This window comes from Chionomys nivalis, chromosome X, assembly GCF_950005125.1.
Source record: "Chionomys nivalis chromosome X, mChiNiv1.1, whole genome shotgun sequence".
In the NCBI taxonomy this organism is placed as follows: domain Eukaryota; kingdom Metazoa; phylum Chordata; class Mammalia; order Rodentia; family Cricetidae; genus Chionomys; species Chionomys nivalis.
In genome coordinates, this window is record NC_080112.1 from 18,280,691 (window position 1) to 18,352,583 (window position 71,893).

At 43.4% G+C, this 71,893-nt stretch overlaps 2 protein-coding genes across 4 annotated transcripts; both read right to left on the reverse strand.

The window, feature by feature from the left end:
- Window positions 1-12,328: 12,328 nt before the first annotated feature.
- LOC130867726 (small integral membrane protein 10-like protein 2A) lies at window positions 12,329-15,366 on the reverse strand. Of its 3 annotated transcripts, XM_057759866.1 has the most exons (4): window positions 14,683-15,366; window positions 13,872-13,922; window positions 12,716-13,708; window positions 12,329-12,548 (listed from the first exon to the last, which is right to left on the reverse strand). In XM_057759866.1, the coding sequence occupies exon 1, from the start codon at window positions 15,261-15,263 to the stop codon at window positions 15,027-15,029; it is 237 nt and encodes a 78-aa protein (XP_057615849.1). In that variant the 5' UTR covers window positions 15,264-15,366; the 3' UTR covers window positions 12,329-12,548; window positions 12,716-13,708; window positions 13,872-13,922; window positions 14,683-15,026. The 3 variants fall into 3 exon arrangements, with proteins under 3 accessions (XP_057615849.1, XP_057615848.1, XP_057615850.1); XM_057759865.1 differs by having other exon boundaries at window positions 12,329-13,708; XM_057759867.1 differs by lacking the exon at window positions 13,872-13,922 and having other exon boundaries at window positions 12,329-13,708.
- Window positions 15,367-26,820: 11,454 nt separating this feature from the next.
- On the reverse strand, window positions 26,821-50,659 carry Znf449 (zinc finger protein 449). The gene is made up of 5 exons (XM_057758951.1): window positions 50,623-50,659; window positions 46,985-47,430; window positions 45,094-45,298; window positions 30,307-30,420; window positions 26,821-30,140 (listed from the first exon to the last, which is right to left on the reverse strand). Exons 2-5 carry the CDS (start codon window positions 47,336-47,338, stop codon window positions 29,257-29,259), a joined length of 1,557 nt encoding a protein of 518 aa, XP_057614934.1. The 5' UTR covers window positions 47,339-47,430; window positions 50,623-50,659; the 3' UTR covers window positions 26,821-29,256.
- Between the last annotated feature and the right edge of the window lie 21,234 nt (window positions 50,660-71,893).

A 71,893-nucleotide genomic window follows, 5' to 3' on the forward strand; every position in this document is an offset into this window, starting at 1 on the left:
GATGTTATGAACGTGACCATAGTGGAACGCGTTTAGGTTTTCTCTGTTTGGAGAGCAATTTCTATGACCCCAGTGGAAAGATCATGAGAAAACATTTCTAGGGGGCTAGGAAGATGGCTCAGAGGTTAAGAGCACCGGTTGCTCTTCCAGAGGTCCTGAGTTCAATTCCCAGCACCGACATGGTGGCTCACAGATGTCTATAATGAGATCTGGTACCCTCTTCTCACATGCCAGCATACAAGCAGGCAGAGCACTGCATGCATAATAAATACATCTTTTTTTAAGAGAAAATTTCTATTCTTTGTTCCATGTTTCTCCCTTGGCTTTCTCTTTTGTTCTTTTGTTTCACATTTTATTTATTTATTTATTTATTTATTTATTTATTTATTTATTTATTTTATTTTGAGACAGCATCTCATTGAGTCAAGGCTAGCCTCAAGCTCCCCTGTGTGGCCAAGGGTGCCTTTCCTCCTCTGGTCCCTCTTTCCTTCACCTGTCCAGTGCTGAGATTATGAACACGTGCCACCTTGCCAAGTTTATGAAGTGATGGAGAGAGAACCCAGAGCTTCACATATGTTATGCAAATGCTATACCAGTGGACTCTGTCCCCAGCTCACATCTTCTTTGTATGTGCAGGCAAATGTTTGAATGGAAAAGTTTAAACACTGTTTTGAAATTATGCCTCAGGTAAATTCTACTGAGATACTGTCAAAGGACAGGAATGGTAGCACACATATATTATTCCAAAACTTGTAAAACAATAGTCTTGAGAATTTGAGACTAGCATGGACAATATAGTCTTTGTTCCTCCAAATTTTTTTAAAAATTATATTAGGCCATTCTTTTTTTCTTTTCTTTTCTTTTTGGTTGTTTGTTTTTTATTGTAAAAGACAGGCTTTCTCTGTGTAGCCCTGGCTGTCCTGGAGCTTGCTCTGTAGACCTGACTAGCCTCCAACTCGCAGAGATCCTCCTGCCTCTGCTTCCCGAGTGCTGGGATTAATACTGCCCGGCTCTAGGCTATTCTTTTTGGACCATGAACCAACTTTTTTGAACACAGGGTCATATGTATACTAGACAAACACGCCATCATTGAACTAAATCTTAGCCTTTTTTCTTTGCTTTTCCTTTTGAAAACAGTCTGTTTCCCTGAGTGACTTTGATACAAGCCTACATCTCCATGCCGAGCTATGAGCCCACCTTAGGAAGGTGCCTTAAACGTGCTCTTGATTGTAGCAAAGAAGCAACATTGCCAGTTGGTTAAGTTCCTTATTTTTCATGGTCACCAGTGGGTTCTGTCATGGCAGCAACACTCAGAGCAATCTGTGTCAATACTAGATCTACATTACATATTATTAAAATAAATTAAACCATCAAGCAAAGATAATTTTTTGAGACAGTTTCTCTGTGTGGCCCTGGTTGTCTTGGAACTTGCTCTGTAGATGAGGTTGGCCTTAGAGATCTGCTTGCTTCTGCCTTCCAAGTAGTGGGATTAAAGCCGTGTGGCAATAATCCTGACCTGAATTTAATTTATTTATTGTCACTAAAATAAAATTGTTAGGCATCCCAATAAGAATTCTCAGTTGCTTTAGTAAACAAATGTGCCTTGGGTGGTGTTCATCAACCTATATGAACCGTTCTGAAAGGAAACGTGGCCCCTTTGCAAATATGAATCCCCAGGCAACCCTGGAGTTCTGTGCCACAAGGGGCCAGTGTTTATACTTGGGGAAGGCTCACTCATGCTGGGATTCTAGGTCTTCAGACTCTCTGCTCCCTTTCCAGAGCCTGACACCAGGTGACTGCCTTGGGGGAAGTATCATTCAAAGTGCTTCCTTCAGGGAGTGCTGCTGTGCTCCGTCCCAGTCCTGGGGTTTTCAATTACACCGCAAGCCCCTCTCCAAGTCCACAGAATTTTCATCTTCCTTGCTCTACAGGTTTTGAGGACCCTTCCCACAATACGATGGACCCTGATCCACAGTGCCGCGAAGGAAAGTACTAGAAGTGACTACCTTGCTAACCTTCAGCTTTTGCTTATTGGCGATTTCACAAAATTCCACGGGGTACCTCCATGTTGTATGCCAGAGACTTCTTCTGGGCAGTAATGGAACCAGGCTTCTTACTGCTTTCTTGGGCTAGCATACTGGCCTAGGAAGCAGAAGATCCAGGAAGAGGAAGGGAAAGGGAGAGCGCTGGCAGTTCCAGGTACCTGTGAAACCATCATTCGTTAGTCAGTCTACACCAGTGACAATCACAGACAAGGCTACTCAGAGTGCAGCGTGAACCATAGACTACTGACCGCAACTCCCCAGCTTGCCTGATAGGAAAGAGTATTGTCAGGAAGCCATTTGGATGTGGTCAGTCCAGACATTCAGACGGGATCCAGTCACCTCCATTGTTTGCTATAGAAGGTTCTCCTGCCCCTGACAGCATGGGCATGGGGGTGTTGGCTCTGCCCCCTCGCCTGAGGCAGGTGGCCCAATGGCCTGGACTGACCAGCTCAGCTATCACCCAGGCCCACAGCCAGGTTTTGGGTTGGTCCACTTGGCATCACCCTATCTGGGACCTGCTGGAGCTCGTGAAGGGTCTGGTCCTGTGGAACAATATCCGAAGGATCTTCATGGCTTGGGGTGGCCACAAGATATCCTGGAGGAGTTTCAGCGAGGACCCAGTGATGATGGTGTACCAGAGACCAGAGGCCTTGAACCAGGCCAGTGACTCATGGCAATGAACATCTGCTAGTAGAGCTGATTGGACAAAAGGATACACTATGTGACACCCTGCTCCTAGTGCCACCGGCATGAATGAAGAGGTGTCGGAGAGGCGAGAAATGAGAAGCAAAGAGGGTTTTTGTTTCTTGTTCTTTGGATTATTTTGTTTGCTTATTTTGTTCTTGTTTGTTATTTGTTTACTAGCTTTGTCTTGTTTTGATCTTTTAAATTTTTCTTTGGGGGGCGCTGCAGGGGTGAGGGGAGGATATGGGGGAACTAGGAGGTGAGTAGAATTGGGGTGCATGATGTGAAATTCCCAAAAAATCAATAAAGAAGTTAAATCTACAAAAAAAGAAAAAAAGAAAGAAACTGTGGCCTGTTTTCCCTTCCAAGATCTCTTGAATGGAATTATTTTACATGCTTTATACATGCTCCTAACATGTAATGTATATCCATTTTGGGTCTTCAGTAGCATCTACTGCTGGCATCAAGCTCTTTTTTTGCATGTATGTATTTATTCACACACATACACATATGTAACAATAATAAAAGAAAGAGGGGTCATGCATTTGAGAGGGAGTTGGGAGGAGGCACGGGATGGGTTAGATGAAGGAGTCGGGGAGAAATGATGTAATTATCTTTTAAATAAATTTTCAAAAGGAAGTAAAAGTTGGGGGAAATCCAGGAGCGGACAGACACGAAGTGCTAAGAGATTTGAATGTGAACCTCCCGAGATGACTGAAAGCAAGCAGCTGGGCATCCTCTTATCAGCTTAAGACAAAACAAGAACAAATGCTGAACTGGAATCACAGTGTTTGCCTATCTGTCAGCGCTTCCTGGGCAGCTCCTACTAGCCTTCAACTTATTATCTCAGCGCTTCCTGACTGCCAAGGTCTTGGCTTTTGAGAGACTCAAGTTTTGGAAACATCTCCCAAACAATCTTCCAAGTCACGATTTCACCACGCTTCTAACAAGCGTGATTAGCGAAACCTCAGCCCTAAGCCTAAGGTCCCTTCTTCTGCTTTCGAACGGTTTACCACGCTCACAGGACAGGTGCTTTCTTGGACAGGCTTTCCTATGTTTTGAGGATTTGATTCCAGAGGGTTGCAGGTCTATTGGGTAAGACAGCAGGAAAGCAACCACCCCCACTGAGGGGACCCTGCAGATGCCTAGGTAGGGAAGCAAGCTCAAAGAGATGAAAACTCATTTAGGCAGTTGATTCTCAACAAATTTAAACACAGTGCAATTTCGGAAAAAGTTTTCTGGTGTAATGCAATCTCTGGTGCACAAAGAACCGTAATTACATTGAAAACACAACTCCAGGTAATGTCGTTTCTGCCAAGAAGATGGGTTCTAGAGATAGGCTGCCCATACTAGCTTAAGGGCCTAGGCAAGGTTCTGGCCTGGCCTTGGTCATAGAGATAGCTTAGAGGTCATTTGGGTTATTAGTCACCTCTGGTTCTGGTTGTGGGGGCTTGTGGGAGCTTCTGGCTCTATGGATGATCTCAAGAGGCATTAAGACCATTTGGCATCTCTTTTTGTTTGTGAGCACACAGATAACAGGTCACTAAACTATTAATTACTTTCAGTTCCAAGCTTTCTGGATAAAAGAACTTTTTTTTGTTGTTTGTTTTTTGTTTTTTTTTTTTGTTGTTGTTTTTTAAAACATCTTTTCCATTGGAAAGACAATCCTGCAGGTTTAACATTCCTAATTTCCCTGGAGATCTGTGGGGACAAGGACATTCCTGTTATGCTCCTATACCCCACCAAAAAAAAAAAAAAATAGTCTGCTACTCCTCAATTTAACCTCAGATAAATTATTTTTCTTCTTCCTTCCTTCCTTCCTTCCTTCCTTCCTTCCTTCCTTCCTTCCTTCCTTCCTTCCTTCCTTCCTTCCTTCCTTCCTTCTTTCTCTTCCTTCCTTCCTTCCTTCCTTCCTTCCTTCCTTCCTTCCTTCCTTCCTTCCTTCCTTCCTTCCTTCCTTCCTTCCTTTCTTTCTTTCTTTCTTTCTTTCTTTCTTTCTTTCTTTCTTTCATTTTTTGGCACGAGGCTTTTGGACCTCCAAAGCATGAGTCAAACTATCTGGCTCACAAAGTCACTCTGCCGCATGTCTGGCCGTCAGCAAGTTGCTTTACTTCTCTGAGCCTCGATTAATTTTTCTTCATAGAGGGATTCTGTACGTTCTTTTCTGGAGCCCTCCTGACTAACGTACTGTCTAGTCTATGTGTTTAGAGCAGTACCTGACACAAAATAAGTTCCAAACATCCTTTATTCACTGTCAAACATCCTTATTCTCCTTCTTCGTGTAGTGATAACCCTTTTAAAAACTTGGTACCAGTATATTTTAATTGTACAGATAAATTGTGATGTTTTCCTGCGTACATAGAAGACACTTGCCCATATTCGCTTTCTCAAATCCCCCCTTATCTGCCTCTCCACGCTTATCTGAACTTCTTTCTTTCGTCTCTGTAAGACACATCATTCCACTTTTGTGACTTTTCCCCTAGATTCCACATACGTGAGAGAAAACACATGAACCTGTTCTCTCTGAGCCTGCTTTATTTCATTTTGCTTGTAGCCTTGAACTCTGAATCCTCCTACCTCTAACCCCAGAGTGTTGGGACTAGCAGTGTGTGCCACTATGTCGATCTGACTTATTTCATTTAACATGGTCAGCCGGGCGGTGGTGGCGCACGCCTTTAATCCCAGCACTTGGGAGGCAGAGGCAGGCGGATCTCTGTGAGTTCTAGACCAGCCTGGTCTACAAGAGCTAGTTCCAGGACAGGCTCCAAAACCACAGAGAAACCTTGTCTCGAAAAACCAAAAAAACAAAAACAAAAAAACAAACAAACAAACAAAAAAAAACAACAAAAAAAACCTCATTTAACATGGTCTCCAGTTTTACCTGTTTTCCTGAAAATGACACAATTTTATTCTTTACGACTAACACTTTGGTTGTTTGTGTCCTATACATTTTCTTCATTCATTCATTTATTCATTCATTCATGGCTTCCCAGGCCGATTCCACAGCTTGGCTGTTGTGAATAGCAGTGTGATGGGCAGGGGCAGGGGTGTTGAGGTATCTGTTGTATGCTGTCCTTAATTGGGGAATATACTCCGGAATAATGTAAGACAGTTCTACGTTCAGTCTTTGCAGGAAAGTCCATGTTGGTTTCCATAGTTCCTATTCTAATTTATATTTCCAGCAGCAGCGCATAAGGCTTCTTCCTCCCGCATTCTCACCAGAATTTTCTCCCGTCTCATTTTCTTGATAATAGCCATTCTACTTCAGTAGGAATGGAACCTCATTATAGTCTGGACTGGCATTTCCCTAATGGCTAAAGACATACGGGGTTTTGTTGTTGTTTTTCTCCATGTTTTGACTCTATATGACTTCCTACCCACATGTGTTTGTGGAAGGAGCAAACAACTAAATATCATTTTCAATCTAGTCAGTCTTTGCTTTTTAATTGGAGAATTTGCTTTCAGAGGTATTGTATTCCTAATGACCTTCTTTCCTAGTTCTCCTTAGCTGACCTACTCCTGCCAGCAAGTTCACTACCCTCTCCCACTTGTCTTATCTCCTACTTCCTGTGTACAGGGTGCCTTCAAGTGTCTCCTGCAGTGATGATTTAGCAGTCATGATTTCTTTAAATTGAAGTTTATCTTGGAAAATCCTAACTTTTCTTGATTGTGAATGCTAACTTTGCTGGCTATAGTAAAAAGGATTAGCAGTTATTTTATGTGAGAGCTTGAACTATATTACACATGCCCCCGTGGCCTTTGGGGCTTCTACTGAGACATAGGTGGTTGTTTTGTTTTGCTTTGTTCTGTTTTTCTGAGACAGGGTTTCTCTGTGTAACAGCCCTGGCTGTCCTGGAACTCACTCTGTAGATCAGGCTGGCCTTGAACTCACAGAGATCTGCCTGCCTCTGTCTCCCAAGTACTGGGATTAAAGGTGTGTGCCACCACTGCCCAGCATCCTATATGGATATTTTAATGGATTGTCTTTTCTTAGTAATTTGGTACTTCCATTTCTGAGTTTCTAGTATTCTCTTTACTTTATTCTTAGCATTTGAACTGTAAACGTGGATATCATTTCACGCTTGTAACCCTTGCTCTTGGGAGGCTGAGGCAGGACCAGCCTTGGCTATGGAGCGGGATCTTGTTTCAAAAGCACACAAAGATAAACTATAGAATATCACAGGGAAACTATTTTTCATCTTGTTTGTTGAATTTTAAAAGCATCTTGTATTCAGAAATCTGTGTCATGAATTTCCCAACAGAAGTTCTCTTATTTAACCATAGAGATTTTCTGTGACTTACATCCATACCCCAGGACCTTCTATACCTGAACACTTAATTTTGATCTTTTTTCTAAGAATAACAATTAATGTTTATTGAACATTTAATATCGAACAACATTATTACAAGCACCTTTCCATATTTTAATATTTTAAATATAGTATATTTCTTAATTTTTTGAGAATTTCATGTAATGTATGCTAGTCACATTTATCTTTCACTCCTCCTCCTAATGCCTCTCAGGTCCATGCCCACTTCCTTGCCCACTCTCAACTTTGTGTCTTTAAAAAAAAGAAAGAAGGAAGGAACGAAAAAACAACCCTGTCTGATGTGTGCTTAATAGATAGGCCCAGGTTTGGGAACCATCCACTGAAACATTGGTTACCCACCAGGGGTTGCACTCTTAAATTAGTTCCTTTCCCCCTCCAAGAAGCCATCAATTGTCAATAGCTCCTCAGTTATGTGTGGGAGATCATGAGCCACTCCCCTTCCAAGGTTTGGTCTTATGATTATTTTATTTTTAATTATGGGAAGACGGGTAAAGGGTAATATACCCATGAGTGAAGATGCTCACGGAAGTCAAAAGAGGACCTTGGATTCTGCAGATCTAGAATTACAAGCAGTTGTGAGAAGCTCAACGTGAGTGCTGGAAACAAAACTTGGGTCCTCTGCAGGGGCAGTCTGCACTCTTAACTACTGAGCCATCTCTCCAGCTCCTTAAGTTTGATCTTTTTAGTCATGGCTCTGAATGCTTCATCAGTGAGAAAGAAAGAAAATCTTTGTATGTGTATGTGGGTTTTTAGAGACAGGGTTTCTTTGTGTAACAGCCATGTCTGTCCTGGAACTCACTCTGTAGACCAGGCTGGCTTCAAACTCACACAGATCCACCAGCTTCTGCCTCCTGAGTGCTGGGACTAAAGGCGTGCATCACCATGCTCGACCTGAGAAAGAAGATCTTAGTGAGAAAATACTGTCTCCATTGTAGTGTTTGTGTAACAGTGGGTATTACTCTGGCCGGGCATGGTGACGCTCTTCATTTCTGTCGGAGTCTCCTTGTGCTGTGTGCCCCTTGGTGAGAGCAACTGGCAGGAAGTGTGTTTGGGCATGAAAGCACATTCAAATGGGCTCAGTGTTCCTGCTTGCTGGTAGAAGGCAGCATGGGATCAAAGTGCCCCCAACTGCAGTTCACTCCAACGAGAATAGCTCCCTGATGCCACAGCGTTTGTCTGACAGCCTTGCACACATCCAGATCTCAGGCATCACCACCCAAGCCCACATTGTTCTAGGTATAGGCCCAGCAGGTGCTGCACTTCCACCATCTGCCACTAGGGACTTCTAAACCTGGGCAAGGACGCAGGATTGCACAAATTTATTCAATTTCCTGCTAGCACAGTTAGTACTCAAGAGACGTGAGTTCCATGTCTATGTTTCTTTTCTTTCTTTCTTTTTGGTTTTTCGAGACAGGGTTTCTCTGTAGCTTTGGAGCCTGTCCTAGAACTAGCTCTTGTATACCAGGCTGACCTCGAACTCATAGAGATCCGCCTGCCTCTGCTCCTGAGTGCTGAGATTAAAGGCATGTGCCACCACCGCCCAGCCTATGTCTGTGTTTCTGACCCAAATCCCACAATGTATAATTTTCAGTGAACTTGCTTCAGTGGATACCATTCAGTACATGCGGAGCTGCAGCAATATGCATTTGAGTACAGTCTGGCAAAGATTGCTGGGAGTCCCATGGACAAGAAAAATGCAAGGAATTCATGTTTCCCAAAGTAGAGTTTGAGTGGAACCTTTTCAGAAAGGCTCTGCTCATGGCATCACAGTTCTGTGCTGAGAAATTCCTAAGCCCTTAGATTAGTTGGTCAGGTGTTCATCCCAAAGCCATGTATGAAGCCTCTGTTAACAGAAAGGTTCTCGTGGGGACTGAGTCTTGATGATGAGCCTCTTTCAAGCCACGGCTTGGACACGAGAATTAACTTTCTTGAGTCACAAGCAAGCAAGTCAAGATGTCCTGGCTCCTGTTCGTGGCAGACAGTACACTGGTGTTGCAGAGGCACGCATAAATCACACAGTTCCAGCCCCACCCCCACCCTGCCCTCACCCTGCACGGGGTGCCTGTTTGTTGCTGGCTGACTTTCTTGGCCCCCCAGACCCGCTTTCGGTTCCACTCATCGTTCCGGCCGCCTGCTGTTTCTGTGTGCTTCACTTTGGAGAGCAGCTAGTGTTCCTAAATGATGCTGTGTCATGTGTTAGTAGAGAGGGTGAAGGATGGAACGAGCGCCACTTGTCTACCGCGCATATTCAAGCTGACAGCCTGTCCCGAAATCATTTCCCATTAATCAATGATGGAAAAGAACACCCCATTTCCTCTTTTTAAAAACGCCCTGCTTCTGTTTGAAAAGACAAATACAAGTGGCCAATAGACATATGACCACATACTGTCCTAATGTGTATTGAAAGCAATCTAAAATGGATTCTTATAAAAAGCCATTTTAATGTATCAAACTGAAATAGTTATAAGCCTAATGGATGTCTGACAGACAATGGGGTCAAGTTCTCTGTCCACAAAGACTAGGAGACAAGATTTAATTTGGGTCATGAATGGTGAAGAGAGAAAAGTTTTAGGAAAGTAATGGGCTCAACTGAATATATTGGTATTGGAGAGAGAGAATTGTACCCAGCTTGAGGCAATGGAAGACTGTAGCACTTTTTTTTGTTTTTGTTTTTTGAGACAGGGTTTCTCTATAACTTTGGAGCCTGTCCTGGAACTCACTCTGTAGACCAGGCTGGCCTTGAACTCACAGAGATCTGTCTGCCTCTGCCTCCCGAGTGCTGGGATTAAAGTTGTGTGCCACCACCACCTAGCAGACTGTAGCATTCTTAAATGCTGTTGTGACCCAGAATGTGACCCTTTCCTCAAAAAAGTATCTCACCCCTGGCTGAGTTGAAGAAAGTAACTTGGTACCACAATGCTGGAGCTAAACAAAAGCCCCACCCATGTCTACTTACATCTAAAAGCATGTATTTAGAAACCGATCACGAGTATGCCAGGCATTTATCCTCCATGACAGTGGTCATTTCATCGCCTATAAAACTGCATAACAACAAACAAAAAAATGATACTCCCCCCCAAAAAAAACTTCTAGAAAACAGAAAAACCGTGAACAGAAACAAAGGGCATGAGAAAACACGGAGAAATGCAAAATACCTTCCTACAAGGGGCTAAGGCAGCTTTGAATATAGAAAAAAAATCAACTATATGGAATGATAAGCGAGAAGTGGGAGGAACGAAGAACGGATTTGCCACAGCTCAGTTTCACATTCTACTCCCCCGCGCCCCCACATTCACCCAAGACTCCGCAGCCTTTGTGGGGAGGTTCAGCAGGGGATCAGGGACAGGAGCGTTTGTTTGCTCTTCGCTCTTCTCACTTTCTTCATACATTTTGCTCTGTTTATCCCAGAACTGCCTGATTACTGCCAACTTGCTCTGTCCTGACTCAGTCACTAAGATTAGAACTTTCCAGAGGTGGTACAGAGAGAAGATGGCCCATCTCTGCATGGCCCTAGCTGCTCCACATAGGGAGCTCGGTTTGGAGCAGGCCAGCTCCCCAAAGCCCAAGCTTTCTTATCCGAGTCCACGCAGAATGGACCTTTTTACCTTTGCCCTTCCATCATTTTCCAGTCTGCCTTTCTCTTCCTACCCAGGAACAGGGATGCAGAAAATGGGCTTCTCCTTCCTGATCTATTTTAGACCCCATCTCTTTTTTTGGACAGAGGATAAGGGTGTGGGATTATGCTGAGATTCAGAATGCAAAGCACAGTGCAATCACTGGGCAAGATCTCCTTGGAGGTCAGTTCTCATCACCCGGCTCCTTTTCTTCCTAGTAACTAGGCCGCTCCATGACCTGTTGACAAATGTCACACAGCTTTTCCACCACTGAATGCCCACAAGCACGAGAAGGTCACTGAACAAACCAGTGCACGCTGTGTGGTGCGCTGTGCTGTACCTCTGTACCAGGCATCTGGCAGAACTAAGGCGGAGAGCCTGGTTCGGCGTTTGCTGGGCACCACCTATCACCATTACAGGCCAAGTCTGCCTTCCTCCTCTGGTTTCCTGGACCAAGAGATCCGAGAGTGCATGCTAATGAGGCAGGCAGGATGGAGAGGGTAGGCTCAGTGGCTCGGATCTGTGCTTGGACTGGCAGATGCCACACGAACTCACTTCCACCACTGCTAGGAGTGCTGTCCTTATTCCGGTTCCCTGACCCCTGGGGAGCGCTTGGAGGCTCATAATGAGTATAACCTGAGCCCCTGAACTCTGGCTGTACTCCTCTGCTGAAGCATGCTTCTTTAGTGTACGGTGGATGCTCCTCCCGCACTCTCCAGGTTCTTCCTTCCCAGGCTTCTGGCCTCTTCTGGAGGGATCCAGCCTTGAGCTCACCATCCACTTTCCTAGATTCCTCCTTTCCCGCCCTCCCCTTGAGCCTCACTCCCTCTTTCTATCTTCTTCAACTTCTTTTGGAGGCAGGGGCATGTTTCAAGACAGAGTTTTCCTGTGTAGCCCTGGAACTCACTCTGTAGCTCATGCTGGCCACAAACTCAGAGATCCCCTTGCCTCTGCCTCCCAAGTGTGCCATCACCACCCATCTTCCCCAATTTCTTAATGTCATCTGTAGATTTTTGTTTTCTTTTTCTGAGCCTTGGCTGTCCCGGAACTCCCTCTGTAAACAAGGCTGGCCTCAAACTCAGTCTCCCAAGTGCTGGGATTGAAGGCGCGCACCACCACTGGGCGGCTTGTCTGTTAACCACCTTCTCACCTCAATCCTATCAGTTCCTGGTTTCTTTGGAGGAGCCCAGGGGAGTGTTACTCTGAGAGAATAGACTTTGACTCCTAAGGCCACGAGAAAGCAGGCATTCAGCACCATTCCCTTATGGGTCATTTATCTTCTCAGAAATTCTGACCTGCACCAAGTGACCTCCAAGATCACAGCTACACTTCCCTTTACCCTTGAAGTTCAACTTCAGTTAAACATTTCTGACATCAGTCTCTAGAAGCAAAGAAAAGACCTATGCTTCTTGACCAACTGGAACATTCTGGGCCTGGCTCTATTGTTGCCCACTTGGTGTGGGGGGAGTGGAGGGTGCTGGTTCTGTCAAGGGTGGTCTAGGAGGAGGCTCTGAAGCTGCAGTTTCCCTGCTCAGCTCTCTGGATGCCCCCTGCTGGGCTTGGAGCATGCTGTCCTGTACCCCACCCACTTCCCCACACTAGGTATGGTATGGCACCCTAGAAAAGCAGGAGGCATCCAGGCAGTATTTGGTGTACTGAACTAGAGGATTTTCTTTTAACTTTGAGAGACAACAACATGTGGCAACATCAGAAAAGGCAACTCTGACCAGACAGTGCTGGCAGCGCAGAGTTCATCACACATGGAAATGTACGGCCATCCGGGTCCAGTCTCTGAGCTGATTGAAGCTCCACTGCTTGCAATACAGACAGCAAGGAGATAAAGTGCATCACGACCCCATCACACAGCCAGGGCACTGTGGAGGAAGAAAAGCAGCCAAGAGGTGGGGAAAACAGAGGCTCACAGACTACTCAGGGCCAGAATGGGACACAAACACAAAGCAGAGTCCTAGCTCTACCCCCATCTCCTGGTCCAGAGTCCAGTCCATTGCCAGTGCCTCTGACCTCACACCACAGCCCATACCTGGACATGAGCAGGGAGGGGCTTCCTGGAGCAGGAGGTCTAAGAAGGCAGGGCCTCTGTCTCCACACTCATTTCTCCCAGTAGGTCAAGGCTGACCAGCATGCTGAAGGTTTCCATATCAGGAATGGAATGCATGGCCTTCAGACACCAGTGACGGAGAAGCTTGGAGGAGTGTAGGTAAGTAGTAAAAGTATCCCTTGGGCCATCCTTGGGCATTTGGAGAGTCTAACCTAAGAAGGGCCTCCTGGACAGACTGTGCTCAGTATATCTGGAGGAGAATTTTTTTCCCATGTGATGCCTGGGATTGGGCTACAAGCCTGGGAACATAGAAAGAGGGCCATACCATGGGTCTCAGCCTGTAGCTCCTCGACTTCCCATGAACCACAATGCCATCATTGTAGTCCACTACCACACACCTGCTTAGGGGCCCCTGATGGAGAGGACTACTTTCAGGAAGTTCTTGAACCTTCCTCTCTCTTCATGAACTCAACATCTGCCTGTCTTCTAGTCTACTCCAAGGAAAGGCAGGTGCCCAGCTACCCTAACCCACAGCCTCTCTTTCTCCCTAGGTCCCTGGCAGCTCTCTACTCCCTCCCCACCCTGGCGTCCTTCTAGGTCATGAAGAAGACTGCAGAAGGGGTGGGGGAATGCAGGTCCAGGGCAGGCTGAGTTCCCCCTTTTTCTGTGTGTAACAAGGGCAAACCCAGCCCGGCACTTGAGCCCCATTGTGTTCATGAGATGAGGGAATATGTCTCCCTCACAGTGTTGCTAGGAGATAACCCGAGGTACACTGGCATCTTTTCTATGGTGGGGCCAGAAGGCCTGAGCAACCCCACCACTCTCTAGGCCTCTACCAGAAAGGCCCTTCCTCTTCTAGGCAGGTTCTTCACTCAGCTGCTCCCCGGGCTGCTCAGGAACAGAGGCAGGCATCTCTACATAGGGATCCATCTTGAAATGATCAGAGAAGGGAGCCATCACCCAGAAGACCAAGGCCTGAAAAAAAAGAAGACTTCAGAGTTGGCCTCCTGTGCACTCTGCTTCTCCACCCTATCCCGGCAGCAGCTGCTTGCTGCTGGAATCCTTCCCACTTCCCCAGATCCTGTGGCACACGGCTGCCAGGCTGCTCATGGCTGGAAGATGGGCTTCTGGGTCTCACCAGTGTCGTCGCAGGTGCTGCTGGGCAGACAGGGAGGATGGGAGAAGCAGGCTGTGGGGGAAAGAGACGATTGTAACCAGTATTTCCTGTTCTTTCCTGTCTTCAAATGCAGAGAACCTCAGGAATGCCCCAGACTGGGTTAGGGGAGCAAGAGGGAGAGCAGGAGGAGCAGGCAGAGGACAGTCCCCTGCCCCATCCCCAAGAGTGCAGGAGGCAGTCTGGAGAAGGGCTGCACAGAGCTGCAGAGACTAACCTTGGGCCTGCATGCAAAGAAGGGGACAGACCTGAGGTTTGGTTCAGAAAAGAACTGTCCATTTTATCTGACCACCTGACATAGGGAGACCGATGGGCAAATATTTACTCTTCTAGCACCTTCCTGGGGGCTCACTGGCCTATTCAGGGTTCAGGTTACATCTCAGATTGCTTCTACAAAAAAGGGACTTGAAGCCAGGGTGGTGGTGGTCCATGTCTTCAATCCCAGCACTCAGGATGCAGAGGCAGGTGAATCTCTGTGAGTTCGAGGCCAGCCTGGTCTACAAGAGCTAGTTCCAGGACAGCCAGAAATGTTAGACAGAGAAACCCTGTCTCGAAAACAAACAAACAAAAAAGGGACTTGAGGCTTGGAGGTGGGTGAGAGGGGCTCTCTGTCTCCCAATACCCTATCATGGAACCACCACCAGGGACACGGGAGAGCCTTGCCTACCTTTTTAGTTTCCAAGCTTGGCTACGCAGCAGGTGTGCCATGGCGTATTCCCTATTTCCACAAACGAGTTATACCCACCAGCCCCCATTCCAACCTGTCCGCGCCTACCTTCCTGCACAGGGCCTGGTAAATCCTGCGGTAGCACCCCCTCTTTCGGGTTCTCCCTCTTTCTGGCCAATCGGAGGCAACAGGTTTGCCAGACTCTGATAATTCTCTGGATGCCGCGGAAAATGACTAGGCTGCGAAGGGTTTTTGCAGTATGGGATGCAGTACTGTGGCCCTCCTCGGAGGCCTAAAATGGAGGGGCCCAGGCAGTCCCGCCTGCGCCCCGCGCCGCCGTTTCTGGGCCCTGAGCGGCCCCACGGTCCTTCATGCGGCCGCCCGGCGGGGATGGCGGGGTGGCGTGGGTGGCGCTCTCCACCCGGGGGGCCGCCGTTGTGGCCGGCGATGGCTCACTCGATCCGCACCTGCAGGCGGACGTTGAGCATCACCGAGGCCACCATATAGAAGTAGGGGAAGTTCACGCGCAGCCGCCAGGCCAAGTCGAAGAAGGTGAGCAGCGTGCGCGTGAGCCCCTTGCAGAAGGCGCTGTAGGAGCCGCGCGTCGCCGCCCAACGCGACAATCGCATTGCCAGGCCGGATAGGGCTGCAGCCGCAGCTGCAGCCGACAGGGCCGTCGACACCGCCATCGGCCTGGCTCACCAGCTCACCCGCTGCAGAGCCAGCTCAGTGCGCGACGCGGCGCTGCACCGCGACAAGCCGCCCAACGCTGTCTGCAGCCCCGCCCTCGGGCTCCGGGTCCTTGCTGCCTCCAGTGCTCCACCCACCACCCCGCAGCCTCAGTGGCTCTCCGCCTCCTTGCGAGACCTGCGGCTGCTCAGCTCCGCCCCCTCGCCGCAGGCTCTGGGCAGAAATCCTTCCCCTAGTTCAGCAGGTATCTTTGTCTCATCCTGAGTACTGCTGCTACAGAATGGCCGCAGAAGTCGGGCCGGGCTTGCTTGGCCTTACTGCCTCAGTCCCACAGATGGGAACCCTCTCTCCACGAAGTCTCATACCAAACAAGTGCCTGTCCCACCTGTTCAGCTTGTTATTCCTAGAGTGCACAAATACTGAACGGCGTGAATGGTGCGCTGCTAGGACTAGCTCTAGGGAAATACTCTAGAATGGAGGGGCTTAAGGACTAGCTAGCTCTCGTGGACCACTTTTGCTAATTCTATAGGAAAGCATATCCAGTAGTTCTCTCCTATGCACGCTAACACCCCTCTTCCACCGCCTCCTTGGGAACCAGGTACAAGGACTCATTGCACCTTTCATTATTTGCATAATGCCCTTAACTGCCCCACGTAGTGTCATCAGATCAATCGTGCATGCATTTTGTTCCATTTCTGTTGTGTTTGCCGGCTGCGTTTTCATGTTAACACCTAATCTTTAGATCAGCAGGTTAAACCAAATCCAACCCAAAGCCAGATTGTCTCTGGCGATGCGGGCAGCATTCAGTCACCTATGCAAGGCTGAGAGGAAAACAGCCAAGATTCCGCATTGTAGAGCGTTCCTCCGTTATTGTGTTCAGTGGGTTAGGTGCCCGAAGGGCATTTTTGTCTTAGGATATTTTCCCCTTAAAATTGATTTATCCAGATAAAACTTCAGAATAAATCAAAGATCATCTGTATTTATTAATAGGGAGTAGAGTGATCCTTCCAAATTCGATTTTTATTTGACAGCACATCTTTAGTTATTCTAGGGGCTGTGCATAACCACATAATTTTAGAAGTAAATAGTGAGTACAAAAGGCATTGATTGAAATTGTATTAAATAGACCAGTTTTGGGGAGAACTGACACCATTTTTATGTAAATTGTTTCATGTTAAGAACAGAGTCTGTCTTTGTTCATCAAGATGTTTTTATTTCTTTTATTGAAATTTGTATGGTTTGGCATTGAGATCCTTTTTACATTTGTTATAGCTACTCGAAAATACTCATTTTCTTTGAAAGCACTATAAATGATTTTGGACTTTTAATCTCAGTTTCCATATGCCTGTTCATTATTAGTATATAGAAATGTATCTTTGTATGTATATGTGTCTGCATGCATTCCTGTGTGGATTCACATGTATGCGTAGGTGTGCATGCATTCCTGTGTGGATTCACATGTAGGCGTAGGTGCGCATGCATTCCTGTGTGGATTCACATGTATGCGTAGGTGCGCATGCATCCCTGTGTGGATTCACATGTATGCGTAGGTGCGCATGCATCCCTGTGTGGATTCACATGTATGCGTAGGTGCGCATGCATCCCTGTGTGGATTCACATGTATGTGTAGGTGTGCATGCATCCCTGTGTGGATTCACATGTATGTGTAGGTGTGCATGCATCCCTGTGTGGATTCACATGTATGTGTAGGTGTGCATGCATCCCTGTGTGGATTCACATGTATGCGTAGGTGTGCATGCATTCCTGTGTGGATTCACATGTATGTGTAGGTGTGCATGCATCCCTGTGTGGATTCACATGTATGTGTAGGTGTGCATGCATCCCTGTGTGGATTCACATGTATGTGTAGGTGTGCATGCATTCCTGTGTGGATTCACATGTATGTGTAGGTGTGCATGCATCCCTGTGTGGATTCACATGTATGTGTAGATGTGCATGCATCCCTGTGTGTGGAGGCGAGAAGACAACGCATGGAGCCTATTTACTTCAGTTGTTGGACCGTCTCTTCATGGCTAAGAGCCCTTCCAGTAGACCAGAGGGTCAGCAAGCTCCAGGGATCTGCCTGTCACTGCCTTCCCAAGATCTGGGCTTTTAAACTTGTGTCACTGCCAGGTATGACCGCACAAGTCTTTGATCCTAAGCAGCAGAGGCAGGCAGACCTTTGAAAGTTTGAGGCCAGCCTGGTCTACATAACAAGTCCCAGGCCAGTCAGGCCTACATGGTGAGGCTGTGGACTAAAAAGCCCAACAAACAAACCAAAAAGCCATCTCTGCCCCCTGTGCCTCCATGCCTGGCTTGGGGAGGGAGTGAATGTGGCTTGTCTCTTAAAGAGACAGAACACATCATTACACCCTAATGGCCGTGTGTGGGCAAATGCGTTTTCTAAATCACTGATTTTGAGTATCTTTAGAAACTAAGATTACAACGCTGGGTGTGGTGGCACACACCTTTAACCCCCTTACTGGAAGGCAGAAGCAGGCAGATCTCTGTGAGTTCAAGGCCAGTCTGGTGTACAAAGAGCTAGTTCCAGGACAGCCAGGGCTGTTACACAGAGAAACCCTGTCTCAAAAGATGAAAAAAAATACTATTTTAAACTTTCATATACCTAACTTTTTGATTCAGTCTCAATTTGTAGCCATACTTGCCTGGAACTCACTATGTAACCTAGGCTGGTCTTACTTTTGTGTTATTATTTTAATTGTATTTATAATGAACAAATGCCAAACACATTAAAAATGTGTGTATGTACATGCATGCTAACAGGGACATACACCTGCATGTGTGTGTGTGTCTGTGTCTGTGTGTGTGTGCGCGTGCTCGCATAGCTGCATATGTTTGTCCGTGCAGAAGCAAGAAGTTGTCTATCTATCTCAGCACTAGAATCACTTATGGGTGTTTGCTAGGTACAGCTGGCGTGTTACACAGTCTTGGGATCTTAACTCTGGCAGGTGGATGGATCTCTGTGAGTTCAAGGTGTGGTGGCACATACCTTTAATCCCAACCCTTGGGAGGCAGAGGCAGGTGGATCTCTGTGAGCTCAAGGTGTGGTAGAACACATCTTTAATCCCAACAGGTGGAGGCAGAGAGGCGGGTGGATCTCTGTGAGTTCAAGGACAATCTGTTCTACAGAGTGAGTGCCAGGACAGCCAGATACACAGAGAAACCTGGTCTCAAAAAAACAAAAATTAAAAAGAAAAAGAAAAAAATAGAGTTTAAATTAAAGCCAAGTAAAGATGGAAAATACAGAGTCTGGATGCTATATGTTATTGTGTTACGGCTGCTAAACAACATTTGATTATAGATGTTGCTGAATTAATCCAACCTATTTATTTTGAAAATGCCTTGACTTTAAAATATAAGTCAAAATATATATGTTATTTTGGAGAAGAGGCTTTGCTTTTATTTATACAGGAAATGGGAGGCTCTGGATTCATTCTGGGTTAAGAAAAATCAAGTTGGATCAAGGAAGACCTCCTGAGAAATCCAGATGGCCCAGATGTCTGAGTTCTACATCTAGAACAGATTCAAAACTGCTGACTGAGATGATCAAGCCTCACAGGATACTCAAGTCAGGACTTGATCATAATTCTAAATGTTCTTTAGGTCCCCATAAGATTATCAGTGCCACCAGTCAGCAGGAAGTAGAAAAACTATGCCCACATTCCCAAAAAATGGACTATGGATATTTTTCTTTGTTTAGAGTGTTGGATACATGTTGTTATGGACAATGGTCAGGAAGAAAGCTAAACAAGGGAGATTAGATTCAGAATTCTTGTTTTGAAAAAAAGTGTGTGTGTGGGGGAATGCTGTAGGACAATGGTCTTGTACTTTGTAAAGATTTGTCACTTATATTTTAATAAAATGCTGATTGGCCAGTAGCCAGGCAGGAAGTATAGGCAGGGTGACGAGAACAGGAGAATTCTGGGAAGAGGAAAGACTGAGTCTGCAGTTATCACACAGAGACAGAGGAAGCAAGATGAGAATGCCTCACTGCTGAAAGGTACCAAGCTGCATGGCAAACACAGACAAAAATATAAGTTATAAAAATTATAAGAAAATCTTGAGCCACTAGGCCAACCAGTTTATAATTAATGTAGACCTCTGAGTGTTTCTTTGGTACTGAATGACTGTAGGACCAGGTGGGACAGAAAATCTCGATCAACAAACTCCATTTTTAATTACTGATGTCTTCATGATTGTACACCAAGTGCTCTTAACTGCTAAGCAAGCTCTCCAGTCCCTAGCGAAATAATTCTTTCAAGGAGTGTTTGCATATAAACTACAACTTACCCTCAATTGTTTTCAATCATTACAGCCCCAGATTCCTCAGTCTACAACATTATACTGGGATATTGGTGCCTAGGCATGAAAATACAAAACACCAGAAGAATACATGAATTTGTATCATGGTTATAGATATAAAAAAACTTCAAACAAGCCATAATTTTTAGAGGAGGTAAGTAGAAAAAGTAGGCATGGTAGTGCACGCTTACTATCCTGGAACTTGGAGGGCTGAGGCAGGATGAAGCCCAGCATGACCTACACAGTGAGTTCAAGTCTAGCCTGAAGCATATAATAAGAACTTGCCTAAATATCTGAGGTTTAGATTGATAATAAGGATAGTTATTACATTTTTCAAGGCTAGTTTCTTTTGGCCAATAGAAATTAAGTCTTGGGATATGGTGTTAGTTAACTGAAATATAAATGTTTTAGGTATATTGCTCTTCCTCCTAGATTGGCACCTTTATTATAAAACTTCCTTCCTAACCCTATAGCTTTTTATGGGTGACTGCAAAGTTTGGTCTAATATAACCCTCCTTATAAATGGGGTCTTCCAGGGAGCCTCTGAACAGATCAGATAATAATTATCTGAGGGACTTAAACTTCCTCCTCCATTTGACAGTTCTGGTGACAGCCAGGCTAATGTTTGCACTTTCATGTGGGCTTAGAATTAGAAGGACAACAAGCATAACTGCCACAAATACTACCTGTTTTCTCAAATTCTTCCTTTCATTTCCTGACAAACATAAGCATTTGAGTTATTTTTATGACCCTAAAATGCTGATTCATATGATTTGCCAGTAGTTTTACTGATATTTTGGAGGTGAGAATTATTTGTGGCTTTTCCTCTGCCATTTTTAGCTTGTCAGGCTTTGATGAAAGAATGGACAGTTAAAATAATACTGTAGCAATTTTAGACATCAATCTCTCCTGGACTCACTGTCCTTGTTGCTTAATTGTTTCTTGAGTTAAGTGGCTAAACTATTTTATCAATGTTGTTTCCCCTGTAACATGGAGAATTTTGACCAGCAAGGAGAAATACTTTATAAAATGTTACAACAAGTTAGTAATTATATATATAATTTAGAAATTATATATATATTATATATAATATGATACTGAAAAGTAACAGTATACAGACCAAAAAGATATACACACACATATATATCCACATTTATGTAAATGATGTGCATGTTCTTCTGTATGTTGTGAATATATTTTATTATCATTGGTTAATAAAGAAGCTGATTTGGCCAATAGCCAGGCAGAATAGAGCCAGGCAGGAAATCCAATCAATGTTAAAGGGAAAAAGAAGGAGGAGTTTGGGAGACACCAGTAGCAGTTGGAAAAACAAGATGTGAGGTAATAAACCAAGAGCCCCGTGGTAAAATACAGACTATTAGAAATGGGTTAATTTAAGTTTTAAGAACTAGTTAATAATAAGCTTGAGGTATATATATATATATATATGCATGCTTGTGACAACAATGAAAAAAGAGTCCATGAATTTGAAAGAGAGAAAGGAGGCGTTAAGTGGGGAGGAAAGGCAAGGAAGAAATTTAATTATATTATCTCAAAAATAGAAGAAAAACTAAAAAAATAAAACATATACTGTTCCTGACATTAATATAACAATTTCAGCTTTCTTTGGGGTACTGTTTTGCACATTTTAATGTAATTTATTATTTTATTTTTGAATTGCATATGATAATTATGTATTTAAGGGATATACATGATAGTTCAGTCTTTTCCCACACTTTTTAAAGTTAGTTTTTTAAGAATTTCATAGTGATTATGTACTTATGTCCATTCCTTTTTCTCCCACAATTTCCTCTCAAGTTCATGATCTCTTCTGCAATTAATATTGTTATGTGTGTGTATTTAAAATGTATTGTTTTCCACACTGTAGTGATATTTCATTTGTATTTTAATAAATAAAGTTTGCCTGAAGATCAGAAGGCAAAACAGCTACACTGGTCAGCCATACAAACCAGGCAGTGGCTGCACACACCTTTAATCCCAGCACTAGAGAGGAATATAAGGTGGGATGACTCAGCGGTTGTCTGTTCTTCAGAGAATGAAAGTTCTAATTCCCAGCACCCACATCCCACAACCCTCTGTAATTCAGTCCTAAGGGATCTGATGCTTTTTTATGGCCTCTGTGGGCACTGCACACATGTGGTGTACAGACATATATGTAGGCAAAACACCTATGCACATTATGTGCATAGGTGTTTTGCCTGCATGAGAGTGTTGGGTCCCCTGGAATTGGAGTTGCAGACAGCTGTGAGCTGCAATATGGGTACTGGGAATTGAACTGGGGTCCTTAGGACGAACGGTCAGTGTTCGCTGAGCCATCTCTCCAGCCCTACATATAACATTCTTAAGAAAGAAAAATCCAGTCAGCCAGTGTTTATGTTTTTATTGACAATTTAGCTCATTCAAATTTAATACAACTAGGGTGTGGGAAAAGGCTCAGTGGTTAGCTCTTAAAGAGGACCCAGGTTTGAGTTCTAGTATCCACAGGGTGACTCACAAGTGATCTGGCGCCCTCTTCTGGCCTCCTGGGGCAACAGGCATGCACGTGGTACTGGGACAAAACAGTCATTTACCTAAAATAAAATCAATTGAAGTTAATGTGATTACCAATAAGATAGAATGTACAGTTGGGTAGTGGTGGTGGCGCACGCCTTTAATCCAAGCACTTGGGAGGCAGAGGCAGGCGGATCTCTGTGAGTTCGAGGCCAGCCTGGCCTACAAGAGCTAGTTCCAGGACAGGCTCCAAAGCTACAGAGAAACCCTGTCTCGAAACAAACAAAAGATAGGATGTATAGGGTCCATTTTGATATTTTATGTATTTTATGTCTTCTGTGTCTTATATCCTCAATACTTTATTGTCTTTTATTTATTTTAATATCTATATCTTCCTACTCCCCTTTATAAAATGATTTATTTATTTATTTATTATGTATACAGTGTTCTGCCTGCATATCATAAAAGGGCACCAGATCCCATTACAGATGACTGTGAGCCACCATGTGGTTGCTGGGAATTGAACTCAGGACCTCTGGAAATCTCTTAAGCTCTGAGCCATCTCTCCAGCCCCCTGCCTTTTATTTTAAACAGGTGCTTTCCTGGCACACGGTTTCACTTTATTTTGTGTGTATGTGTTTATGTCTGTGCATGTACATACGGAGACTACAGAACAAATTTGAATGTCATCCCTCAGGTGATATCCATTTTATTTATTTACGTGTGTGTGCATGTGCGTGTGTGTGTTGTATGCATGTGTATATGGGTGAGTGTGTTTGCCTGTATATGTGTATGTAGAGACCACAGATTGACATGGAATATCTTCTTCTATTGCTTTACTTCTAATTATTTTAGAAAAGGTCTCACACTAAACCTAGAGCTCGGAGTTTCTTGGCTGGATCGGCTATGAGCTAAGCGCCCTTCCAGGATCCATTTGTCTCCAGCCATCGCCGCCCTACCCATCAGTTCCTGGGTTACACATTTGCCAGCACATCCAGCTTTTCACATGAGTGCTGGGGATCTGAACTCGTGTCTTCGTGCTTGTATCCGCTCAGCCACCTCCTCAGCCCACACTTTGCTTTTGAAACTGGGTCACTCACTTGTAGAAGCTCACTGAAGAGGTTAGGCTGGCTTACCAGTGAGCCTCAGAGATTATCCTGTCTTTGCCTTTCCAGTGCTGATATCACTGGCATGTATGCATCTGAGTCAGGCTTTTTACAACGGGTTCTAGGGATTCAGTTTATTGTCTCATGCCTGTGCCGCAAACACTCTACTAAATGAATTATCTTCCTGGTAATGTGGTATTATCTTTTGTTTTTTAATTATTTTTTAGATAGAGTCTCACTATGAAGTTATGAAGTGCACACACACACCTACCTACTGAGTCCAGTTTTTGTTTTTTAATTTTTAGATAGAGTCTCACTATGAAGTGCACACACACACCTACTATTGAGTCCATTTAGTGTTGCTTGCATGCACATGTGTCTACAATTGAGCACTTAGGGACTGATCACCTATAAGAGAGCTCGTCCCTGGAGAAACCATTTCTCTCCGCAGCCACTGATCGCCTGCAGCTCTTCATCTAGGGGTGAGACCTCTGAAATTCTGGCCGTCCATGTTGGCATGTCAACTGGTGTTGCCATTATGCAGGTCTTTGTCTAGGCAACCATACTGTTGAGATTCCATGTTGGCTCTGCTTCCCTGTTCTGTCTGGAAGATGCTAGCAGCAGCTGCCCTGGTACTCTCTGGCTCTTAAAAATCTTTCCACCCCCTCTTCGGAGATGTTCCCTGAGTCTTAGGCTTAGCCGTTGCCTTGGAGATGTACTAACCAGGCTTGGGCTCCCCACGATTGTCATTTATTCTTTTTTTTTTTTTTTTTTTTTTTTTTTTTTTTTGGTTTTTCGAGACAGGGTTTCTCTGTGGTTTTGGAGCCTGTCCTGGAACTAGCTCTTGTAGACCAGGCTGGTCTCGAACTCACAGAGATCCGCCTGCCTCTGCCTCCCAAGTGCTTGGATTAAAGGCGTGCGCCACCACCGCCCGGCTGTCATTTATTCTTTATATTTTCACCAGATGTAGGGTTTGTTTTTGTTTTGTTTTTATAAAAAAAACCATAGTTTTAGGCCAGTTTCTCAGTGTGTACCCTGGTGATTACAATTGATATCTTAAAACAAATTAGTTTAATGTATATCCTAGCTTCAAGCGTATACTAAAATTTGCATTACTTTATATCCCCCCCAAGAGCCTATGTGTGTCCTCTTCATAACGGTGATCTTAAAATAGTAACATTTGTAACTTGGGATCCAAGAGTGTTTAGAGGAAAAGTGGGGAAAACTAACGTCTTTCATGGTCTCATCTCCGAACACAGCGTCACATCAGCAACATTCTTTTTGTAGCAATCTCAAAGGTGCCCAAATTCAAAGGCAAGGGCCATAAACTGTGCGTGTTGATGGAAACCCAGCTAAGAGTTTGCAGAAAGGCTTGCTAACTGTCACAGCAGGTTAAGAAATCAAGTGTTGGTGCCTTTGCCAAGGTCATTTGTTTGGTGAACACAGAACCTCTCAGTACTAATGGCACTATTTCTTTGTTTGAAAAGTGAAGGAACTGGGATAGGAAGTACAGACGTCCCTTTCTTGTCCCCTGGTGCACACATAGGCATGCGATGTGTGTGTGTGTGTGTGTGTATAGCACCATGTAAATAGCATCTTAAGATGAGAGACTCCAACTTTGCCAGGATGAGCTGCCTCTGAAGACAGTATCCTTTCACTCCCAGTTAAGACGGGGGACTTGGTTTCTTCTACTTCCACACAGGGAGGGAATCTTATGGGGAAATACATAGCTAAAGAAATATATAGAGTGTATTTTCTTTTCTTTCTTTCTTTATGGTTTTTCAAGACAGAATTTCTCTGTGTAGTCCTGGTTGTCCTGGAACTCATCTGTAGACCAGGCAGGCCTCAAACTCAACAAAGGTCCTCAAACTCAACCTGTCTCTGCCTCCTTAGTGCTGGGATTAAAGGCGTGTGCCACCACCACCCAGCAGAATGTATTTTAAAAATAAGGGAAAATAGCTTTCTCCAAGGGCCAACAGGTAGGTTTTGATTATAAAAAAGACCTTCAAATTTTGAGGCAATCTCCAGTAATTCATAATTCATGCATTAGGGCACAGAGAAGTGCATATGGCTCAGGACTGAGTAGCTGCTTCTCTTCCCAAGGTTCGGCCCCCAGCACCCATACAGAAGTTCACAACTGCCTGTAACACCACTTCCAGGAGATCCAATGCCCTCTCCTGACATCTATGATTTCATGCACAAACATGGTATACATATACGCTTACACACACACATAAAATAAATATCCTTTGAAAGAAATGTATTAAATACAAATTTTTAAAATATAAAAATAGCAATATTTTAATGTCTTAATATAGTTAGGAAATGTGAATTTAGTTTTGTCTAGACCTTTGAGAAGGCCTGCCTAACAGTGTAAGCTGGAAAAGGCTTGATAAGAGGCAACCTATAGCGCTGAGCAGAGAAAGGCATCTGGTCCCTTACGGAAACTAGGTGGATAAGTGCCTAGTGGGGGACTGAGAAAACAGGTTCCCGAGCTGAGAGATTGAATTCTCTCCCATGGCATTACACATGTGATACAGATGACTACAGAAACAGCGGCAGGCCCGGGCAAAGGGGCGTTGGTTTTTGTTTGTATCTTTGTTTTTTTTTTTGTTGTTTTTTTTTTTTTAAGCATATTTAGGCCAGGCCAGGAGGCAAGCACTGACAGAGGGTAAAGGGTTGCAACTTGTGCAGTTTCTGGAAGAGCCCAACCCTGATTTCCAGCAAACGCTAAGGAAGGCGGCAGTGTGTAGTGCTTCTCTTGCGCTACCTTGTGGTGACCAGAGGGAACTGTTTCCCTATTTGTAGTCCTTGGGTGAACAAACTGGCAAGCAAGGAAAGAAGCCCTGCTGCTTAGGAGGCTAGGGCTGTGGAAAACCGTTAAGGGACTCCTGCGCGTTCTGGCTGCTCTCAGGAGAGGCAAGGAGGGGATCTTGGGGGTGAATCTTCTGAGCCTGCTTGGAGAGGCCATACTACTCCTACTTGGTTTGATCTTGGCTTACTCAGACTGTTACCCACATTGTAACATGATTTTACAGGACATTACAAAAGTTCCCCTAACCAAGGATAGGTGGTGTGCAGGGAGACAGAATTGGGAGCAACCCACTTTCTATGCTCCTCTTCCTTCACAAGAACGATGAGGAAGATACTAAAGCAGTGGAGAGGCCAGGACTCTAAATACTGTGTTCACAAATGAAACTTTATCTTCTATAGTTTTTCGGATGCTTAACAAATTTTATAAATACAAGTCTTTTAAAAATGAGGTTTAAAAGCAGCAATGAAATGAAACCATTTTTTTTTCAACTGCAAAAAAAGCAAAACCAAAAATGAACATGAAAATAGCAACACTTGGGCTAAAAGGGGGGAATTATAATGAAAACTATAACTTTATAGTCAAGAAAAACTACGTGTAAAAATTATACAATGTGACCAAAGCCATACTTAAGAGAAAATCCAGAATCTCAAATGTTTTTATTATTACATTAGAAAGAAATAAAGTACAATATGTTTGATTTTACTAATGCTAATACTGTGTAGGGCCTGAACAAAATATATTTCATTTAGTCTTCATAGGACTTATCAGGTGAGTCCTGTTTATGATAGGAGGTAGGTCCTGTATATGTATAGGCACACGCATGCAATGTACCAACAGTGCAACCTGTTTCCAAGAACTACTTCACATGCTTCTTGATTTTATGCCACAAATGTTTATTAATGGTTATTATTCTACACAGGGCACAGTAAGTAACAAAAATTCCACAATGTTTTCTACCCTGTCTAAATCTACTCACAATATAGACAAAGGAGGGATACAGTTTATAGTGCGATTGCCACTGGTCCGGCTGGCTAACCACAGCACTAGGGTTGCAGTCAGAAAAGCGAGTCCAACTTGGGATGGGCACAGAGAAGTCTATTGGGGTGCTTGTTGCCCCCGCTTAGGGAAGTAGCTCTAAATTGTTCAAATGATTATTTAATTCAAGAGAATCAAAAAGAGCATACACATTTCCACTTTATTAAAATAGTGTATAAATACAGAGCGGTTGGGCACATCCATTCTAAGGCACTGTTCTGGTTTAAATGCAATTCCACAAGAGAGAAAGAGAAGCCACTACATTCTGTATTTTTTAATCTCTACATTCAGACTCCTCCTATGTTCCTTGGGTCTAATTTTAATCCCAGAATTATTAGCAGCATCATACAGGGACCTGGATGCCAAGAATTAAAGACACATCCTGGCTCTGGCACTTTATATGATTTGGCACTTAATTATAAGCTCTCTTGTATTTTCTCCATTTGTTTCCCAACTCTTGTTTAACTAGAGATATTATAAAGTTTTATGAGCCTTACACATGAATTATGTTTTGTTACTAGCTTCAATTAAGACTAGAACAGGACAAGTTAGGCACATAATACATACCCGCCAAATACTTACATATCACTTCAAAGAACTTGAATGCAATGAAGAGATACATTTTCCTTAGTTCTACTTTAAAGATGACTGTGCATCTTCATAAAGGGAATATACTTGAATGTCCCATTTCATGTATCTAATAACAAGGACTAAGCTCAACGAGTATTTTTCACATATCAACAGCTTCAATTGATAATGATTTTCTCCCTTACTATGAGACTTGAGTTGTTACTATGATTACATTTAGAACACTTATATAAGTAGCAACTCTGTATGTGTATGTATGTGTTTGTGTGTGTGATTATGAGTAAAATTCAAAAAGATCAAGAATCACTAGGTAATTCATAACTTATGTGACGTAGTGACTGCCATCTCTGAAAATGATGTGTAAGTATAATTAAAATTCAGAGGCTGCAAATCACTAAGTAACCCACAAATTATGTCACTTAGTGATCTTCATGTCCTTGAAATGATGTGTGTATAATACAAAAGATGTATATTTTCAAATGATTTTTCATAAAATCCTTGAAATTGGAAACAACTAGGCTTAGAGCTACAGGACTACACTGATAGCTACAGACATACTGGTTTAAGGCAGTGTGTCCCAAGGGTACCTGCAGAATCGTCCTGCAAGCTATTACTACGAGTACATGACAAAGGTTCAGGGGTCAAATAAGTTTGGAAAGCATTGAGCTACAAGAGGTGCCTCAGCCTCCTTTACTAAACTACGCCCTTTCCAAGAGTCTCATATGCTGATGAGCATCATGAATTTAGGAAGGACAAAAGCTAGAAGCAGTTTCCACAAAGATTTGCAGAACACTTGCAGAACGAAGTTTTCTATGACACATACTTAGGGAGACACTGAATAGAGAATGAACACGGTTTCAAAAGCACTGAAATAAACGTGAGAGAATAGCAAAGCAGAACGAAAAGCCACGATACTTCTTCTTCAGTCCATCCAGATAAAGTGAGATTCTACTTGTACAACTTCAACTGCGAGTTACTTCTGCTAGACCTAGCAGTCCGAATCTTAGAACTCCACTGGAGTCCCCATCACCCCAGATGGCCAGCTAAGCAGAGCAGAGAACCCCGCAAAAGTCTGAGCTCAAAGTCACAGCCCTAAGCATAAGACTGGAAAGGGAAACAAGCCTGCTCCTTCGGCCAACGGCATTCTCTCCCTAATCCTCCTGAAACGTTTGTATTGTTAGACAAAATTCACTGCCTCATTTCTTGTCACATGAGGCATGTCTATCTGAGTGACTGCTGTCACACAGTCGCCTTCAGCAACTCTGGAGGGGACAGGTGTGGCAGTGGTACGGCAGGCGCTGTGCTTCCATTACGCTGGTCCTATCTATAAACGACTGCCACCATGCCTATGCTTTGTGCTTATCATACGGTTAAATGCCTTGGAATCAAAACTTTCCATTGCAATTAAACAACAGAAAAAAGACAGAATGTATGAAATTCAGAAAAACTGCAAGGATAGGTAGTCACTCTAGAACTCCTACACCTTGAAAGATGGGCTTTAAAAACAGCACCATCAAACCTGTACTTCTAAGTTCAGACAAAAGGCTTCTAAGACAAACAGCTCCTATAGGCTCCAATGGTAACTGTCATAGGACCTGCTTCCCTTAAGAGTTCTTAAAGAAGTCCTCTGAAGTGTGTGACCTGGTGCATGATAAGGCCTGCTCGCTGTCTGAAGCTTTTAGAACAGTGAGTGCACTTGTATGGCTTCTCCCCTGTATGGATTCTCAAATGAATTACAAGGCTCGGTCTCTGTCTAAAGCTTTTCCCACAATAACTACATTTAAAGGGCCTCTCTTCCGTGTGTGTTCTCTGGTGCAAAGTGAGCGCCGTCAGGCGACTAAAACTCTTTCCACAATTATGGCATCTATGGGGCTTTTCACCTGTATGAGTTTTCAGGTGTCTTTTAAGACTCGATCCATGACAAAAGCTTTTCCCACACTCAAGACATTTATATGTTTCTTCTTCAGAATGGGTTCTCTGGTGCCCAATAAGGTGAGAGCGCCGAGTGAACCGCTTTTTACATACAGTACATTCGTAGGGTCTCTCTCCGGTGTGAAGTCGCTGATGTCTATATAGGTCTGAGCTCCGCAGGAACCTTTTTCCACATTCAGGGCATTTATGAGGCTCCTCCCCTGAATGAATTCTCTGGTGCCCAGTAAGCTGGGACTTCCGAGCGAAGCATTTTCCACACTGAGGACATCGGTGAGGTTTCTCTCCAGGACTCTTTTTCTTTGGAGGCTTCGGGTTGAGAGGTTCTTCCAAATTGGAGGTCTCAGGTGTCTCTCCTAGAGTGGGGTTCTGAGGGTCTCCAAGTGTGGTTAAGTCTGTCTGTAAATCCTCTGGGGGTGGATCCCACTGATTTTCTAACTGCACATAGTCTTTCTGCAGGATGGGACCATGGAGAGCATTCCCTTCTAAAGTTACAACAAAAGGGTACATATCTTCCAGTTTTTTCTCTTTTGAAGGATCTTCTTCATTTTCTAGCCCCATCTCAAAACCTGAGAAGAAATAGAAACTGAAGATGTCACTGTGTTCGGAAAAGAGAACCAGTGGAGGAAAGTAAATAGTGAATGTAGAAATGCCTAGACACACTTCCACTCTCCTCACCCCCATTACTGCGCTTTCTTCCCCCCTTCCCAGGACCAGAAAGGAACCATTACTTACCAATCTTGGGATCAAGCAATTGTTTCATATCTTTGGGATCCTGTAATTCTTTTACCCATGACTCTTCTCTATGATCCAACGGGAAGTTCATGTCAAGCTTTGGTAACTGATAACCTGGTCATAGAAGCAAAAGGGAGAAGCATGACAGTGTGGTTCATCAAGGTTTTTTCTAGCATATAGGCTGACTACATGGATATATAGCCTCTAAATACTCATATCCTCCCCAAATTGTTCCTTCATCTGGAGTCACTTAGAAGAGTCTTTTGAAAACATAAGAACAAAACAACAGTTGAGAAGTCCATCTTTTTGTGATTTCAGGTGAATGAATCATGTGCTAAAAGCAATGTATTTAGCTCTGTATCTATTTTGATAATACATTTATTTATGCTAGAGCTAAACTATGGAGTAAATCTTCATAGAATGTTGGTATACTAAAAACCTGGAATTACTGCTATTGAGTGCTTAAAGAAGAGCAGTCTAAACATACGTGTCAAAGAAGAGTTCTGTAAACATGTGTCAAAGAAGAGGAGTGTAAACATACACGTGAAAGAAGAGTGGTCTAAACATACATGTCAGAGAAAATTAGTATCAACATACATGTCAGAGAAGAGTAATATAACATATGTGCCCAGAAGAGCGGTGTAAACACAGGTGTCAGAGAAGAGCACTGTGAACACAGGTGTTGGAGAAGAGCGGTGTGAACACAGGTGTTAGGAAATTGCTTACTGGAATAAGCTCACTTGATCCCTTCACAGAAACATTTCCATTGTATTGTACTCAACTGGCAGCAGCAAAATGTAGTCTTTATATGTCAGCAGAAGTCTAGAAAGGGCACTTCAAAATAAATAACCCAAATGAACTGCGAGGTAGTGTTTCTTCCCAACATCTTTTTAAATTCATTATATCTGTGTTTATTATTACTCTTAAATTTAGCAATTACAAGATAGATGTGTTTCTGAGGATCAAACCCCAAAGTACCTTTGGCAGAGGTAGTTCTGTCTGCCCAACATGTTAAGTACTACTTGGTTTCCTACCATTTCAGCCTTCATTGGCACCCTATTTTTCCTGTTTCTTTTTCTCCATCCTCATTGCTGGCCACGTATACTGCTCTACAGGAACATTTGGTATGGAAATGAGCTAACAAGCAGGCTGATGGTTAAATGTTAGAATTATTAAAATGGCACATGCAGGCAAATACTAATTTGTATTTTAGATTAAGGCATGAGAAATGGACAGAAGTTCCTTGTTTGTTTTATCAAGAAGAAACCATGTTTCAATTTTAAGACTAACAGGGGGCTGGAGAGATGGCTAGCATTGCCTGGTCTTCCAAAGGTCCTGAGTTCAATTCCCAGCAACCACATGGTGGCTCACAACCATCTGTAATGAGGTCTGGTGCCCTCTTCTGGCCTGCAGGAATACACACTGACAGAATATTGTATACATAATAAATGAATATTTAAAAAAAATTTAAGACCAACAAATGAAAGATAGGGAGCTCAAATGGATTCCTGCGCTGGGCGTGACGGTGCATGCTATAATTCCGGGCTCAGCTAGAAGGATTTCAAGTTCCATGACAACCTTGGCTACAGAGTGAGACCTGCCTCAAAAAGAAGATATATACTTCAAAATTCACTATTTTATTTTTGTTTGGATTTCAAAGTTAAGATAAGATGAAGGGATAATATGGGATAGACAAAAAAGCTGAGGGTCACACCCCGAAGGAAAGCTGCTGCGAGGAAACAGAGGGCACACACTAAAACTGGGAAGAGACTAACAAGCTAATATGTAAAATACTGATTCAGGTAACAGTCCAAGATGGCAGATTATACCCACCCAACCACTGCCAAGTTCTCCTGGGAATAGGGCTGAAACAGAGAGGCACTAACTACCCTCGAGGTAGCTGGTGTTAGTTGTTGGTGGAAAGGCAGAGATATGAGAAAATGCAAATCTTTCTGGAGAGTAGAACAGAGGACAAGAAAGAGCATCCTTGTACATGGTAATGGCACAGCAACGGGCAGGGGCTGGAGTAAAGAAAAGGAGAAATTCAGAAAACGCAGTCTTCCCCAGTATGCAAAAGACAGCCTTGACATGGAACACGGACTTTGCATAGCATCCCGGAACTGGCGGGAGTTTCCCTACTTCCCACCATGGAATCATGCTCCAGTACTGCAGCCATCTTAAAGGTCTTCCCTGAACTGCTCCAGGATTCAAAGCTACCTACATTTGTCTCCCGAAACCCACAGGAAAACCCACTAACTAATCTAGGAAGTGTTGGACCAGACAGCCAATCAGCTGGCTGCTGGAAAAGACTTAACCAAAGCCTCTGAAAGCTCTATGCTAGCCTTTCTCACTACTCTTAATATATAGCACCTGAAATCTTAGCCAGAGCAGCAAGAGAAAGAAATAAAAGTGAAACAAACAGAAAAGGATGAAGCCCAATATCCCTATCTGAAGATAAATTCTTATACTTAGACCCTAAGATAGAAGAATCAAAGATCTGATAGAATTTCAGCAAACAGGCATGATACGAAATCAACAAAGAAGATCCAGTAACTTTTTTTTTTATATAAAACTTGACCTTGAGAAAGAAATCAGAAAAAAACAATGCCATCTAGTATACCATAAAAAAAAAAAAAACTAGGAATAGGGGCTGGAGAAATGGAAAAAGCAGTACTTCTCTGCACTTCACATCAGAAGATATCAGCTGCTTGTAACTTCAGGTCTGGGGGATCTGATGCCTTCTTCTGGCCTCTGCAGGCACTGTATTCATGTACCCCCAAATGCACACATAATTAACAATAAAATATTTTTAAGTACCTAGGAATAAATCTAACCAAGGAGGCAAAATTCCTCTATAATATAACTACAAAACATGTATGAAAGAATCAGAGGAATATACTAGAAGACTGAGGAACTTCACAAAGTAGCAGAATTAAAGTTGTAAAAATGGCACTGTCGCCCAAAGTGGTCTGTGGGTTAAGTGTAACTAACTTTCAAAATTCAAACTACATTCTTCACAGAACTAGAAATGGGCCCTAAATTTCATGCAGAAGCACAAAGGATACAAATAGTGAAAGCAACCCTGACTGAAAAGAAGAATGCTGGAGGCATCACACCTGACTTCAAATTATACTACAGAACCATACTGACAAAGCTGCCAAAAAGAAAACTTAGAGGAAAAAATAGTCTCCTCAATAAATGGCACCTGGAAAACAGAACTTATCTACATGTAAATGCTACTTTTTGTTCTGTTTTTCGAGACAGGATTTCTCTGTGTAGCCTTGGCAGTCCTGGAACTCATTCTGTAGACCAGACCGGCCTCAAACTCACAGAGATCTGTCTGCCTCTGCCTCCCAAATGCTGGGATTAAAGGTGTGCACCACCAGTACCCAACTTCTACATGCCAATGATTAAGACTTTATCCCTACCAATAATTCGATTAAAACTTAATTTAAAATGGCTCAAAGAAGGCAGGCATTTAATCCCAGTGTTCCAGGACAGCCAGGATTACACAAAGAAAACCTGTCTCCAAAAAGAAAGAAAAAAATCAAAGACCTTAATTTTAGACCTGATACTTTTAAACTACCAGAAAAAACATGGTGAATATGTCCTGAAATAGGTATTAGTAAAACCTTTCAGAAATGAACTCCAAATCTTGGAAAATAATAGTAAGAACAGGCCAGTGGGATCCTATTAAGTTAAAAAAAAACCCTTTGAACAGTAATGGAAACAATTAATAGTAATGAAATAGCTTAAAGAATGGGTAAAAGTAAATCTTTGTTATTCATCTTAGAGGATTACTATCCAGTGTATATATAAAAACCTAAAAAGAAAGAAAAAAGAGAAAAAAAAAACCAGCAAAAGAATTAGTAATGAAATCAACAGAAGGACAAGTGACCAGATGTTTGTAAAAGTGTGATGGCCAACCAGCTGTGCTGGCTCATGACTGTAACTGCAGCACCTTGGAGCCTGAGGCAGTAAGACTGCGAATATGGGTGGGCAGTGGTGGTGCATACCTTTAATCCCAGCACTCTGGGGGCAGAGACAGGCAGATCTGTATGAGTTCAAGACCACCCTGGTCTACAGAGAGATTTCCAGGACAGTCAGGACTACTGCATAGAGAAACCCTGCCTCAAAAAAAAAAAAAAGGCCAATATGGGCTCCATAGTGAGTTCTAGGTCTGCCTGGACTACATTCCACATTCCAGTATGTGTATATTTTTATGTTCACATGCATATCTTATATTTTTTAAGGAAATGGCATTTTTAGATAATATATTGTAATAACTGTAACTTAAATGTGCTGTATAGCAGTTTCCTCTAAAAAATGAACACTTCGTTCTGCAGGGAAGCCTTTAAGACAGAAGGCAAACAACTCAAAAAAAAAGTCTAGAAACTCAAAAAAACTCTAGAAAGTTCCTGAAACTGACCAGATTCACTGGGCCCCTTCGTTCCAGGAGTAAACAAGCCAAGCTTCAAAGAAAACTCTCAGACTAGGCAAGCTGCAAAGAAGACTCTGAGAGCAGAGCAGCGGCCTGGAAGATGCAGAAACCAGCAGAGCTGCTTACAAGAGGTTTAGGCCAACTGAGGCACCTGGAAAGGACACTCTCCACCTGTTGAGCTGTCTGTGGTGTGTGCTCCAGGTTAAGTTGATGACTGGGTAATTTTAGTGATTTCTAGCCCCCTATAAGCTACGGATTAGAAAGCAGTCTGACAGAACTTCTTCATGGTTACTCTGGAATGACAGGTATTTTTGTAGGGCATCAGAGGAAATAGTTAAAGAAATGATGGCTAGAATCCCTCAAGTATATTGAGAAGAACTCACCTACATATCTAGGAAGGTCAATGAATTTCAAGTAGGATAATTACAGAAGATCCGCAAGCAGAGAGAGAGCGAAAGCGAGAGAGAGAGAGAGAGAGAGAGAGAGAGAGAGAGAGAGAGAGAGAGAGAGAGAGAGAGAGAGAGAGCGAGAGAGAGCGCGCACGCGCGAGAGAAAGAGAGAGAGAGAGAGAGAGACCTTGATTTTTTTTGTTTGTTTGTTTGTTTTTTTGTTTTTTGTTTTTTTTTGAGACAGGGTTTCTCTGTGGTTTTGGAGCCTGTCCTGGAACTAGCTCTGTAGACCAGGCTGGTCTCGAACTCACAGAGATCCGCCTGTCTCTGCCTCCCGAGTGCTGGGATTAAAGGCGTGCGCCACCACCGCCCGGCGAGAGAGACCTTGAAAATCAGAAAAATGACCCCCAATTACAAGTGAACTATTTCCATAGAGATTAAATCTGATTAAAGTTAGTAGAGGGGGGCAGTATAAGGGCTCAGCAGGTAAAGGCCCCTGCAGCCAAACTCAGTGACTTAAAGTCAATTCCAGGAACTTTTATATACACACATACAAATAAATGAATGTAATAAAAGTTTTAAGGTTAGTAGCAAGCAAATTTACTAAGACGTTAAACCCCAAATTAGTCAAATAAAGATTTAATTATACCAATTTAGTTTGAAATGAAACTTTGAGTTCCATTACAAACAAGAGGTTAAAACGCAGTGGGGTGACAGAGTCAAAGTGCTTAAAGAAAAATGAAAAGTGAGCTGGAGAGATGGCTCAGTGGTTAAGAGCACGGCTGCTCTTCCAGAGGACCCGAGTTCAATTCCCAGAACCCACATGGCAACTTACAACTGTCTGTAACCCTAGTTCCAGGGGATCTGACACCCTCCCTCACACAGACAGACATGTAGACAAACCATCAATGCATATAAAATATAAATATGTAAATGAATAAATAAAAAGAAAGGAAAAAAGAATCCTATATTCAAGAAATCTGTCTTTCCCAAATGAACATGCAATAAAGATATCCCTGAAAAACAAAACAGAATTCACTGCTAGCCGCCTTGCCTGAAAATAGCTATATATGTTTTTAAAAAAGTAAGGGTAATCCCTCAGTCTGAAAGTGAGAGATTCTGAGAAAGTAACTTGAAGCCACATGAAAAAATAGCACAAATAAAAGTAGCATATAATTGGAAAAGACATTATAAATCAAAAAGTCTGTTTCGTTTGTCTCAAACATTTGAGAAAACAAGTTCTTTGCCATGTAGGAAGGTACTGTATTTGTTAATAGCACCATATATGAGGCAGGTGAGAGAAAACTCGGTACATGGTTAAGAAATGACTAGAGTTGCCTGATCAAATCCTTCTAAAACCGTACATGACAACAGAGCTAAAAAAAAAGCTGTAATTTGTTTTCCTTTCTCATTCATTTCTTTTTAAAATCCCAAAATCACGTGGAGTAATAATTATAGCAATGTATTGTGGGGCTTATACCAGGTTTGAGAATATGATTCTAATACAGAAGTATAGAATATAGACCTATATAGCACTAAGGTTTCTGTATTTTAATGACATTGTTAATATAACTCTGAACTGATGAGAAGTTTAAGCATAAATGGGGAGCTGTAATCATCTACTTAAGAACTAACTTAGAAATAGGGAAAGTTCATTAAAGCAAAGGGCTACACAAGAGAAAGCAGTACGTGTGTGAGAGAGAAGAGAGTTATACAGAAGACTAAATAAAATGGCATCTGTAACTCCAACTAGATACTGACCAGGCTAGATCTGAGCGGACTACACAATTCAGTGGAAAGGCAGAGCTTCTGCTGGAGTTTTGTACTCCCTGTTTGCTTTCATTTGTTTTTCAAGACGGGGTTTCTCTGTACACCTCTAGCTGTCCTGGAACTTGCTCTGCAGACCAGGCTGGTCTTGAACTCACAGAGATCCTCCTGTCTGCCTCTGCCTCCAAGATGGAAAAGGGAATGTTCTATAAATATTATTCATAAGACAGTTAGACAACTCAGATACTGAAACCCAAAACTTACTATTTATAAAGGGTATCATTTTATAGTGAGTAAAAGAACAATTCATTAATAAGATATATCCAAAAATATTGCCACCCAAATTAAAAAAAAAACTCAAAGAAGGAATAGAAAAATTATCTCCTCAACTTGATATATTCTATCTATGAAAGCCCCCACACCTAATATAAAAGTAATGATGAAAGAAGAAATAAAATTCTTCCCAAAATAAGAGGCTTTTTACTTTTAGGCTTTTAATGAAATCACATCTAGATAACTACACACAAGTAAATGGCGTCCCGCCCTCACATGCTATTAAATCATTGTTGAAAATGGATCCAATTTTTAAATGGAAGAAAGAATGGGTTGTTTTCAAATAAGTTAAGCCACCAAATTATTTTACAGTCTTCCCTTCATCGAGTGAGATGTTTTTCCCCTTTAAGTGTGGGTGGATCTGTGACTTTGTTCTAAAGAGAAAATTGCAGAAGTGACGGTGTGTGACTGGGTTACCAACAACATTGTGGCACATGTCTTGCTTTCTTTTAGATCATCTCCTATGAGGGAAGCCTGTCTTGAGGACACGCATATGGAGAAGTCCCCTTAGCAAGAAACTGAAGGTTCTGCTAGCTCACGGACACTGAGCCAGAAACATTGTAAATCTTCTGGAAATTCCTGGTTCATAGAAAGTATATATTTTTTAAAAGCACCCCCTCTTTTCATTTTCTCCTTTAAGCTGCTAAGCTTCAGAGGCGATTTACAGTTGTAGACTATGGTACAAAAGAAATAATATAGTGGAGTGTGATATAAAACAATTGGAGGTTAAGAAAGAGATCCTTCACTAATGTTCAGCCAATCATTTTACTAAGCTCCACTTAGCAAAGATCATGTTACTAAGGGTGCACTGCTCTACGAGGTATCATTACTATAGCCGGGCATTAGATATTACCTATATTAACATTTAATGGAACAGGGAATTCTGAAATGATTTAACTCACAATAGCCTTCTCAGCTAGTGATGGCTCATCAGGTAAAACAGTTTGCCCACAAGTATGAAGATCTAGTTTGACACTAGGAACTCACACGCTAGGAGAAAAGTGACTCCTGCAAACTCTCTTCTGACATTCACACATGCATGGACATCAACACATGCACACACACAAAATAAATAAACATAAACTTGTTTTATTTAAAAAAAAAATCTTCTCAGGAGCCAAGCGGTGGTGGCACATGCCTTTAATTCCAGCCCTCGGGAGGCAGAGGCAGGCAGATCTTTGTGAGTTCAAGGCCACCCTGGTCTACAAGAGCTAGTTCCAGGACAGGTCCAAAGCTACAGAGAAAATCTGTCTCGAAAAACCAAAAAAAAAAAAAAAAAAATCTTCTCAGGCTAGGGAGATGGCTCAGTGATTATGAGCATGCACGGTTCTTTCAGAGACGAGGGTTCAGTTCCCAACACTCACGTCAGGTGTTCATGATCATCTGTAACTACAGCTTCAGGGACTCCAGCACCCTCTTCCAGCCTCCGTGGGCACCTGCACTCGCACGCAAACATCCACATACAGACATACACACATTTTTTTTTAAATTAGGTTGGGCGGTGGTGCATGCCTTTGATCCCAGCACTGGGGAGACAGAGGCAGGAGGATCTCTGTGTTCAAGGCTAGCCTGGTCTACAGGACAGCCAGGACTGTTACACAGAGGAACCCTGTTTCTAAAAACAAAACGAAACAATAATAGAAAATGAATCTTTTGGTGTGTTCTTTGACATCTTTCATGTGCTCAGAGTGAAATCTCATTAACTGAGTCAAAAAATCCAAAGCTTAGGCAACTGAAAATGTGTTCTAGTTGTGAGGCACTAATTATAGTTTATATGATACAGTTTAAGCACTCAGGCCTAGTGCCTCCTTACCCTTTTTCTTTCTGACTGCAGATAGTCTACAGTATCCCAAAGTTCTAGGGTGTCAGGCATAAAGTTAAACTCTTAAGCACTCAGCCATCTCTCCAGTCCCAAATGTGGGGATTTTTTCTTTGTTTGTTTGTTTGAGACAGGGTTTCTCTGTGTAACAGTCCTGGACGTCCTGGAACTCACTCTGTCAACCAGGCTGGCCTTGAACTCACAGAGATTCACTAGCCTCTGCCTCCCACGTTCTGGAATTAAAGGCGTGCACCACCACCACCTGGCAATGAGGGATTCTTAAAGCTTTTGTCTTTGTTAGCTCTATTTGTAGTTTGCATTTAAGTTCTTAATTTTGCAATTAACAAATGTGGCAATAGGTTAGTGACTATGATTAAATGACTCCTATACATATACATAACTTCAAAAAGCCCTACTGACTACTCAGAAACTATTTGCAATTACACCAGACAGTAATCTTAGAACTTAACCATCATTTTACCTTTTACAGGATCCCATAGAAATAAATCACCCCCATGACAGCTGGAAGTAATTCTAGAAAACGACGTTCCCTTTCCCAACAAAGTTTGTCCTCAGGGTTAGGGACATCTATTGGGGTTGATTATAAGTGGTATACAGTTGGGGAAATTAAGTAGGATCAGGGATATCTTAAGGCAAAAAAGGAATTGGATGGGATAATAGGTAGATTAGTGTGAGCTTATTCACACTAATAATAATAGTGAGCAATAGAGTGAATACTTGTAAGCTATTATTTATTGAAAACTTACATTGGTATAGATTCTTGTATATTGATACAAATTCAAATTATATTTGTTATATTGAATATTCTCCTATTTCTGTTTACAACATTTGTGTACCTATGCAAAGTTATTTTATCATATTGTATGCATACATGTTTCTACTTCTGCTTAAGATATTTTGTATACTGATACAATTTTAGAATATATTTATCACACTGCACTATACATTTCTACCTCTGATCAAAATACTTATACACTGTTTACATTTGGAGGTCACTGTCCTAATTTGCTTCACAGTTGTTTAAAGATTATTTACTATTTTAATATAAAGCCTTAGTCTTTAAGCTATATAGGTATTAAGAATTACAGAACAATAGTCATCCATGTTTGTCATACTTATGGTTAGACTAGTCAGGTTCTTTAGTTACATAGAGATTGTATTCTGCATAGATAGGTAATCTTCATCCACTTCAAAGAGCTGTAGAATATGGCATTTAAATAACTTAGGATTCTGTTGACATGAAACACAATTGCTCTTAGCAGCACCAATCTATTCCTGAGAGAATGTTGGGCACCAAAGACACTCCACTTGGAGCTTGTTTTCTTGAACAAAGAACTGCCCCTGCTCAACTGCTGACAAAATGCATGGTGTCCAGACTGGACAAGCAGAATACAAGCAAAAAGATAGTCAAACCTTGCCAAGACAGGGTAAGACAGTTTTGAAAATTTTGCTGCCTCTGAAAATGGTCTGTCAGATACTTTAGACCTTAGCCAAAGTTGGTTGCTCCAGTATTGCAAATGAGACTATGGGTGATTGCCCAGGTAGCCTGTTGTCTCCGTCATTTCTTACACCCTTTGGAAGTTGCTTGATTGTGCTTCCTGTTTACTCAAGTAATATTATTTCCCTTTTCAGGACTTTTATGGGGTTGAAGACTAGATAGCCATAGTTACTTTCCTCTCATGACTTAACCAAGCCATTTCTAATATAAGACTTAGACTCCTTAGAATAGGATAACTATTAAAACATTTAGCACATGTTTCTTGCTTGATATTGTTTATGCTTGTTGTAATTCTAATTCTTTTGTAATTCTAATTTTTATACTTGATATTTGTTCCTATTATATATAGTTTTGTATTGGGTTTGGAACTCTTATTTAGACAAAATGGGGAGGTGTTGTGGAAACTTCTTCAGCCAATGGCCTTTGGGATGCTGGCCCACTTTGGGCGTGGACATATGTATTATATATGCAGATATAGGGGCACATGAGAGCCCCTTGGCTGCTGGATTTGGTTCCAGTTCCCTGCTCACGCAGAGGACTACTGGTCACTGCTCTTTATGTGAGTCTACCCCTAAATAAATAAACCTTTATTATACTCCATTCTGGGCTAGTGTGGGACTATTTTATTATAAATTGCAATACATATATCCTCCAAAAGTTCATTTTTTACCAACAGGGGATATGGTCCAGATTTTCAAATAAACTCAAATTCATATATAACTTTTACATTTATTTCCCCACTAACCATTATCTTATGATCTTTCACTCAATTTCCAATATGATTATCATGCAAAATATTGAGATGCTTTTATTTTGTAAAAAATCAAAACTTTCTATTTCCGTCCATTTGCCTGCAAAATTCAGGAAGTCATTGTTTTTTACTGCTGAGTAATACTCTAATATGTATATATTCCATACTTTCTTCATCCATTCTTCCATTGAAGGGCATCTAGGTTGTTTCCAGGTTCTGGTTATTACAAACAATGCTGCTATGAACATAGTTGAGCATATACTTTTGTTGTATGATAGGGCATTTCTTGGGTATATTCCCAAGAGTGGTATTGCTGGGTCCAGGGGTAGGTGGATCCCGAAATTCCTGAGAAACCGCCATACTGTTTTCCAAAGTGGTTGCACAAGTTTGCATTCCCACCAGCAATGGATGAGTGTACCTATCCTGAGTGAGGTGAGCCAGACCCAAAAAGAGGAATATGGGATGTACTCACTCATATTTGGTTTCTAGCCATGAATAGGGGACGTTGAGCCTATTATGCGTGATCCTAGAGAAGCTAATTAAGAAGGTGAACCCGAAGAAAAACATTTAGGCGATGAAAGGAGACAGAGACAAAGACCCACATTGGAGCACCTGACTGAAATCTCAAGGTCCAAATCAAGAGCAGGAGACAGAGCACGAACAAGGAACTCAGGACCACGAGGGGTGCACCCACACACTGAGACAATGGAGATGTTCTATCAGGAACTCACCAAGGCCAGCTGGCCTGGGTCTGAAAAAGCATGGGATAAAACCAGACTTGCTGAACATAATAGACAATGAGGTCTACTGAGAACTCAAGAACAATGGCAATGGGTTTTTGATCCTACTGCACGTACTAGCTTTGTGGGAGCCTAGGCAGTTTGGATGCTCACCTTACTAGACCTGGATGGAGCTGGGTGGTCCTTGGACTTCCCACAGGGCAGGAAACCCGGATTACTCTTAGGGATGATGAGGGAGGGGGACTTGATGGGGGAGGGGGAGGGAAATGGGAGGTGGTGGCAGGGAGAAGGCAGAAATCTTTAATAAATAAATAAATAAAAATAAATAAATAAAAAAATAAAAATTAAAAAAAATTAAAAAAAAATCAAAACTTTAAGTAACTTTTAAATAAATAATGTGATAAGTCTTGCACCATTTTATATCATTTTAAACAGGCTAATTTCTTCTGATTTTTATTTAATACTTGCTTCATTAATACATTATACCTGTTTTTAAAAATACACTGAATGTTAATGTGCTGTGGGATAATGCTCTTGTACACTGTAAAGATTTGTCACTCATATTGGTTTAATAAAACACCGACTGGCCAGTAGCCAGGCAGGAAGTATAGGCGGGACAACCAGACTAGGAGAATTCTAGGAAGAGGAAAGGCAGAGATGCAGTCACTAGCCAGATGCAGAGGAAGCAAGATGAGAATGCTTCACTGAGAAAAGGTACCAAGCTACATGGCTAAACATAGACAAGAATTATGAGGGAATGTAAGTCATAAGAACTAGTTAGTAATAAACCTAAGCAATAGGCCAAACAGTTTATGATTAATATAAGCCTATGTGTGTTTTTGGGATTGAATGGCTTTGGGACTGGGTGGGACAGAAACTTCCGTCTACATCAATGAAAATGAATATGACTAATAATATTAATAATACTGCTCTACGATTATATATGTGCAATATTGAGACAAGAAAGAAATCACATGCAAAATCAGAATGAGTATATAGACTTATAACTGAGTAGGATGGCTAAGTTCTAAAATTAATTGCAAACATATATGTACAAAAATTTAAACTTTGGGGGTTTTTGTTTGTTGTTTTTCAAGACAGGGTTTCTCTGTGTACCCATGGCTGACCTAGAACTCACTCTGTAGACCAGGCTGGCTTTAAACTCAGATCTGCCTGCTTCTGCCTTGCAAGTGCTGGGATTAAAGATATGTGCCACCATCGCCCAGCTAAATTTAAACTTCTCAACAGATTATGAAATGAAGGCAATATAAATACTAGAATATAAATGATAATATTATATAGTTCTGCTTCAACCAATATGTGTAAGTATGGATTTTACAGTGTTTTTTTTTTCTTTCTTACCATCATTTAAAACTATACTGGCCTGGTGTGGTCATACCTTAAGCTTATCTTGACCTTTGAAAGCCAGTCTCCCTCTGAGTTCTCCATGCCAGTGACATTCCCATCTACCCAGGTCACAGGTCAGAGACTTAGGCTGCATCCTTCACCTTTCTCGTTCATTACTCAGTAACCAGTCAGTCAGTCACAAGTCCTATGTTTCACATAGGCTGAATATTTTTGAAATTGCTTTTTCTTGTCCACGATCACCAGCTTGGCTCGTGCTCCAGTCAGCCCCTCCCAGTGCAGAAGCAGGTGGTCTTTCTGGTCCTAGTGCTTCTACTCATAGTCCCCCCCGTCCCCCCCACTGTTTGCACTGCTCTCGCTCATCAAGCCCATCCTGGTCCCTTCCCATAGGCATTCCCCCTAACCCCTCCTCCTGGAGTCAGTTCTCTTAACTGGTGGTAAGGTGTCTCTCTATGTGCTTCACTATCACCTATGCCCTCCAGCATTACTTTCCATATCATACACGGAATATTTCAACTGCCCAGTAGACTTGGAGCTCCAGAATGGAGAAGGCGGCTTTTTTGCTTTGTGCATCAACAATTTCCCAGTGTCTGGCCTGGTTCTTTTCAGGTGCTCCTAATCTTGGTTGAATTAATAATACAAAATTGTAAAAAGGAATTCTAGGCCTTAGCTGTTGCTAGTTACTCATGCATCAGGCACTTTGCTTTGGTAACTTGGGTTGTTCTCACTGATTTCCATTTTGTTGTTTGCTTTAGCTGTCTCAGTGTTACCCAGTTTAGTCCAAGTGCCAACATATTCAAGATGCACTGGCCCCAGGAGTCAGGGTTCCAGCCACACATGAGCCAGTGAGGGGAGAAATGGAGCAGAGAACCCCAAAGGGAAGGGAAACACAAGGGCACAAAGGCTACAGGGCCCAGCTGCATTTCTCTACTGGACCTGGCTCCTTCTAGAACTCACCTGTTATGCCAGAGTCAGTGAGCTTCAAACACTAGTGTGTATAGCATTTATCTGTATTAAACTAATGCCTGAGGTCTCCTCACCACATTCTAAAAATACCATTCTAGTTAGGGGTTTTATGAAATTGACCTTTTTTGTTTTGCTTTTTGAGAGACGGTTTCCCTGTATTGTCTTGGCTATCCCGGAACTTACTCTGTAGACCAGGATGACCTCGAATTCAAAGAAATCCACCTACCTCTGACTCCCAAGTGCTGAGAATAAAGATATGTGCCACCACAGCGTGGTGAAATTGACATTTTTTCACCTCATTCTATAAAGAACCGTGTCCTTTTTAAGGATCTGAAGGAAGCATGTTGCAAAATCCTCTTCTAAAATGGGACTTGAACTGGCCCTCCCTTTACCTCACATCACAGGCTCAAAACTTGGTGAACAACTGTGTCTTCACCAGAGGATCCAAACTAACTCCCATAAGAGGTTTTCCCAAATAACATTCTTGGTGAACAGTCCTTTGGGCAAGGCTATCACTATACCCAACTCCCAAGGCCACTCGATCCGATGAGCATCACTCCTGTTCTCAGCCCTCCACTTCTTTATGGCAGTGGTTCAGGGCCATCGGGGGATTCATATTTCTAACTCAAACCAAAACCTTCCAAGTTCTTTAGCTCTCAAACACAAACCCAGAATGAAAAGAAAAGTCGTGTCTTACCAGGGTCCAGAAAGGGTTGGCATTCACCATTAGCACTGTAGCTCAGCTCCTGTGGCCCTGCTTGCGGCATCCAGGCATCTGGCACCGGGGGCTCCTGGACAGGTTCCATTACTTGGAGCGCAGGTGCCTCCAGGTGCAAGGTGGATGGCATGGGTACTGTTCCAACTGGTGCCAGTTCTTCCAAGAGCATGTCATCCATGTCAATCTGAGAGAGAGGCCACACACATCACTCCGGAGTCTAGACTCCACTGGAACTAAAGCCAGTTTACCACTTTCAAAGTCAGCCATTCCTCACCAACAGTACCATGAGCCACAGATGTAGCTTTAAGGTCTCCAGGGATTTTGGGAGGTAATGCATTTAAAAAAAAAAAAAAACCAACCAACCATCAACCAACAACAGGTAAGTTGACTGGACCAGGATGGCCTTATTACAACATCTACAAAGTACCAGGATTTCAATAGTAATCAACACAAATAATTCCTAGTGAGTTATTCCACCTGCTCCTTCCTTCATACAAAGTCTCTGGGGAGTGTGCATTTCACACTCACAGCTGATCCAGCTGCACTGTTAAGTGCATTTAAGTGATCAAGTGCCAGGAGTGGTTTGCAACTCTAGAGATGTGCAGAGATGCCCAGACCTCCCAAAGACAAAAATCATCTATTTTCACTCAAACCGGGAAGCTATGGAAAGTAATGGAAACTACTGCCTAGGGATGCAGGGACCTTGGTGATATCCTAGGCAAGCCACTACTTGCGGTGAAGCCAACTGCTCTAGTAATCTGTGTCCCAAGCCCCAGAGATTGTGAATGTCAGACAGAAGCTCTTGCTATTGCCTTTTGGGAAAAGTGTCCTGTGTTAAGCTTGCCCTGTGTTCATCGATGGTTTTCCTAGCAGAAGCGTCACGAGGTGGTTCCGAATACAAGGCAATATGCGGGCAGCCAGTGCTAGTGGAATTTAATGGGCCAGCAATGGGCACATCACTTACAATCAGAGCTCTTCCTATGCTCTCCCAAACATGGGACTCCTTCTTCAAATCTTCATGTAGAGGAAAAGAACCTAGTATGAACCACATCCTGGTGATCAGGCAGAAACTGAACAGGTTTTGCACATTTATTAGTTTAGCACTTTTTGTGCGAACCAGAGAAAACCACAGATTTTCTTTTCCTTTACCAAGAACTGATTTTTTTGGCCACTCTGTACAATCACATCACCAGGGACAACACTGCTCATAGCACTGGAGCCTTGCTCAGAATTCCTGACTGTCCCATCACAGTAATTGAAAGCAGAGGGGTTGGCATGTGACCACTTCATGTCCTCCCATGCAGTGATCACATGCACTGGAGAAATGCATATCAGTTTACACTAAACTGCGCTGCCTTCCTTGTACTCTCTCTAGACTCTCCTTGACTCAATGCCAGCCAGATCATTCTGGAAAGAAACAAATAGTAAAGAGTTTAGAATGCGCAGGCCACATTCACCCTATCCTCTCCTCCTTCTGTTTTGAAAAGAAAGTCATTAACAAAGTAAAAAACCCCTAGAAACTTAGTGGTCACAATCAATCATACCATGGCAGGAACTGGCTAGGAAGCCATAGAGCAGAGTATGGATAACTGTAATTGATGTTTCTAGATAAGCTATGCTGTCTGCAAATTTCATTTAATAATACCAAATGGGGCATTCTCATATGTGTGTCCTAGAGAGGGCATGGGGTCAGATACAGGGGAGAATCTCAGAACCACATGCTGATTCCAGCAGAAGAGAACCCTGGAAAAGTCTCTGGAGAAGTTTTGGGGCTGTGGAATCAGAGTCAAAATGATGGATACAGACCCCTGGCCTGGGTACCTCTTTTTGTTCCCCTAAGAACAGAGACTCCACATTTTTTTTTTCTCACCTGTGGTTCTGGTATCTCAAGCTCTCTCTGCAAGTCTTCAATGAGGGACACCACTCTTTCTCTATTGTCTGGGCAGTGTTCCCTCACCCAGGTCTCTATTTCTGTGGGGAGAATGGTTAGGAATTGCTCGAGCACAAGCAGCTCCAGGATTTGTTCCTTAGAACGCATCTTTGGCTTCAGCCACTGACAGCAAAGCTCCCAGAGTTTGTTGAAGGCTTCATGAGGCCCTGCAGCTTCTGTGTACTGGAACTGCCTGAAGCGCTGGCGGAAGACCTCGCAGTCTGTGTCATACTCTTGCAGGACAGAACCCTGATTCAAGGAGGCCTGGATTGCACAACCCAGGGCCACAGCCATCACCTCTTCAAGAGTTTTACAGTTTATCTGGGGTCTATGGCTCAGAGTCCAGGTTTTTCCTTTCTGTAATGATCTGGGGGAGCCACCTACAGCTGAAGACAGGAAAACACAAAAAGGAGAAAAAGCAACAGTTACAAGATGGCACACTCACCGTCTTTAACTTACTTAGCTTTGCTTTCTCCCACAAAAACTTAAAGGAGCACTTCACAGTCTTTCTGGCGGTTTTGCAAGTCAGATAGAAACTGGGGACGCACCTCCCAGAACAACATCTATAGACACAATCAATTTCTAATATTTCTAAAAATCTCAAGAGCTCCCCCACATATCCTCTAGAACATGCTGTCCGATATGACAATAACAACATATGGTATTGTAAGTTTAACCAAAAATTCAACTTACTTTCTCAGTTATGCCACATAAATTTAAGGTGCTCAGGAAATAACATTACCAGAAGAACTTTGCTAATATCTTACAATGACAAAGGTAACAGCCTTTTTATATACTCCCACTGATCTGCTGGCTTTTAATCCTATCCCTAGTCTAATCCCAAGTCTTTTTTCCTATAGGGAGATTTAAAAAAAAATAGGAATAATGCAATGTTGTGAGGAATGGCGGGCTGCGTTCCCACCTGGATCCCGGCTAGCTTACCCCGGAAATAATTACACGGAAACTGTATTCTTTTAAGCACTGCTTGGCCTATTAGTTCCAGCCTCTTATTGGCTAATTTTTACATCTTGATTAACCCATTTTTAATAATGTATGTAGCCCCACGAGGTGTGACATTCCAAGAAAGATCTTAACCTGCATCTGTCTGGAGTGGGAGAATCATGGCGATTGCCTGACTCGGCTTCTTTCTCCCAGCATTCTGTTCTGTCTACTCCACCTACCTAATTTTCTGTCCTATCAGGGCCAAGGCAGTTTCTTTATTAACCAATAAAATTAACACAAAACAAAAGACTCTCCCCCATCAATGCAACACTTCTGAAGTAACTAAAAGTGTCAAGCCATTTTAGTGTGATCTGTGGGGTCACAGGGTTGGCCATATATACGCCAAGTCAGGGCTCAGGATCTGTACATGCAGGTATACTATGGACCAACCCCCCCCCCCCCCGTCTCTCTGCATTTGTTGAGGCAGTTCCGTATATACTTGTCTTATTTAAGATTTCTGATGTGAGTCAAGAAAAAATAGTCCGATTCTCCTCCTGTTCAGTCAATTGATCCGAAACTGACTCCTTATCACCTGTCACTGTGGCAGGAACCTATGCTTCCCGTTACTGTGACAGTAACCTATGTATGCTTCCCATCACCCTGACAGTGACCTATGCCTCCCGTCACCATGACAATAACCTACGTATGTTTCCTGTCACCGTGACAGTGACCTATGCATGCTTCCCGTCACCGTGACAGTGACCTATGTATGCTTCCCGTTACCGTGACAGTGACCTATGTATGTTTCCCATCACTGTGACAGTAACCTATGCATGCTTCCCGTTATCGTGACAGTGACCTATGCTTCCTGTCACCGTGACGGTAACCTATGTATGCTTTCCGTCACCGTGACAGTGACCTATGCATGCTTCCCGTCACCGTGACAGTGACTTATGTATGTTTCCCATCACTGTGACAGTAACCTATGCATGCTTCCCGTTATCGTGACAGTGACCTATGCTTCCTGTCACCGTGACGGTAACCTATGTATGCTTTCCGTCACCGTGACAGTGACCTATGCATGCTTCCCGTCACTGTGACAGTGACCTATGCATGCTTCCCATTACCGTAACAGTGACCTATGCTTCCTGTCACCGTGACAGGTAACCTATGTATGCTTTCCGTCACCGTGACAGGTAACCTGTGCATGCTTCCCGTCACCGTGACAGTGACCTATGCCTCCCATCACCGTGACAGTAACCTTTGCATGCTTCCCGTCACCCTGACAGTAACCTATGCATGCTTCCCATCACCGTGACAGTAACCTTTGCATGCTTCCCGTCACCCTGACAGTAACCTATGCATGCTTCCCGTCACCGTGACGGTAACCTATGCATGCTTCCCGTCACCGTGACGGTAACCTATGCATGCTTCCCGTCACCGTGACGGTAACCTATGCATGCTTCTCATTACCGTGACAGTAACCTATGCATCCTTCCTGTCACTGTGACAGGTAACCTGTGCATGCTTCTCGTCACCGTGACAGTAACATATGCCTCCCATCACCGTGACAGTAACCTTTGTATGCTTCCCGTCGCCGTGACAGTAACCTATGCATGCTTCCCATCACCGTGACAGTAACCTATGCATGCTTCCCGTCACCGTGACGGTAACCTATGCATGCTTCCCGTCACCGGGACAGTAACCTATGTATGCTTCCTGTCACCGGGACAGTGACCTATGCTTCTGTGGCAGGGGTTAGGCATAATTTGCTGTGTAATCATCACACCCAAATGCCCCTGACTGCAACACACGCAGTTATAGCATCAATTTCATAAAAATATCCTTCAAGGACCAAATGGCACTGAAAGTGAATAGCAGCGTGCCTGGCACAAGGTAAAGACTTAAGTGAAGTTTCTCGTTGGTCAAGGCTCCTTCCTAGGAAGCTTCTAGTTTCCCGAGCCCAGGCGTGTAACCGTTGCTGGAGGACACCCAAGGATCTGCAGTCTTTTGGCTGTGGACCTACTCAGTTAATCTTCTCCAGCCTCACAGCTGGCTAGCCTTCCCCTGGCTGACCCAAAACCTTCCACCACGTCTACTGGGGAAGCGACCCTCTAGGTTTCCTTTCCTGGGCCCTACCTAGTGAAAATTTCACTTCTTTAAGGAACAGTGTTTTTTGTTTTTTTTTGTTTTTTTTTCCTCTCTCTCTCTTTCTCTCAAACCTCCCCTCAGTGAATCCACCCACAGGGCCTACCCGTAAAGCAATGTAAGAAAAGAGGGCACTTAGGGAAACGGCAGGCGTGACATGTCCCCCAAAAGCCTAAAAGCTGGCTTAAAATCCGATGCCAGTGTTAGGGATGTGGTTCCCCCAAAGCTCCTAGATGACGATGCCCGACCACCCAGATGGGCACTCCCAGTCCTGGAGGACTCCCAGCAAGGCCTGGCCGGGTCGCAGGGAGCGGCGGCGGGGTCCCTGAACGAATAGGGGCCCGCCGCTCCTCGTTGCTCCTGGGGCCTGGCGCCCAGGGCACATATGAAATTTGCCAGTTTGTGTGGCCCCAGCCAGCGAAAGGAGCCCCGCTACCCGCGCCCGCGCCCCAGGGACAGCCACGCCCTCTGGCCGCTCCGGGACTCACCGCCTCTGCGCCCACGGCTCTCCCAAGCTCACCGGCAACTGCTCAAGGCGCAGGCGCGGAGCCGCGTTCAGTACTACATCTCCCGGTAGGCTTCGCGCTGCCCGCTCTTCTAGCCCAGAAGGATGCTGACGTGGGAATGGCTGGGACTCTTCCAGTCTTCCACCTAGCCTCAAGCGACTTTGGAAGAGCTCCTATTTCCGGTCTTATAGCTTCTGGGTCCTAGGGGAGTGGGTGGGACGAGCCCTGAGTCCTGAGTCAAGTAAGGACTTCTTCCCAGCAGCTTTAGAGTAATCAGTGCAGGTGGGGGAATAACTTTGTTTAAAACAGCCTTGACCTACGCAGTGATTCTCAAGCCTCGAGGGGGAGGTTCTAGGGAAAGCATTTTTAAAATTCACGTTTCTGGGCCCCACCCGACACCCTGGAGAGCGAAAGAGCTTGGAGCTTAAGGATTCGCACTTTTAATAGTTTTTCTGGGATGCTGAATCTGATCTGTCTTTGTGTGTCACAGTGGCCTTGGGGATACATCTTAGGTTTGTTTTTTTTTTTTTTTCTCTTGAAGACTTGGAGCTTCCATCTAGCGAAACCCTCCCATTCCTCTCCACTTTGTACGGCCACCAGTGGTCTCTGGAGTTTTAGGATTAGCCCGCTGGCACTACTTCAAATTGGTCCCCCACTGTTCCCGCCCCTGGAAACAAACTTTCCACTCTCAGGATTGAGACTCAGTCCAATGGCCAACAGATACAATGGTGCTAACTGGAAAACCGCGTTCATATTGGGACCAAGCTGGGGCTATTGGTCTATAGGTGCCTGATTTTAGTGCTAGGGCTTTTTTTTTTTTTTTTTTTTTTCTGCCTGAGATTCTGTATCTAGGCCTGAGTGGGCCCAATATAGCGAGGAACAAACTTCCTGTTCCTGTGTCTCCTTGAGGATCTGTTGGGAATTGAGACAGACATGGGAGGAGTGGGGTTGTTGGCAGGCATTGAAGACAGCTCCACCCAAGCCAAAGTTGTTCTCATCAGCTGAGCTGGAGCCCCTGACTCCAAAGTCCTGCGAACTCACTGCTGCTCTCTTGATAGCAAGAGTAACTGATCTCCACTGAGGTGGTATGGGAGTCTGATTATTCGTTTGATCTGAAAGTCAACTGGAAAGGGTGATTGATAGTAAAACTGCAGTTGTGTGTGGAGGGAGGTACAACCTGTCCCTGCTGGACCCAAGACACATCCCTAGAGGCTGTCCACCTATGCTTTTGAGAATTCTGTTTCCAAGAGGCTTTCTATTTTTCATTTTCTCAAAAAAAAAAACAAAACAAAACAAAAACTTTAGGCATTCCCTGGGGCACTGCCATGGGTGAATTCAGTTTAAGATGTGCATCGAGGAGCAGAGCGTGGGGATGCTGATGCCAGAGCAGTTATTTCCTGACCATTCTGTTCTAGGAAATCCACAGCAAAGTGCAGGTGCTGTACTCAGCTGTGAAGAAGCTATAACTGTGTGTGTGTGTGTGTGCGTTTTTTTTTAAAAAAAAAAAAAAAACAAAAACCTCCTGTGATTTGTTTGGAGAGTGCTTGTAAGGTTTGGAGAGTAGGTTGAGAGGGAAGATTTTTCTGCTTCATAGTTGGCTCTAAAGTCTGAGATGGTTCTGTTTGTTGTCTGGCTGCTGCACTCAGGTTTTTGTTTTTTGTTTCTTCTGGGAACTGGTGTTGGAATTGAACCTAGGACCTCATGCATCCTTTTTTTTTTTTTTTTTTTTTTTTTTTTTTTTTTTTTTTTTTTTTTTTTTTTTGGACAGGGTTTCTCTAGCTTTGGAGACACTCCTGGAACTAGCTCTTGTAGACCAGGCTGGCCTCGAACTCAGAAAGGTCCTCCTGCTTCTGCCTCCCGAGTGCTGGAATTAAAGGGCCGCGCTACCACTGCCCAGCCGACCTCATGCATTCTAATTAAGTACTCTATCTACCACTGAGCTACATTCCCAACCCTTTTCTTTTCTAAAAATAATTATTCTTTGAAAATGCCTTTGTATAATGTGTTTGTATCATATTATCCATCTACCTTTTTCTTTCTGTTTTTTATTTTAAACATAATTTTTTGTTGATTCTTCAGAAATTTCACATCATGCACCCTAATCCTGCTTGCATCCCAGTCCCTCCATATCTGCCCCTTACCCCTGCAGTGTGCCCCCCAAATTAATTAAAAATAAAACAAAGCAAACAAATAACAAAAAAGATCCTTCATTGTTCCAACACCTCTTCCTTCATCCTAGTGGCATCGGGAGCTGCAATGTGTCACGCAGTATATATACCATGTGTCCAGTCAGTCCCACCTGTAAAAATGCTCATTGCAATGACTCATTGGTCTGGTTCAATGTCTCTAGTTTCTGGTACACCATCATCACTGGGTCCTCATCAAAACTCCTCTCAGATACCCTGCTGTTGCCCCGAGTCATGGAGATCCTGCCATTATCATTTTACAGGACCAGTCCCTTCACTGACTCCATCAAGTCATAGATGGGGTAGATGCTAGGGTGGGCCAACCCAAGGCCCAGGATGTAGCTGAGCTGGTCAGGCTGGGCCATTGGGACTGCCCCTTCAGGTGAGGGGCAGAACCAGCTCTCCTAGGCCCATGTCATCTGTGACCAGCTCTCCCAAGCCTGTGGTGAGGGGTGGGGCCATCTCTCCTGAGTGCTGGGGTCAGCTCTCTTGTGGAGGGGCATTGCTAGCTCTCCTGTTGCAGTGTCCAGCAGAGGCAGGGACACCTCTTCTGGGGCCAGTGAGGGCCAGTGCTGGCTCAGCGTGGCCCTTGGATTTCAACATGCATGGTTTCTATGACCCTCTGTGGTAACCCAGCCATGCACATCAGTCCAAATCCTGGCTGCTGTTGGGCCACAGACCCAGACATAGCCCCACGGCATCAGCCTGGTCGAAGCCCCATGTGGCTGCACAGGCTATACTCAGTTGGCATGGCCCCATGGCAGCAAGGTCCTCGGACACCAATATGGCCACATGTTCCATCTACTATTTTAATTAACATATACTAATTGTGCAAAGTAAAGATTTTCTTATGGCCTTTTCATGTATGCATGCCATATACTGTGGTCATATTCACCCCCACGTCCCTAATAATCTCTCTTTTACCTTCATGTTCTTTTAATTTTTGATCTCCAGTTCTATCAATTTTCTTGAAAATGTCTTAGTTCCATTTTCTGTCTTTTGTTTTTCTTTGCTTTTTAGACGATCCTCTTGTCTTGGCCTCCAAATTGTAGGATTGTAAGTGTGCACTATAATACCCGGCATTCATCTTTGAAAGACCCCTCCCCCTGAGAGTTGCCTTGGTCCGGACTCCACCTCCAGGAAAGCCCAAGGAGGGTCTAAAAAAGCCCGCCAAACAGCAGACCACTCCCACAGGCTATTGAGGCTGCTACCCAGAAAAGGAACACGTGGTCTCAGGTTTCCCATGGTCTCCCCCTCACTCTCTTCCCCTCACCATGCTCCCGGCCATCTGGGAGCACTGCATTAAACGTGGGCATCTTTTATTCGGTCTAATTTGGTCTGATTGGAATTATTTGTGTTGGCGGACAGGCTCCTCTTAAGAATTATACCTAACATGCATCATCGCATCTAGTTGATAATTTCATTCTTTATGGCTGACTAAAATGCCATTGTTTTTTATCCACTCATCCATTGTCCATTCTGAATTACACTAAGAAGTCCTGTGATGCCTTTTATAGCTTAGTCTGGAAGCTTTCTCCACAAACCCCAACTCTAGTAAATACTGTGGTATTGCTTTTGGCTTCCATAGGAAGACGGAGTTACTTCAATAAAAACATCAGCTGTGTCCTTAGATCAAAAGGTGCTTTCTCTCTCTGAGTTCCAGGCCAGCGTGGTCTACAAAGCTAGACTATTACACAGAGAAACTCTGTCTTAATAAATAAATAAATGAATAAAGGTGCTTTCAGATTTTGCCTGTCGCCTACTATCTGCATGACACTAACACAAGGCACTATTTCTCCTAGCCTCACTTTCCCTATAGGTAAAACTCTAGTGATGAAATCCTCCGAGTCTTCTGAGGTTGTTTGTGATGGACGGCAGAGTGTACATTTTGATCACTCTGCTGACACAGTTAGTGCTAAAACTATTGTCGGGTCCACACGGGTGGCGCAAAGATGGGGACAGACCACTGAAGTTTAATAAACCAGAGGCAAACTATTCTAGAAACCAGATTCTAGGGAAAAAATTAAAAAAAAATCTTATCAGCTAGCTGAGACCACAACCAGAGATGGATTTTGTAAGGCTGTGGCAAAGGAGAGCTTCTGAACTCCTTCTTTTTTAGCAAGAATTAGGCAATAACAAAAGAATGTTTACAATCTCAAGATAAAACTCAGATACAAATTGCCCTTTTTTGCAATTTCCATTAACAGAGTTTTTTTCAGTTAAACTAGTGTTTGTTCTTAATCTATTGTCTTCCCTGGTATCCCTTGATCATGTTTACCAAGGCTCTGCACCCCCCTGACACTGCCAGTTTCACAAAGCAGGGAAGGGTATGGAAAAATGCACAACCAAAAAGTCAAAAGTCACGTACATCCCATCATTTAAAAGTTAACTCAGCTCGCATCAATATCTGGTCATGAGTGGTCATGGGGGTTATCTAAAAGCTGACCCTCAGTTTGTAGAGGGCTGCTTCACTCTTGTAAACAGAGCAGCCAGTTGTAAAGTGGAGTAACCTGCTGTTAATAGTTAATCCTTGAGCTGCTGACCAAGCTGCTGACAGTCTGCTCTCATTCTCCCAGGCGTACAACTTTATATTTCTTTACTTTTACATTCTTATTTCTGGAATCTACAATTTTATATTCTTATTCTTGGACCCTTCACTATCAGTTACTAAAGTCAGGGTTGACAGCCTGCTTTTCCTTTTTCAGAGAAGAGTTAATTGTGAACTTGAAAAAATCGTTCGCAGTGAGACTTTGAGGTACTCATGGCTCTCAGATCAGCTTCTCTGGTGGTCAGGGACAGGCTTAGAAAAAGATGGAAGGAAGGGGTAAAGATAAATGCTGATTGGGGCCCTCTCCCCAAACCCTCCACGTGTAGTTACATATGTATAGTTGCATGGACTTGACTTTGAAAAAACCCTTGGGTTTGAACCACCCCTTTCTCTTGATGGGGCCAGAGAGTCAGATTAATTCTGTTGAAACTTTGCTGTCAGTTTCCTGTAAACAGATCTCTTTTATGTTGGCCCCCCATAGTGATGAAGAGTGAGCTTAGGTTGCTACTGAAAAACAACCAGCTGGGGGCTAGGAACAGAAATGCTTTTGGAATGGCTTTTACCTCCAGAAGCAGAATAGCAGTCATTATGTTTTCAAATGCAATTGATTGATAGGGAAAAAAGCCCCACAGTTAAAGTAGTTGCTACCTCTAATTCATTTGGTCCAGTCAGCACGTCATCAGTGTAAGAGGCTAAAATGTAATCTAATGAAAGGGAAATGTGATAAAGAATTTTGTGCCCTCCCAAGGCTCAGGAACGAAGATGTATAGATTGAAATAAATGGAGGTTGAGAAGTACTGGAGCAAAAGTGTCCACTGGACATGGCAGGCCTGCTGCATGTAGGACCCTGCCATGACAAGCTCAATAGAGGCCCAAGTCTCAGTAGTTTACCCTAAGACAAACCACAAATTGTGACCATCCATCCAGGCACCACTCAGGAAATTTCTAACATTCCAAACATTGTAGATAGGATCACCTGCCAACATGCACCCATTGCTTTTCACCAGGACGCCCCTAAACAAATGTCAGGCAATCAGGGGTCCTGAACTTTAGAAATCCCTCACCCCTGTAGTGATGAAGCGGCGGGCTGCATCCTGCCACCCGGCTAGCTTTACCTGAAATAATTACATGGAAACTGTATTCTTTTAAACACTGCCTGGCCCATTAGTTCCAGTCTCTTATTGGCTAGCTCTTACATATTGATCTAACCCATTTCTAATATTTTGTGTAGCACCATGAGCTGGTGGCTTACCAGGGAGGATCTTATATTTTTGGTTGTGAGCCTAGCCTTTAACGGCTGAGCCATCTCTCCAGCTCCCAGGGAGGATCTTAACCTGCGTCTGTGTCCGGTGGGAGAATCATGGCGACTCACTGACTCGGCTTCTTTCTCCCAGCATTCTGTTCTGTTTACTCCACCCACCTAAGGGTTGGCCTATCAAATGGGCCTAGGCAGTTTCTTTATTAATTAACCAATGAAAGCAACAGATTAGAAAGAGATCACTCCCACATCATTTCCCCTTTTTCTATTTAAGCAAAAAAGAAGGCTTTCATTTTAACATAGTAAGATTACATATAGCAAAACAGTTATCAAGCAAGAATTACAGTTACAATATTTAGATCTATTTTATCTTTTATCATAACTAAGGAAAACTATAACTATAACTAACCATTCTTCAACTCCATCAAAGACTCCAGAAGGATATAATATTACCTAAGCAAACAAGAAGTCCAAAGCTCTAGAAATAACAGAGACATCTCGCTGCCTGGACAGTCACCCAAAGTTCTTTTGTACCATTGGGGCATCCATCTTCAGCCTTCAGGCCCATAGTATCCAGAGACATTTCCATGAAGCAGGAAATTTCAAAGACAGTTCAGTCACTATCTGCTGTGTCCTGCAGAATGTCTCGCAGACTCTTTCATGAATCAGGAACCCTGAAAGACCATCTCACCTTTAGGCAAGTTCAGAAGTCCTTTTTCTGTGGGTTCTTTGTGTCCAGTTTATGCAACAGTCCAGGCAAAAGCAGTTTCTTGCCCAAATGTCTATCAAACTCCATAAGGAGCCTCTTAGATGCCCATCTTCCTCTTGAAGTAGATTGGTGCTGCCAGGAACAGACGTGTCTCATTGTCATGAAAAACCCCAATTTATCAAAACATTTAAATGCCATATTCTGCAGTCTTTGAAAGATATGAAGAATGCCTATCTAACTGAAATATATCTCTATATATCTAGAAAATCTAACTAACATGACTACAAGCTTGACTATTATCAATGATTATCCATTAACAACCTATATTTCCTAATTATACATTACATTTTTAAAGGAACTACACAATCACAATACCTTAATCAATATCAGAAATACATATACATATAACAAAATTGACCTTAAAATCCATACCAATGCAAATTATTCATATCTATATCATATCCCCCTTTAAATGTAAAAGAACATTTATAAACCATATTTGGGAACATAGGCGCAGTTTTTTCTCTCCAAATTGCTTCCTGATGAATGGGGGCTCTGTTATTCCCCTTGGACAGGTTTTGAGAGATCTGAGTTCACTTCCCAGATCTCTCGAAACCTGTCCAAGGCTCTTAACATTCCCTGGCATTTCCATATCCCATACCACCCTCAGTCTTCAGGTAAGGTAGAACGGACTAACCGTTCTTTAAAAGACGCCCTTGTAAAAATGTCCCAGGAACTTCACCTTGACTGGGTAAGACTCCTACCTCTGGCCCTCCTCAGGCTTAGAGCCCTTCCAAAAAGTCCCCTTTTTATCTCACCTTTCGAACTCATGTATGGGCGGCCCATTCTAACCCCCGGCCTCCCACCTAAAACCTCCCCCCTTCCTGATCACCTGCTCACGCCACTACTAACCCATCTATGCTCGCTACTGTGGGATTTTACCAACCACTCATTACCTCAACCATGTGCTAATCCATGTCCACCGCCAATTAAAATAGGAGATCAGGTATTATTTCTCCCCCCAGGTCAACGTCCCTCACCCTTTTCCCCTAAATGGCAGGGTCCCCTCAGAGTAATTCTTTTGACTCCTACAGCTGCTAAGCTCGAGGGAATTCCTCACTGGATTCACCTGTCACATCTTAAACCGTTTACTCCTCCAGCTCAAGATAATCCCCTCATACACGGTAACCCAGACAGGACCTTGTTCTCTTAAGTTCCAGAGGACTCCAGTCCAAGGAAAGTAGAGGTCCTATCTTTCACTCAACCCTCTTGTGCCAACATATTTTCCTTTCTCCGCTTTTTCTAAATTTCTGAATAACCACTCAGCTGTCATTACAGGAATCATCATCAGACATGGAGCCAAAGGTTCAGGTGGTAAGCAAATTCTTAACAAAGTTCCTTGATACAACAGGTTCGTCACTGACTGCAGCAGTGTCTCCCAGATGTTAAGGTAATGCCCAAAACATCATACATGGTTAAGAATTTATTCCTTTTAAGACATTTCCTTTAAGCTCCAAGAAGCCATCCCGACCCACCTGAACGAAGCAGGCCCAAACGGATCATTAATGGAATAAGTACCATTCAATTTTTTAGCATTCTTAACCCCAAACCTCCTAAAGCCCCCCCCACCCCAAATCTCCCCTTTAATTTCCAAAAATCTCCTCTTTAATTTCCCAAACCTCCTCTTTCCTTCTCTACTAATTTTCTTCTCTACTAATGCGACTTTTGTTTTCTAGCACCTTAACAACTACCCAGCTACCCAAAAGCCAGACAGATGCAATTCCTTCAATCAGCTACCTCAGAACATCAGTGGACAGGACATGATCAACAGGACATCACCAGGACAATTGATACTCCCCGGATCCCTCAGACAGATGCGATTTCTTCAATCAGCCACCTCAGAACGTCAGCGGACAGAACATGATCAACAGGACATCGCCAGGACAATCAATACTCCCCAGACCCCTCGACGCCCAAAGTCAGCAGGAAGCAGTTATGAGAGACCGGGCTACGCCCCTATTCCCTACCCATTAAGACTCTCAACCCCCCAGATTTTTAATAAATTAAAAAGGGTGGGAATGTTATTCCCCAGAAGGCCCCTGAGCGTGGCTCGCCTGGGGAACTACATTTCCCAGGAGCCCCTAGCGTTCCACGCAAAGGCTGCACAGGCACAGAACGTGGCATGGCGCTTGATGCACGCACGTGGGGGACCCTTTAAAAAGGCTGAAACGCCATCTGTTTGCTCTCTTTTCCCCCTTCTCTCCTGCATGCCGCAATAAACCTCGCGCGCTGAGTTTTGTTGTGTTTTGTTGTGTCTTGTGTCCTCCTTTCCCTCCTTTCGAGGTGAAGAAGATGAAGAAGACGAAGACGAAGAAGACTAAGAAGAGAAGAACAGACGAAGAGAAGAACAGGCACTGTTATTCAGATCTTTCATGGTGTAACCTGTGTGCCAGGGTCATCTCAGTTGGCAGTTGAATGAAGTAATTTTTTGAGGGTGTTCACAGCAACCTTTCAGGAGGGCGTGGTCTATCATACCATATTGGGATAGAAACAATCCACAGGGTGTCATCTGTGAAAACAAAAGAAGACCCTCTCCAAAGCATCATATCCTTAGATCCAAATTGTGAAGTCATACCCTCATGATATCCATTCTGGTTCCACTTGGCAGCCCATATAATGAAATGTCTCTCTGTACTTAGCTCTTTCATAGTCAAAAATTTTAAAGAAAACACAATGTACATAATCCAGACTCCCTGTAAATTTTCCATTGTTACATGGCTTATTTTTCTTTATTTCTTTTAATCTACAACTATCTGTACTCTGTCTCTTTAAAGACTTTACCCTTTTTTTAAACCATTAACTTTATTCTCTCTATTTTTTTCTTCTCTCTCTCAAGCCTATGTACACTCATCCAACACTGTGGTCTTTTATGTCTGAATCTGTTTTATTGTGAATCTGTCATTTTTTTACTATCCAGGAGCATTTCTTAAAATGTTAAGCACTTCTTAAAAACTTAAGTTGCATTATGTACAGGTAATACGGTACGGCCTGTGTCCTGCCCAGTCTAAACCTTAACTGTGCTATTATGGTAATTACGGTAGTTCCTGCCTGAGACCAGCACAGTTCAGCATGGCAGAGCTGAGCCGCTCCTGCCTCAGAGCCATTTGGTGCCCCTGAGCCACACACAGTTCCAGGCACACAGCAGTCCACATTGCCATCAAGCAAGCCATAGCACTTTACTCCAAATGCTCCATTCAAAATCTCTGTCTTCCACAGGAGCCAGACAGAGATCGCAATGGCAGCACAGCCCAGAAAGCCAGCATTTTAAAACAGCCAGTTTTTTCCTGTTGCTGAGTCGGGACAATTTCTTTGTGGCACGCAACCGCAACCCACAAACAGCAAAAAGCTGTCTTAAATTCTCTCTCTCTCTCCCTTTTAAGTCCTCTCAGGTTTTACGTGGCATTAGTTAATCACGTTGAGCGCCACTCTGTAGTGAGGAGTGGCGGGCTGCGTCCCACCACCCGGCTAGCTTTACACCCGAAATAATTACACGGAAACTGTATTCTTTTGAACACTGCCTGGCCCATTAGTTCCAGCCTCTTATTGGCTAGCTCTTACACATTGATCTAACCCATTTCTAATATCCTGTGTAGCACCACGAGCTGGCTTACCAGGAAAGATCTTAACCTGCGTCCGTCTGGAGTAGGAGAATCATGGAGACTGCCTGACTCAGCTTCTTTCTCCCAGCATTCTGTTCTGTCTACTCCACCCACCTAAGGGTTGGCCTATCAAATGGGTCTAGGCAGTTTCTTTATTAATTAACCAACGAAAGCAACAGATTAGAAAGAGATCACTCCCACATCATTTGGGGTGCCAATCTGTATCGACGTAATAACCAGGCTAGCTTAATATGAAACAGCAAATTTTAATGAAGGAATAGCTTACAACACTAGGGATCCAGCGATGAGCAGGAAATACAAAAAAGAGAGCAGCTGGGCTCAGGCTCGCCAGATTTATATGTAAACATTAGCCCGAGGCGAACACGCCCCCAAAGGGGCAGGGCTAACCCTACACACCCCTACCTTTGCTATTTTAAAAATCCAACCCCAGCTCAGCTCAGGGTCTCTCCAATCACACCAATACATTGGACATACAGAGAGTCCGAGTTCACGAACTTGTAATGGATTAAGTAAAAATGCTGCGGATCCCCAAGTGACTACAGCGGCAGAAATGCTGCAGGTCCCCAAGTGGCTACAGCGGGCACTGGGTCCCAAGAGCAGCCAGTCCCAGGCAGGGACAGTGCAGTTCCCCGAGTGCCTGCAGTGGGCCAAGACAGGCAGCGAGTCCCATGAGGAGAGACAGACAGATGGGCACGCCATGAGACCATGCCACAGGTCTCCGAAGTTGGCTGGTCCTGGGCAGGGAGCCATGCCGCAGGTGAGAGACAAAGACATGGATATGGATAGGCACACCATGCAGAGTGAGGTTGGATATTTATTTAGTGGGTTATGGAAGGAAAGGGGAGAGAGGGTAAGGGAGAAGGGGAAAGACCAGAGAGAAACAGGGAGAGAGACAGAGAGAGAGACAGAGAGAGGGGGGAAGGGGAGTGGTGGGGAAGAATGGAACGAGGCAGAAGCTGCCTCTTTGGGGGGAGAGACAAAAAGAAGAACTCAGGCTGGAAGCTGAAGATCAGCTTGCCTCTGCTGAGGGGGGGAGTGGGCGTGGCTTGTTTATTAAAGGGACAGAGCAGACCATTACAAAAGGCTCTTTGCTTTTACATATGGAACTCGGTCTCCTTGTTGTTTTTTGGGGGGACTATGTGATCTGGGCATAACACTGTATACATGAACTTCCAGAAGCTGTGCTTGTGTACTAAGATCTGCACAAGATCAAGCCAGTGGACACTGCATCATAGAGGGGATCCCCTACCCCTAACTGAAGGACTATGAACAGTTGATAGCTACTGGGGCAGGAAGAGGTCGCTTCCTTGAAGGGCATGGCTATAATGGTAAAAACAAAACAACGCCCTGAATAGCAGCAGTGGGCAAGGGCCACGAGACCATGGCAGGTCACAAAGGCAGCCAGTCCCAGGCAGGGAGCCCCTGAGTGGCCTGCAGGCCATGATGGCCCAAGGGTCCTAGGCAGGGAGCTTAGGCAGGGAGCTGCAAGGTGGGTGAGAGACCTGATGGGGCAGCCATCCCCATGAGGAGCCTCAGCCACAGCAGATTAAAGACAGATGGATAGGCACGCCATGCAGAGTGAGGTTGGATGTATTTAGTGGGTTATGGAGGGGTAAGGGAAAGGGGGGAAGAAAAGAAGGGGGAAGAGCAGAGAGAGGCAGAGAGAGAAAGAGAAACAGAGAGAGAGAAAGGGGGGAGGAGAGGAGCCACGGCAGCAGCTACCTCTTTGGGAGAGAGAAGGAAAGGAAAGTGTTGGGAATTTTCCTAACACGAGCTCTCTGCCTATGCAAAAATCCCAATCACACCAAATCACAACAAGCCAAATTAAAAATATCCAGGTTTAGCCGGGCGGTGGTGGCGCACGCCTTTAATCCCAGCACTCGGGAGGCAGAGGCAGGCGGATCTCTGTGAGTTCGAGACCAGCCCGGTCTACAAGAGCTAGTTCCAGGACAGGCTCCAAAACCACAGAGAAACCCTGTCTCGAAAAACCAAAAAAAAAAAAAAAAAAAAAAAAAAAAAAATCCAGGTTTAATGGTATTCCTGTGCTCTCGGGTGGCTTCTAGGGGAAACCAGGACCGTGAACTTGATCACCATTGGAGGTGGGGGGGACGGAGGGGGGGGCAGGGGATGGGGGACGGGGGGAGGGGGAGGGGGAGACGCGGGGGGGGGGGGGAGACACACACCATGTGTGGGGGAGCAGTTTAAATAGACTGGGGGAGTGGTCAAGATTTTGGCGGGCTGTCTTGACCCTCCTCTGGGGAGGGGTCAAGGTTTGGCGGACACAGGGACAGGGCCTCCAAAGATGGAGGTCAGAGACCCGAACTTACAGAAAGGACTTGGGCTGCAGGCAGGAAGGAAGATCTGCCTGCCTTGGCCATGGACTGGGGAGGGAGTGGGCGGGGCTTGTCTCTTAAAGGGAGCAAAGCAGACCATTACAGTGGCCCCTGATAGGTCAACTAAGCTGTAGTGGATGTCCCCGCACCCCTGAATATAAGGGCAGCACAAACTGGATTTGGTGGGCTATTAAATAATAAAGAGGACATTTTTATGTCCATTAAAGTTGTGTGGATACGAATGGCTACTGGAGGACTTAGGGAGAGGAATTGGGGATGAATATAATCAAAATTATTGTATGCATGTATGAAAATTTCAAAGAATTAATAAGATATTTTACTAAAATGAATTTTGTGAAGTAATTATGATGTAGACCAGAAAGTTGAAAATCACTGTGGTAGGATGATGGAAAAACTCTATCAACTAATCACATCTAGTTAGGGTACAATAAATAACCAGACCAGCTCAAAAATAACAGTTATATTTTAATGGTTGAAAAGGGAAAACTCACGCTACAAGAGTGGGAGGTCCAATGTCTTATCTGTCCGGCAGGCACCGTGCAGAGAGAGAGCGTACCTGGTTTCTCCCAGTTTTTTTTTTTTTAACCTGGGCCCCAGGTAGCCACACCCTAACTAGAGACAGAAGTCTGATGTTAATTTACGACTTTACCACAGAAACGGCTGTTTTAACAGTATCCACATTGTAACACGACTTCTCTTTGGTCTTAATAATAAAATCTCGGAGTCAGCTATTATGGCGTGAAAGCTGAGGGATCAGAGAAGCACTAGCCAGCTACTAGAGATACCTTTTATCTCTACCGAATTCTCAGACTGAGGATCCTGTCTCTACTATTCCTCAAACTGCATCCCCAGGTTGCATGCTCTGACTGCATCCTCAGGCTGCATGCTTTGACTGCATCCTCAGAGTGACTGCTTGAGACTGCATCTCAGACTGCACTGAGCTCCTGTCTCCTCTTGCCTTATATTCCTCTCTCCTCTCGCCTTATATTCCTCTCTCAAAATATCACTTCACCACATGGGTTAATACATTGTAATAGTGCTCATTCTACAGGTGAAGCTAAGGCTGTGGGAATTCCAGCAAGTGCTGAGTGTATTTATTCCAATTAAATATTTGGGAAGTTGGGAATTACCTGCAGGGTGGTTTCAGAGACCTATCTGCTCCACTGGGAGAATGGACCTGAGCTGAAACTCCATTAATCACCTCATCTCCATAGTCCTCCACTCTAAACTGGTAGATACAACACAGTGATGCTTAGATCTCCTGTCATCAATGTCCCTGAAATGTCTGATGGCATTTTCCTTACTGCTTATTCATCTGGTACGAGACCTTGATTCCCTTTGGGGAAACCTAGCAGAGCCATTATAAGAATAGGTTTTTGAGATTGTAGCAAGAAGGAAGCCTATCCTTTCTCAAGGGTGCTTGGCCTCGGCCTCCCCTTTCATTCAGGAGGCTCTAGGTACATAACTGGCTCAGATCTGAAAAATGGCTGAGGTTTGGACTATTGCAGTTAGTCTCCTGTGAATTTTCTCTAGGTCTTCCATCCATCCTGTCAGTAGGCTCTCTTCAAGGGCCATTCTGAACAGCTAAGTTAATGCCAGAAGTCTCTAAGTGTCCTGACTTGGTTCATGCCACCCTGATGTTCAGTCACCTCCATCACTTCATGTAAACAGGTTCATGGGGAGCAGTTGACAATGAATTTTTTTAAGGATTTATTTATAATGTATACAGTGTTTTGCTGATATGTATGCCTGCACACCAGAAGAGGGCGCCAGATCTCATTACAGATGGCTGTGAGCCACCATGTGGTTTCTGGGAATTGAACTCAGGACCTCTGGAAAAGTAGCCAGTGCTCTTAACCTCTGAGCCATCTCTCCAGTCCCGATTTTATTTTAAGTTTTTTCAGACAGGGTTTCTCTGTGTAGCCCTATCTGTCCTGGAACTAACTCTGTAGACCAGGCTGGTCTCGAACTCACAGATATTCACCTGCCTCTGCCTCCCGAGTGCTGGAATTAAAGGTGTACCAGCACCACCACCTAGCACCACTGAGTTTTTTGTTCTGCAGAGAACAATCAAAGCGATCCTAAAGACCCGGGAGGGGGGCCTTTTTCACATATGTATGCTGCATAGTTACTAACTTGTAGTTTTAAAATCTGCATGAAGGGTAAGTGGGTCTTTATTTAGCATTGTAATCTCCCTAAGAATCTGTATACAGTATATCAAGGCAGTTCAATCATTTCAACTCTGATTAAAACAAGGCACACTTTCATTCATGCTTCAGTGAAACTAGTAGACCTCTTTCTACACCTTGTGTACCCTTTACAATATTTTTGGAGTAATTCTCACCCCACAGATGAATGAAATGATTTCCTGGCTGTTGAACAAAGAGTCTTGCACATGCCAGTCAATAGTTCTGCTGAGCTAATGTATTCAGCTCTGGGTTTTAGCATTAGATTCTGAAGCACTGTGTTCTCACCTAACATCGGTACATTCAACTCGATCCACCTTTACATTACTCCCACATTCTTTCATATTTTTGAACTCTGAAGTTTTGAGTTTTTAAAAATAACTTTTGTAACAACAATTAGAAAAAAAGAGGCTATAAAATTAAAGGTAACCAAGGGGGGTTGCATAGGACAATTTGGAGGGAGAAAATGGAAGAGGAGAAACTTTATAATTATAATCACACTATTTTTGACACAGAAAAGCTTAGCTCTCTTTTGTTTATTGAATAAAAAGCTTTTTAATAAACATACAATAAACCAGGAAGCTCATTCTTGTGACTTCTGCCAATATCATAATTATAAAACATGTCTGACTCTGGAGAGATGGCTCAGGTGTTAAGAGGACTTGTTACTTTTGCAGAGGATCAAGGTTTGGTTCCCAGAGCCTACATGCCAACTGCAAATCCAGTTCTAGGGAATCTGACATTCTCCTATGGCCTCCACAGGCACACATGTGGGGCCCATGTATATATGCAGGCAAAATACTAATATCCATGAAATAAATAAAAAGTTAAAAACATGTACAGGATCTCTAACCCCTTAGAAACTGCGAAAACAAAGATGATAATATAAAAAAATTCTCAGTGAATGGTTCATAAGAGTTTTCCTTTTCACCTTTTTTTTTTTAGATTTTTTTTTTCCTATTTTTTATGTGTTTGGCTGTTCTGCTTGCCGGTGTGTCTGTCCTCCACGTGTGTGTCTATTGCCCAAGGGGTCAGAAGAGGGCAGCAAATCCCATGGAACTGGAGTTATGGGTAGTTTGAGCCACTGTGTGAGTTCAGAGAATCAGATCTCAAAGAGCAGACCATGCTCTTAACTGCTGAGCCTTCTTCCGGGTCCTATCCCACACTTCTAGCATCCATTTGCTAAATGTCCAGTGTCTAAATTTGTGTTTTTATGAATTGGAAAATAAACTAATCTTTAGCTGTAGCATATTTCCTCCTTCTACCTCACCTTTTGAGGTCTGCTAGAATTTAAGACTAGTTAGTTTTCAGTCTAGAAATACAAAAGGCTGTTTATGAGGGAAATCCTGAGGCAAGTCATCATTGTCTTGAAAAGCAATTAACTAATAGAAGTCATTAAAGTTTTTTCAGGGTTCATCTCAAACTGGTAGAAAGATACTTTTTTTAAAGTTTGTTTTGTTCTGGTTTAGGAGACAGGGTCTCTACACAACCTTGGTTGTCCTGGAACTCGCTCTGTAGACCAGGCTGGCCTCAAACTCCCAGAGATCTGCCTGCCTCTGCCTCTTGAGTGCCGGGATTAAAGGTGTGGGCCACCATGTCCGACCTGAAAGACACTTTTCTTAATTGTCAGAGACTATGTGGCAGAATTTGAAGGTTCTGAATCCTGGGTTTTCTGAGGATCTCTCCTTACATCCACATGATGCTGTTACAGAATAGCTTTTCTTTTCAATCAATGCCCTTAAAAAAAAAAAAAGATACCTTTTAGAGTGGTTTCATGCAGGTTTCAGCTACATGAGATAAGGGTTACTACAGGAGATAAGGGTTCCTTTGGGGCACAGGTATAGAAGCTTTCTGGTAATTTTTTGTGGTGTTTGGTATAGATTCTCTTTTCTTTTCTACTCCCATTCTCTTTAGCCCTGCTTAGATCAACTAGCTAGCCTTATCGCACTCCTTAGTTATGATAACATGTGTCCAGAGGTCCAGTTGGTGATCACCTCAGATCTCAACCTTTTGTAAGTCTTTTACTAAGATTACCTAATACTGAAATTTTCCTTGTCTGCTTCTCCTGCCATAGCACAGACAACCAGGGTCTTCTCTCACTCAGGAAATTGAGTCAGTGCATTCACGTTTAATCAAATTGAAAGAAAAAAATGCCAAGACTCTTAACTTTAAGATTCTGTTCCTGTGGAACCACTCTTGGTACTAAAATCTGTATCAGCCAGGGTTGTTCAGAGAAACATGACCATTAGGCTATAGGAAACCCACTCACATACGCACACATACAAACACTCATGTATGTATAGCTGTTTAAAGATAAATACATACTATTGCATGGCTGTGCACATATGAACATGCATGTATACGTATGTATACAGAGATATTTATTTTAAGGAGTTGGTTTATGTAAATTATGAGGCTGTAAGCCTGAAAACTATAGGGAAGGCTGGCAAAGTGAAGCCTCTCATATAAGCAGGATTTCTTCTTTCTCTAGGAAAATGTGTTTGTTCTCTAACTCATTGCATGAGAGCCACCCACCTTATGAAGAGTAGTCCCCTTTTCTTAAAAATCAGCTAACTGTGGATGGAGCAACTTACAGAGTACTATCACACTAAAGCTTAGATGAGCGTTTGACCCGTAAGTACTATAGTCTACCTGAATCGATACATGGTAAAGCCATCAAATAGTGGCATGTTGAAACCCAGACTGATCACATACATACACCTTCAATCCCAACACTCTGGAGGCAGAGGCCAGCTAAGACTGCATAGCAGAACACTGTTTCACAAAACCAAAACAATTTTTGCATCTTCAATTTTGTAAGGAAATGTTTAAATTATTTTCCAGAATGAATATATCATTTTATATTGCAGCCAGTAGTGCATGAACAGCTCGGTTTCTCCGCATTGTTGCCAGTATTTAGTGTCAGCACTGTTTCTCATTTGAGCCTTTATCATATTCCACATGTATTGTCTTATTATAGCTCTCATTTACATTTCTAAGGCAGTGTCTTACTATGTAGCCCTGCCTGGCTTGGAACTTGCTTTGTGGCCAAGCTTGTCTTGAATTCACAGAGCTCTGCCTGCCCCTACTGTGCTGGGATCAAGCTGTGCGCACGAATGCTTTATATCATTTCACGTGCTTATTTGCTGCCTGTTCTTCTTTTCCCATAAAATACCTATTGCGATATTTTTCCTGTTATTTAATGGAGCTGTTTTTAAATTGAATTTTGAAGTATTCTTTATATAGCTTCGACACTAGCCTTTGTTGGGCATGAGCTTTGGAAATCATTTATCACAGTTTGTGGCTTATTTTTTATATTATTAGCAAGATCCTTCACAGAACAAAAGTTTTAGTTTTATGTTTACTGTATCAGTGTTTGTGCTGGAGAGTGGTGGCGTACGCCTTTAATCCCAGCACTTGGGAGGCAGAGGCAGGTGGATCTCTGTGAGTTCGAGGCCATCCTGGTCTACAGAGTGAGTTCCAGGACAGCCAGGACTGTTAAACAGAGAAACCCTGTTTTGAATCTCCCCACCTAGAACTCACTCTGTAGATCAGGCTGGCCTCAAAGCCACAGAGATCCGCCTGCCTCTGCCTCCTGAGTGCTGGGATTAAAGGTGTGTGTGTGACCACTGCCTGGCTCTGGTGAGTCTCAATACAATGAATCATCACAGTTTACTTATATAAACATTTCACTTCACTTCATGAGGTACAGCAACTTGACTGCCACATCTGTGCCTTCATGCTTTCTGCTTCTAACTGCCATCATCTTGAGTATCAGCCATTGTTCTCCTCCCTTTAGAGGAAAGAACATTGGTAGTTGGTAGTTGACAATTCTTTATTTTTACTCTTGAAAGATGTCATACTACTTACTTGTAGTCTTCGAGACAGGGCTTCTCTGTGTAGCCCTAACTGTCCTGAAACTCACTCTGTAGGCCAGGCTGGCCTGGAATTCACAGAGATTCACCTGTCTCTGTCTCCTGAGTGCTGGGATCAAAGGAATGCACCACCACTACATGGCCTTTTCTGTTTTGTTTTGTTTTGTATTTTTTGGAGGGGGTTGTTTTCGTTTTTCATTTTTCGAAACGGGATTTCTCTGTGCAGTCTTGGTTATCCTGGAACTCAATAGATCGTCCTGCCTCTGTCTCCTGAGTGATGGGATTAAAGGTGTACACCATCACTACATGATCTTTGTCTGTTTTGGGGTTATTTTATTTTATTTAATTACTTTTTTGAGACAGAGTTCCTCTGTGTAGCCCTGGCTGTCCTAAAACTAGGTTGGTAGACCAGGCTGGCCTCGAACTCAGAGATTCTCAAGCATTAATATTAAAGATGTTCACCACCACCATCTGTCTAGGTTATTTTGTATGTGACTTTTTGCATGTACTGCAGACATTTGGGTTATAGTGTAGAAAGACACCAGGTCATGATCATACTGTTTTGAAGGAGGTTGTCACGTATTTAGGTTGGACGTGCAGGTACTGGTGTACTTTTTGAACCCTGAGTTTAAGGACAGAGTGAAGATCAGCGATTTTTTTGGTACTGTGCTCTAGTGCTCGTATCTCACATGCTTTTGCTATTAGCACTGCTGGAAGAGGTGAAAGGTGTTTAGGCCTCTCCCTACCTGATAGCTACAGGGAGCAGAAAGGATTTGGGTGACTTTTGTAAGAAGAATGTTCACTGCTTTGAGAGCTTCTAGAGGCCTCTGTCCGCACGGTGGACATTTTTCGAGCCTGGGTTTTGTAACCTGATTCATTGTGCTGTTCTTCCAAGTGAGATGGTGAGTGTGATTGAGGAAGTCAGGCTTGGGCCCAAAGCTGAACACAGTTATTGTGCCAGGCAGGCCACTGTAGCGGGTCTGCTTTTCCTGTGCTCCCGGTCACAAAGGGTTTCTGCACAGGAAAGGGAAGGCTTGAGCCTGGTAGAAAGGGTGTTTTCTAAGTAGTGGAAGGAGATTTCCTTAACTTCCTTACGTACCTTGTTTAGTCCTAAGGAGCAGAGACTAGGTCTTGGGGAATAATATTATTTTGTAATCATCTAAGGTAGTGGTTCTCAACCTGTAGCTCGCAACCCCTTTGTGGAGGAGTCTTTCACAGCGGTCACCTAAGAACATCAAAATCCATAGATATTTACATTACAGTTCTTAGCAGTACCAAAGTTACAGCTATGAAGTAGCAATGAAAATAATTTTATGGTTTGGGGTCACCACAACACGAAGAACTGTATAAAAGGTCACAGCATTAGGAAGGTTGAGAACCACTGGTCTACGGGATGGCAAGAATTATGAATACTATTCTTTTTTTATATTTTTATTTTTTTGGTTTTTCAAGGCAGGTTTTCTCTGTGCAACAATCATAGCTGTCCTGGAACTAGCTCTTGCAGACGAAGCTGGCCTCGAACTCACAGAGATTCCCCTGCCTCTGCCTCCCAAGTGCTGGGATTAAAGGCGTGCGCCACCACCGCCCGGCTTGAAATGATATTCTTAGTGGGATTTTTGTCACCTTCTGAACTATCTCCCTGCTGCATTCCTGTCTTTTCTTCTGAAGAAATGATGGGAAACAATGAAATGCCCCCATCACCTTTCCCTTCTCCAAGTGCTGCTCTTACGAGTCCCTTTCTGCCCTTTTTCTCTCCACTACATGTTTCCTCTGACTTAATTTAATTTGTCTTATCCACACCTCACTCGTGGGCTTGCTACCCTTCCACCTTGCAGCACGTTGTAAGTACCCCTATTTTCTCACGTTATCCCATCCGACAATTCTTGGAGCTTCTCTTTCAGTTGCCTGAATGCTTGGTGAATGTGCATTTGTCTACTTTCCCCGGGAGTGGACATCAAGATCCTGGGGCATGGATGATGAGGGAACATGTTGATTTGGTTCAGGGATGAAGACTGTGCTGTTTATTGTCAGGGCTTGTACTGAGCTTCTGCATGGAGCATCCTTCATTCAGTGGCCAAAACTCACTACAGTCAGTTCGGTGTGGCTGACTGTCAAGTAGCAGAGTGGTCTCTGAGAATGAAGCTCCAGCTGCCAGAGCTTAGAGAACTTAGTACACTTCCTAAGGTAGGAAAAACAAGAATCAATGAATACCCCCCCCCTCAGTCCTGAGGAATATATCTAATCTAAAGTTTTGGTTTCAGACAAGGCGCTTGTTTTTCTGAATTCTTTCATAATCTCTACCTTTTATTAGGATCGCTTATTTTTCTAGAAAGATGAAAACAGTGAACATTTTAAAGATGCTGATCGGCATTCCCACTTATCTGCCATCACTGAACTTAAAGTATCAGAAAGAAGGTACAGGCCCTCTCAGTGATTGCTATACATAGAAAGAATTTG

Bases quoted from the DNA above. Each gene is read 5' to 3' on its own strand.
- LOC130867726 (XM_057759867.1), bottom strand. From the start codon at position 15,263: ATGGCGGTGTCGACGGCCCTGTCGGCTGCAGCTGCGGCTGCAGCCCTA.
- Znf449 (XM_057758951.1), bottom strand. From the start codon at position 47,338: ATGGCTGTGGCCCTGGGTTGTGCAATCCAGGCCTCCTTGAATCAGGGT. The intron at 45,299-46,984 runs GTGAGAAAAAAA...CCTCTCTCTCAG, and splicing joins TTGAGATACCAGAACCACAG to ATTGACATGGATGACATGCT. The intron at 30,141-30,306 runs GTAAGTAATGGT...ATTTCTTCTCAG, and splicing joins ATTGCTTGATCCCAAGATTG to GTTTTGAGATGGGGCTAGAA.